This window comes from Rhinolophus ferrumequinum, chromosome 25, assembly GCF_004115265.2.
Source record: "Rhinolophus ferrumequinum isolate MPI-CBG mRhiFer1 chromosome 25, mRhiFer1_v1.p, whole genome shotgun sequence".
NCBI classification, from domain to species: domain Eukaryota; kingdom Metazoa; phylum Chordata; class Mammalia; order Chiroptera; family Rhinolophidae; genus Rhinolophus; species Rhinolophus ferrumequinum.
In genome coordinates, this window is record NC_046308.1 from 18,877,753 (window position 1) to 18,938,700 (window position 60,948).

General features: G+C 47.1%; 3 protein-coding genes and 1 long non-coding RNA gene across 8 annotated transcripts in view; 2 read left to right on the forward strand and 2 right to left on the reverse strand.

Annotated features, from left to right (window-relative positions):
- NEFH (neurofilament heavy chain) overlaps positions 1 to 4,948 on the forward strand; it is a 7,854-nt gene extending 2,906 nt beyond the window's left edge. The window contains exons 2-4 of the mRNA XM_033098032.1: positions 1 to 171; positions 1,207 to 1,331; positions 2,915 to 4,948. The exon at positions 1 to 171 is cut by the window's left edge and continues 29 nt beyond it. Coding sequence (XP_032953923.1) covers positions 1 to 171; positions 1,207 to 1,331; positions 2,915 to 4,355 — 1,737 coding nt within the window. The 3' untranslated portion in view covers positions 4,356 to 4,948. The remainder of the gene's footprint in view (positions 172 to 1,206; positions 1,332 to 2,914) is intronic.
- A 10,211-nt stretch (positions 4,949 to 15,159) lies between these two features.
- On the reverse strand, positions 15,160 to 44,577 carry THOC5 (THO complex subunit 5). 5 transcript variants are annotated; one of them, XM_033098009.1, is made up of 23 exons: positions 44,440 to 44,577; positions 43,629 to 43,745; positions 43,077 to 43,210; positions 42,546 to 42,677; positions 41,028 to 41,171; positions 40,028 to 40,141; positions 39,791 to 39,888; positions 37,558 to 37,704; positions 35,896 to 36,010; positions 32,831 to 32,963; positions 32,108 to 32,140; positions 30,758 to 30,835; positions 30,052 to 30,092; positions 29,711 to 29,810; positions 28,174 to 28,282; positions 24,053 to 24,154; positions 23,373 to 23,469; positions 22,680 to 22,794; positions 21,301 to 21,404; positions 21,069 to 21,156; positions 18,803 to 18,918; positions 17,950 to 18,140; positions 15,160 to 15,363 (listed from the first exon to the last, which is right to left on the reverse strand). In XM_033098009.1, exons 4-23 carry the CDS (start codon positions 42,639 to 42,641, stop codon positions 15,300 to 15,302), a joined length of 2,085 nt encoding a protein of 694 aa, XP_032953900.1. In that variant the 5' UTR covers positions 42,642 to 42,677; positions 43,077 to 43,210; positions 43,629 to 43,745; positions 44,440 to 44,577; the 3' UTR covers positions 15,160 to 15,299. The 5 variants fall into 5 exon arrangements, with proteins under 5 accessions (XP_032953900.1, XP_032953901.1, XP_032953898.1 ...); XM_033098010.1 differs by lacking the exon at positions 43,077 to 43,210 and having other exon boundaries at positions 42,546 to 42,642; XM_033098007.1 differs by lacking the exon at positions 43,077 to 43,210.
- Positions 30,842 to 44,433, forward strand: LOC117017600 (uncharacterized). The gene is made up of 3 exons (XR_004422100.1): positions 30,842 to 30,996; positions 31,106 to 31,234; positions 43,783 to 44,433. It is a non-coding gene; the product is annotated as an uncharacterized LOC117017600 (long non-coding RNA).
- An 818-nt stretch (positions 44,578 to 45,395) lies between the features above and the next one.
- NIPSNAP1 (nipsnap homolog 1) lies at positions 45,396 to 59,996 on the reverse strand. Its single transcript, XM_033098361.1, has 9 exons — positions 59,848 to 59,996; positions 53,910 to 54,037; positions 53,701 to 53,746; positions 53,366 to 53,460; positions 50,221 to 50,291; positions 49,944 to 50,084; positions 49,218 to 49,653; positions 47,962 to 48,045; positions 45,396 to 46,588 (listed from the first exon to the last, which is right to left on the reverse strand). The coding sequence occupies exons 1-7, from the start codon at positions 59,955 to 59,957 to the stop codon at positions 49,618 to 49,620; spliced, it is 627 nt and encodes a 208-aa protein (XP_032954252.1). The 5' UTR covers positions 59,958 to 59,996; the 3' UTR covers positions 45,396 to 46,588; positions 47,962 to 48,045; positions 49,218 to 49,617.
- Positions 59,997 to 60,948: the final 952 nt, after the last annotated feature.

Sequence of the window (60,948 nt, forward strand, 5' to 3'; positions counted from 1 at the left end):
AAGGTGAACACAGACGCCATGCGCTCAGCACAGGAGGAGATAACTGAGTACCGGCGCCAGCTTCAGTCCAGGACCACAGAGCTGGAGGCACTCAAAGGCACCAAGGACTCGTTGGAGAGGCAGCGCTCTGAGCTGGAGGAACGTCATCAGGCTGACATTGCATCCTACCAGGTGGGCAGGGTGGGGCAGAGCGCCAGACTGCCTCACGTGTTTGGGTGACCCTGGACAAATCATTGCCCTTCTCTGAGCAGGATTGTGGTGGTCAAGACTATAGGCCTTTGAGTCAGACATACCGGGGTACCAGTATGCCTGTCTAGCTGTGTGACCCCAGGAAATTTACCTGCCTCTCTGAATCTGAATTCCTTCAAAGAAAAAGAAAAGAAAAAAAAATGCCTCCTTTGCAGAGCTGTGAAGGTTAAAAAAACAGACAAACTTTTTAAGAGATGAGTGTAAATGTTCCCAGCAGGGTTTGGTCACAGTGGGCATTCAGTAAACAATAACCAGTGTCTGTGAGTGTGGGTAGCCTGGGAAAGGCCTTGACAGATTCCCCATTAAAGACAAATGGCAAAAGAAAACATCACTTTTAAAGAACCTATGCAAATAGTATGTGGTGGTAGTAGAAAAATTAGCATTGTAGGAAGCAAACGGGAGGCAATAAAAATCAGCCATGATAGTTTACTTTAAGCAGTGGTTAAATGGGCCTGAGAACAGGGGAGAAGCTTCAAATCATATTTACATTCTGTGCTTCTGTGTATTGTTTCAGTTGTCAATAACTGATGCTTCTGGAACCCTTACTATGTGGCAGGCTGATGCTTCTGGAACCCTTACTATGTGGCAGGCACTTTGGAGAATTGGGGAACCAATAGGGAGCCAAAGCAGACAAAGCTCTGTTCCCACTGAGCATTTTCTAAGCTGAAGAGATCTGTATAAATTCACCCATCATCCCACTGACCAGTGATAACTATTGTTGGTGTCTAGTGTTTTTCATTCCAGACCATTCTCCAGGCTGAGGTTGTATACATAGCTGGATTGTTGCTCCAGGTGGTTTCCATGTCCAGGAATGAGGCCCCCACAGCTCTGACAGGGTGTGTGTTAGCCCCAGCAGCGTGGGTCGACAGGACTGCTTTGGGTTTGCACGGCCTGCCCCAGCTGCTGAGGGCCAGCCTTTGGCTGGTGATTGACGGGTATGTGACCCCTCCTCCCCAGGAAGCCATCCAGCAGCTGGACGCCGAGCTGAGGAACACCAAGTGGGAGATGGCAGCCCAGCTCCGAGAATACCAAGACCTGCTCAATGTCAAGATGGCTCTGGATATTGAAATTGCCGCTTACAGGTGAGGTGGGCCAGGGTGCCTTCAGCGTGGCGGGGAGCCCTTGTATTCTTATGAGGAGCTAAGCCTGGAGTCTCAAGCCCCCAGCGAGGCAGCCTGCTTGTCTTTTTTTTTTTTTAATTGTGGTAAAATGTATATAATATAAAATAAACCATTTTAAACATTTTTAAATATATAGCTCAGTGGCATGAAGTTCATTTACATTATTGTACAACCATCACCACCATCTGTCTCCAGAATATTTTCGTCATCTCAGACTGAAACTCTGCTCATTAAACAATACCGCCCTATTCCCCTTTCCTCCCCTCTTCCAGCCCTGGCAGCCACCATTCTACTTTCTTTGAGACAAAAATCTTGAGAGTGGCTTATTTTCATTCTGACAAGGACTTAGTGGGTTAAAAGCTCCTTACCCCCTTCCCCAAATCCAGCTAACCAAAGCCGGCTTTGGAGGGAAAGGAGGTACTTGAGTTGTCAGGGGCCTTTACAACTCTCTCTCTTAAAATTTCTTACGTCTCTGAGCAGTTATTTTCTGGAGAAATAAAAGGGGAGTGATTATAGTACTGACTCATGGGGTTGTTGGGAGAAGCTAATCCTGTTCATGAGCTGATCCAGGTAACGCAGGTTGCCACTGGGTTGCCACAGAGAAATTCCTCAGTGACTGGTAACCATGAGACCTCCCAGCTTAGCAGTTTCCTGCCAAGGAGCAGAACTGATCCCATGAGGACCTGTCCAAGTTGCTGTCTGTGACCCTTCACTTCCCATATCTTGACTCCAGTCTGTAGTCCTGCTACTCAATACTTGGTTCATGAGCACTCGTTAGAGAGATGTACGCTCAGCTTCCCCACCCCCAGACCTACTGAATCAGAATGTGCACTGTCGTGAGATCCCTGAGTGCTTTGTATGTCATCCAGTTTGCAAAGGACACTGACTCTGAGGCAGGCATTTCCAGGTCCTTTTTAGTCATCATCTTGAAACAACCCTCTGAGGTGTAGGGACTCTTATGACCCTCTTTTTACCAAAGAGGAAACTGAGGCTTAAAGAGTTTGGGTGGCTTGGCCAAAGCTACACATCAAGTGGGGTAGCAAAGAGTAGAAACTGTTGCATCACCCAATTCCTAAAACCCAAAGGATGAAGAATACAAGGGGACGGGAGACCCTTGAAATTCAAATAAGAACATTGTTAGACCTCATAAACTCAAATGGATAAGTGTGACATTGTTTGCTCAAGCTCTTAACTTTCTCTTGAACAACACTTTAGTTGAGGGACAATAAATGTAACTTTTGTTAATGTAGGCACTTTCTCTTGAGGGCCTCTTTTTAAGAAAAAACAAGGTGTGTTATTGCGTAAGTTGCAGCCTTAACTGCATTAAACAAGAGCAATGCCATTGGGGTTCGGATTCTAGGTGGTTCCTGGGGTCATTTGCTAAGTGGCTTTCTCCATTCTCAAAGTGCCCATCGTTCACATTCCTTCCTCTGCCAAAGTCCGTATCGTAGGACGCAGTGGACCTTCAGAGGAAACCAGGAGGATCCCAAACTCATCACTGTGCTCTGAGTTCATAGTAATGTGTTCCATTATCCATTCTGCAGGAAACTCCTGGAGGGGGAAGAGTGTCGGATTGGCTTTGGCCCGAGTCCCTTCTCCCTTCCGGAAGGACTCCCCAAAATCCCTTCCACGTCCACTCACATAAAGGTCAAAAGCGAAGAAAAGATCAAGGTGGTAGAAAAGTCAGAGAAGGAAACTGTGATTGTGGAGGAACAGACAGAGGAGATCCAAGTGACTGAAGAAGTGACTGAAGAAGAGGAGAAAGAGGCCAAAGAGGAGGAGGATGAAGAGGAGGAAGGGGGAGAAGAAGAGGAAGTAGAAGAAGGAGAAGAAGCAGCAGAAGAGGCTGCATCCCCAGAGAAAGATGTCCCCAAGTCACCAGAGAAGGAAGCAGCCAAGTCCCCAGCCAAGGCCAAGTCCCCTGTGAAAGAAGCAGCAAAATCGCCAGCTGAGGTGAAGTCCCCTGAGAAGGCCAAGACCCCAGTGGAGGTCAAGTCCCCAGTGGAGGTCAAGTCCCCAGAGAAGGTCAAGTCCCCAGAGAAGGCCAAGTCCCCAGTGGAGGTCAAGTCCCCAGAGAAGGTCAAATCCCCCGTGGAGGTCAAGTCCCCAGAGAAGGCCAAGTCCCCGGTGAAGGAAGAAGCCAAGTCCCCTGAGAAGGCCAAAACTCCTGATGTGAAGTCCCCAGAAGCCAAGACCTCAGTGAAGGAGGAAGTAAGATCCCCTGCAGACATCAAATCCCCTGAAAAGGCCAAAAGCCCCATCAAGGAAGAGGCCAAGTCCCCAGAGAAGAGCAAATCTCCCGTAAAGGAAGAGGCCAAGGCTCCTGAGAAGGAGGTCTCAAAGAAGGAAGAGGCCAAGTCCCCCATGAAGGAAGAAGAGAAACCCCAGGAGGTGAAAGTCCAAGAGCCCCCAAAGAAGGTAGAGGAAGAGAAAGCTCCAGCCACACCAAAAACTGAGAAGGACAGCAAGAAAGACGAGGTGCCTAAGAAGGAGGCTCCAAAGCCCGAGGTCCAGGAGAAGAAGGAACCTGCTGTAGAGAAGCCCAAGGAATCCAAAGTGGAAGCCAAGAAAGAAGAACCTGAAGATCAGAAAAAAGCAGTGACTCCAGAGAAGGAGGCTCCTGCCAAGGTGAAGGAAGAGGCCAAACCCCCAGAGAAGACAGAGGTGGACAAGAAGGAACCAGATGATGCCAAGGCCAAAGAACCCAGCAAAGCAGCAGAGAAGGAGCCGGAAAAGCCAAAGAAGGAAGAGACGCCAGCAGCACCCGAGAAAAAAGAAGCCAAGCAGGAGAAGGCCATGGAAGCCAAGAAGCCTGAGGAGAAACCCAAACCAGAGGCCCAGGCCAAGGAAGAGCCCAGCAAGGAGGCCCCCACACCTGGCAAAGCCAAGACAGAAAAGGCTGAGAAGTCCTCTAGCACGGACCAGAAAGACAGCAGGCCACCAGAGAAGGCCACAGAAGACAAGGCCGCCAAGGGGGAGAAGTAAGGTAGGAAGAAAGAAACCTCAGAACAGCCAAAGAAACTCAGGAGGGTCTGGGAGCTCAAGGGTCAGCATCACAAATTTCCATTTTTTTTCTCCCTTTCCTTTATGTAAGAAGAAAACTCTGCTTAGATGATGGGGCCCTCCTTCACCAAACAGGAATTTCTGTTAGCACTGTTAGCAACAGAGGGCCGTCCCACGCCCCAAACCCTCCCCAGGCGATGGACCATTATGTTATGATAGCTTATGTAGCGGAATGTGATCTATGCCGAATGCCACACGTAAACACTTGACTGTAAAAACTGCCCCCTCCTTTCCAAATAAGTGCATTTATTTCCTGTATGTGCAACTGACAGACGACCGCAATAATGAATGAGCAGTTAGAAACACATTATGCTTGAGATGTCTTAACCTATTCCCGAATGCCTTCTGTTTTCCAAAGGAGTGGTCAGGTCCTTGCCCAGAGCTCTCCATTCTGGAAGAGCTGGAGTGGGAGGGGCTGGGCAGTGGCCACTGAATCATGGCAGGGCGCACTTTTCCACTGGAGTCCACTTTCAATTGCTTCTGTGCAATAAAACCAAGTGCTTATGAAATGAAAATGCTGCTGCTATTTCTTCTCTTCCCCTGGGCAGGCGGGGGGACAGGGCCAGGGGAGGTCTAGATGGCACACTCAAGACCGAGCATCGAGTCTCTTGCAGGTCTGGGACCAGGTACATGGCCTCTTTTGTACTATTTCCTGAGCACAAGCCAGGCAGTGTGATAGATGCTTTATTTTTATGATCTTGTAGACAGGTGGCCTGGTGCATGGTTTCTTAGCGTGGTTCGTAGATCTCGTACATCCACAGTGGCTGGGAGCCTTATAAAAATGCAGATTCCTTGATTCCACCCTAGACCATTGAATCGGGATCTGAGAGGCAGGTCTGGGAAAGGCCAAGACCTACTTGATTTCTAATGCATACTGATGTTTGGGAACAGGTGAGGTTCTAAAGACACTGAACAGTCTAGAGAGTTGCATATATCCTTTTTTGTAAGGAGGAATGAGCCTTCTGGATGAGTGTCCATATGTAGCTGACTCACCTGTAGTGAAGACAACAGTTACCATATTGGGAACAACATGTCAATAGTCACTTAACTGGACTCCCGACATGCTCCTCCAGACACAATTTTGAAAGCGGTGTTCTTGTGGATTTATGTGGCGTCTTTACTGTAAAATTCCTGTGTGGCTTCTAACTTAAGGACTGTCATGAATCCTTGTTGTTTTCTTAGCACCTCTCTCCTCCTGGGACTTGCTTCTTTTCCTGCCCCAACCAGATGGTTCTCAGAGCCACCACATTTTCTAATTACCACTGGTCACTGGTGGGTGGTTCAAGGATGGTCACCTGGCCCCAGCTGAGCCAATGAGAGCCCTTTCCTGTCATTTTAAACTTGAGACCAATGAGAGTGGCTGGTACTCTTCTTCTTGTAGAATGTGGGAGGATGTGGGAATTAGTAGTTGTGGGCTGCCATTTTTCCAGCCTTGTGGGAAAGCTAGTCTGTGAGAGAGGGTGAGATACAGTGTTTCCCCGAAAATAAGTAGCTGGTCTTACTTTGATATATCAGACTGGGTCTTATATTAATTTTTGCTCCAAAAGATGCAATAGAGCTGATGGTCCAGCTACATCTTATTTTCAGGGAAACACGGTAGATGGACAGAAAGATACCTAGAGAGTCAGGGTAGATTTCAAGCCCCTGATTTTGGTGTTCCTTTCCATGGCTTTATGGCCATTTTTTGAGCCAATGAAGTCCCCTTTGCCAAATCTCATTTGGCATATCTTTGTCATTTGCAACCAGAAGAGTTCGGAATAATATAGTGACTGAAGGGGTGGTTCCTATGCTAGAAACCAAATGGTGATTCTCAGAGAATGAGCAAGTGCCTCTTCAAAGTTCAGCCCAAAGTCAGCTCTTCAGCTTAGGGTCCACAGCTCATCTGCGGCAACCATCTTCACCTATCACAGGACTGATTTCTTTTTTTTTAAAGTTTATTGGGGTGACAATTTTAATAAAGTAACATATATTTCGGGTGTACAATTCTGTAATATATTATCTATATATCACATTGTGTGTTCACCACCCAGAGTCAGTTCTCTTTCCATGACCATATATTGTTTTTATTTGTTTTAAAAAGTGCTAAGACAGTGTAGTGTGGTCACATTTAAACAAGGGGTCTTTAGGGGTGGCTGGTTAGCTCAGTTGGTTAGAGCATGGTGCTGCTAACACCAAGGTTTCCGGTTCGATCCCCACATGGGCCACTTTGAGCTGAGCCCTCCTTTAAAACATAATAATAAAAAATAAACAAGGGGTTTTTAGATACCATTTTAGAAATGGTAACCTAAGCTTCAATTTTCTAAGCAGCTCTGTCCTAGGGAAACCAGACAGACCCCTGCCCCCCCCCCCCCCACACACACAGGCCCTGGCACGTAGCTACAGTATCAAAATATCAAGCTAGGGATCCGGGACTTAGGAAATCCCCATGTGTCTTGTCTGAAAAAAAATCACTGTTGGTTGAGTCCCCCAAATTGCATGTAACGATAACAACAACTATTTTTAACCATGTTTTTACATAAATCTCTCCAATTCACATGGGAATTTTACAAATAGCTATTCTGATGCCTATTTTAATGGCAAGAAAACAGATGAGGTGAGTTGCTCAGAGTCATAGCTAGTCAGTGGTAGAGCCAGGATTTAAACCTAGAACTTAACTCCAGAGTCCATATGTTTTCTGTAATACTAAGCCACAGAATCCTGAGCAAGTTGTTTTGGTGTTCCATTGGTTTAGTTTTGGTCATCAAAGGACTGCTATGTAGGGTGACAATTGTCCCAATTTGCCTGAGATGGAAAACATTGCGCTTTCAGTGCTAAAACTAGGGAAGACCTGGGCAAATGAGAATGAATTGCTCCTCACCCCTAGTGTTTGGGCAGCTACTTCACATTTCAGGATATTGCAGATGACATAACCTATAGGCTTAAACACTATTATGAACTGCATTGTATTTCTCCCTTACCCCAAATTTATATGTTGATGCCCTAACCCCACAATGTGACTGTATTTGGAGATAGAGTCTTTAGGGAGGTAATTAAGGTTAAATGAGGTCATGAGGGTAGAGCCCTAATCCAATAGGACTGGTACCCTTACAAGAAGAGGAAGAGACACCAGAGATCTCTCTCTCTCTCTGCATGTACAGAGAAGATACCATGTGAAGACACAGTGAGAAGGCAGCCATCTGCAAGCCAAGAAGAGAGCTCTCACCAGAAACCAACCCTGGTGGCACCTTGGGCGGACTTGTGGCTTCCAGAATTGTGAGAAAATTAATTACTGTTGCTTAAGCCAGCCAGTCTGTGGTATTTTATGGAAGCTCTAGCACACTAATTGTCATGCAGGGTGTCATGCGTGGTCTCTGGTCCCACTCCCCACATAAGAACGCAGGATATGGTGAGGCCAAAAAGGAACACCCACGGAACCATAGATAGGGAAGTCATACCACTATATTCTCGCTGGCGGCTGGGTTGGAGACACAGGAAGCAGGATCCACGTGATCTGCAACCTGCCGCCTGCTTCTCTGCCAACCAACCAACCCCACTTGCTAGCTGCAATCTGCCATGCTAACTGCAATCCGTGCTTGCTAGCTCAGCCACCACCTTCTTGCTAGCCCCCATTTGCTGCTAGTGTAGCCCCGGCAGTTATATTAGTAGCCAATGGCTCACTGATTACAGCTGATGGCCAACTAGCCACAGCTGATGGCCATCCAATCACTGTTGATGGCCATTTACTACCTGAGCCAGCACCTTTCCACATGACGCTGAGAACCTGGAAACTGCACTCCTGGCTCTGTGCCCACACTAATGCAAACACATAAAGGAGTTAAGTGGCTAACCTACTTGAAACAGTCCAAGATGGCGCAAGTTTAGGCCCAGCTTGATTCACAGGCTGAAATGAAGTCGCTGGGACTTGATCAAGTCTTGTCCCTCAGCTGTTTTCCTTAGTGTTGGCTTCTGTGATAGGCAGCCTCTGAAATGGCTCCCAATGTTCCCCAACTCCTGGTATTCATGATTTTTAAATCTTCTCTCCTTGAATGTGACCCTGATGTAGTGACCTACGTCTAGTGACTAGAATATGGCAAAGTGATGGGATATCATTTTTGAGAATAAGTTACAAAAAGATTCTGGATTCTGTTTTGCTTGTTTTCACTTACTCTTTCACTTGTTTTGATGGAAGCCAGCCGCCATGTTGTTATCTGCTCTAAGGAGAGGCCCACGCGGCAAGGAAATGAAGGAGTCCTCTGGCCAACAGCCAGTGAGGAATGGTTCAACAAAGAACTGAATCCTGCCAACAACCATGTGAGTGAGCATGGATGCAGATCCTCCCCAGCTGAGCCTTCAGATGAGACTGCAGCCCCAGACAACACCCAAATTGCAGCCTTGTGAGACCTTAGGAAGAAGCACCAAACTAAGCTGTGCCTCGATAATAGATGTATTGTTTTTTTACACTTTTTATTTTAAGTGTATTTTTCCAGGACCTATCAGCTCCAAGTCAAGTAGTTGTTTCAATCTAGTGGAGGGTGCGCTCACAGTGGCCCATGTGGGGATCGAACCGGCAACTGTGTTAAGAGCACCACACGGTAACCAACTGAGCTAACCGGCTGCCCCGATGTTTGTTGTTTTAAGTTGCTAAATTTTGGGGTAATTTGTTACACAGAAATAGATAACTAATACAGCTTCTCTCAGGAAGGCCTTCTTTTCATGGTGTTCCTAAGTAGCTATGGGCTTGCCCTCTTCCAGGTACAAATACAAGATATTCTGTCCTCACCAGTTCAAACAAAGTCTGAGGATTAAATTTTATTAGATGACTAGATCATGTGCCCATCTTGAAATTAATGGAACATAATAATTGGACCTGCTGGGTCACATGCCAAACTTTAGATCCACGGGTGGATCAGCTCATCTGAATTACATAAACTGGACCTCACATAACCCAGGGATATAGAGGATTCTAAAATCTTACAAAGGAAGGGAAAAAAAAAAAACCAAAACAAAACAGGATGATCAAGAACCAGAATGGTCCCGAAGTTCTCAGCAGCAATGATGGAAACTGCCTAGAAGTCTATACTAATAAAATAAATGTGAAAGGAGAAAAAGGACAATTGAAAGCATACAAAGTCTCAAAAAATTACTTCCCATAAATTCTTTCTCTGAAAGTTACCAGAGGACACGCTCCAACAAAAGAACAACATAAACCAAGAAATAGAAAAATCTAGGAATACAGAAAATAGGGTCTACAACAAAGAAGAGATGAGAAGAGAATCTCTAGTGAGATGACAAAGAGGAGCTGAAAGGCAGTGGTGCAGCCTCTATCCAGATCAGAGTGGGTCTGGGAGGTGAGGGGGAGTTCCAAAAATTAAACTGATAAACTATGTGGTACGATCCACCACGTGTAAAATTGAATAAAAAGGCTTGTACTGAACTATCGGAGAGTGTGAGGAGATTTAGTCAATTTCAAAGAAAACACAAATAATGAAAGGGAAGCAATGATTAACTCCAGGACAGACAGTATTATGTATAAGAAGAAGTGTAAGTATGATATGTGATTTAACAAGTAACCATATTTACGTAATAATAACAAAAGCAATCAACGTGCATTACACTCAACAGTAAGATAAATATATATATGGGAAAGATGGGGAAAGGGGCCGGGGAGTATATAATTGGTCAAAAACATTCACCTCTGATAGAAGTCTGGAGAAAATGCTTAAAATTGATAAATCAAAGGAAAGACTGACAAACTATCCCAGCCTAGAGGAGTCTAAGGAGACATGATGACTCAGTATAATGTGGTATCCTGGACTGGATCCCAAAACACCAGTGGAGAAACTGGTGAACACCAAATAAAGTCTGTAATTCAATGAATAGTAATGTACTAACATTAGTCTCTTAGTTTTGACAAACATACCATAATTGTGTAAGATGTTAACATTAGAGGGAGCTGAGTGAGGGTATTCAAGAACTCTCTATAGTACTATCTTTGCAACTTTTCAGTAAGTTAAAAATTATTTCAAAATAAAAAGTGTTTTTTTTTTAAATTGACATATCAAGAGATTACATAGGATTAAAAACATGGAGGTAAATACCAGAACCTGGGACCTAGAGTTGAAGGGAAGAGTAGATAGGGGTCGGGGAGACGAGGTAAAGGCCCGTGTGCATTATTATAAACAGATGGTAACCACTCAAAGCAAACAGGGACTAAAACATCACTGAGTGCAATCTCTTCAGTATACAGATGAGGAAACTGAGGCCAGAGAGGCAGGAACCTAAGGCCAAACAGCCAAATGGCAGCAGAGCTATACTTTCCAATTTGCTTCATAGAGTAAATATGGATTAAATGGATATTAATTTTTTTAAGAATATGATTTTTAAACAATTGCCCTCAATGACACTTACTTAGAAAAACCTACATCTCCTCAGGTTTGAAACCAGAGGGAGGACATGATAGGCGTTACAGCTGTAAGGCCTCTTAGGAATCACTGACTCAGCCAAGGTCTATGGAAAATGAGAGGACTTGTCTAGACTAGAACAGGTCATCAGCTTTGGCACTGCCATGGTCACCACTTACTGAGCACTTCCCAAGGACTGGCCCTGGGCTACACATTATACATCCATAGTCTAACAACAACCCAATGTAGTACTACTAAACCTGCATTTTCCAGTTGAGGAAACTGAGGCTCAGACAAATGGACCTTGCCCAGAGTCCCAGAGCCTCGAAGAGGTGAAGCCTGGATTTAAATTCAGGCCTGTTTGACCACAGAGCGCAGGCTCTTCCTTACTCTGTCCTCTCCCAGGACATAATACATGGTCATCCCCAAACCAGATACCGTGTTTCCCCAAAAATAAGCCCTACTCCAAAAATAAGCCCCAGTGAAGATCGTCAGCCAGATGGACGCATTTAGTACGTTATGACGATGTTCCAGAAGATGACATGACTGTATTTGAATAAATGTAGATTGTTGTACATGAAAAAAATAAGACATTCCCTGAAAATATGCCCTAATATGTCTTTTGGAGCAAAAATTAATGTAAGACCCAGTCTTATTTTCAGGGAAACATGGTACTGATGGTATTTGGATGCCAAAAGCCCCAGCCCTCCTTGAGGCTAGCATTCTTAACAGTGGCCCCAAGTAGCACAGGCAGAGCAGAAGGATCTTACCCGGCTGCCCTGCCGCTTCTGTCCAAAGTGGACGTGCACCCAGTGCTGTAGGCATTGGTTGGCCAGATACCAACCAGGATTGACTTGAACCATCTGACAAACAAAATCATCCTCCCTCGGGAAGGATAACAAACCTTAGGAAAAACCAATAGAATCAATTTGCTAAGTAATTGCTTGTCAGATGTCAGTGACCTGGGGGACAGACAATATGTGGAAAGGAGCTGACTGCTTTGGGATGTGCCCTTCCTGTTGGTAGCTGTTGGCTCAGCAGATACAGCTGGGTTGACGAAAAGCATTCTTCCTTTTTTTCCCCAGGGGATTGTTTCAGAGTAGATAGGTTAGGTTCTGCCTGAAATAATAAAAAACTACATCTCAATGGCTTAACACTAGGCTGAAGCCTATAAGGCAGGGATGAGAATCTCTCCTCTTTGCTGAGCAGTGCTGGCGAGATACAGGGCATGGTGCTGAGAGATTTGATCCTAATCCCCACAAGCACCGTGTGAGGAAGGTTCTAGTGTTACCTCCAGTTGTAGATGAGGACCCCCCAGGCTTAGGGTGAGTCAAGCAATGTGCCCAGGGTCACACAGCTGCTCAGAGATAGAACAAGGCCCTAGGAATATCAGCCTGACGCTGAGCTGGAACTCCTGACCACTACAGCATTCTGGGTGGACACGCGTGGCTGAAATGCATCAACGGCCCAGCCAGAGTGCCAGCCTGAAGCTACGTGAAACCTGAAGCTACTCCTGTGAAAAGGAAAGCTGTGAAGGCAGACCGAGCTCTGGGCTCGCACCCTGGATTCTCAGCTCGAGAACCATGTGAGCAAGGACAAGTCATCTAACCCTTTGAGCCTCAGTTTCCCCATCTGTGAAAAGAAAGGCAATGTGTACCCATGGTGGCCTGTTGTAATTAAATATGACAGTGAATGTAAAATCGGGAGTAGCACAGAGCCTGACTCAAAAGAGATGCTTAGCACCTGTTCTCATCAGGAGGCTACTGAGCACCATGGAAAGGGCAGAGGTTAGCGACACCGACAGGGAGAAAATCCCTTTGGAAGTCTGGCAGCTCTGCTCCTTCCTGTGAAAAAGGTTTTTAGCTTTGTTTCTGCAGAGTGATCAGCAGGTACACCTTCAAAATAAAAAGGGCCTTTTGGATTTATTTGTAGAGGAAACAGCTAAGAAAAGGCAAGCTGGGAAGAAAACAGAAACTAGAAGAAATCAAGAACATAGACAGCAGCTTTAAAAAGGTAAGGAACCTGGGCTGAGTCCCAGACGCAGGAGGATGATACAAAGGGCCTGAAGTCTGGGATGTGTCCCAGGGAAGGCAAGGCCAATTCCGGCTGAGGAGGAAGCAAGCCAGGCCCCTTCCCCCGTCTGCCTAACCGAGGCACAAATGGCTCAGGTAAGTAGCTCTAAGGGGCTGGATTGTCCCAGGCTTCTCACTAGTTTTAAAACCCTCTCCTTAAGGCCAAAGGATTCTTTTGTTCATCCTTCTCCTTTGAAGAAGAAAAATCTCTTCTGGATGGTCACAGGCTCTGAGATCCTACCTAGGAAGCAGAACCTCCTACCAGCTCTAACAAGCTGTTTGCAACCTTATCCTGACTACTGGAGAAAAGCTTTTGTGCTGAGTCAGTCTGGCCGCCTTCCAGCCAAGAACAGAGTGGAGACTGCAATGCAGGGGCATTACAGGAACTATTTTTAGGCCACCTTTCAATCTTATTCAGCACAGGCGGTGAGACGCAAGGCCTGAAGGTGGCCAGACCAAGGGGAGAGTGGCAGGGACAAAGTCCCAGGCAAGTAGGTCAGGGGACAAGGAGATCTCACCCTGTGGAGAGGAAGAAGCACCCAGAGGTTCGCAATGCTGCCCAAGGTGCAGAAGAGAGAAGAGGGGGACCTGTTTGTGGAGAATCAGGCCCTCCCGTATTATTTGAGGAATCACCAAGAAAAATGAGGCAAGGGAAGAAAGTACAGCGACTTCCAAAAGGAGACTAGGGCAATGTGCACCTGGGGAGCTCGTTAAAAATACACTTCCTTGGCCCATCTTAGGTCAACTGAGTCCGAATATTAGAGTGGGGTGCGTGGGGATCTGCATTGCTAGTTGGCTCCCCGGATGGGTGACTCACAAACACTGAAGTTCGAGGACGTCGCCTGGAGAGAATCTACCTCTGGAATTCAAGGGAACAATGTTGGATCAGGGGAAGGGGGGGCATAGGTAATGGCGGTCATTTAAGAGCCACCAGAGGTGCCCTTCTCTCCTCACTGGGCTCAGGCTTTCATCTGTAAAATGAAGGGCGCTGGTAGGGCCAGGAGTCTCCTAGATCTTCCTCAGAAAATCCTTGTCACTGCGTGCTCAGGGATAGCTGAGAAGACAGGAGGAAACAGCTTCTATACCAGAGGCCCATGTTATCCAAGGATAATCAGTAAAAGTCCACTTAGAGTGAATACGCATACACTGGGGAGCAAACTTCAAAGTATGTTGTGGCAGGAAAAAAACAACCCATTTGATTGGGACTATCACAAATAATAAAATGTACATATATTGAAAGTTGCTAAAAGAGTAAATCTTAAAAGTTCTTACCACAAAAATGCACAAATGTGAGATAATGTGCTGACTGACCTTTCAGTGGTAATCACTGTGCTACATATAGTATATCAAATAACCTCGTTTTACACCTTGAACTTGCAGAATGTTATGTCAGTTATATCTCAATGAAGCTGCAACAACTTATTTCATCTCGTAGCCAGCAAATTTAGATTATACTTGCAACTATGTAATCATTCTTAAATATTTTTACATCTTTATATCTTATTTCTTAAAATGAATAAAGAATGAATTGAGTACTGATTTGGGGGGGGATATAATTTTTCTGACAAAACTGTCCAGAAAAATGGACAGTTATGCCATCCTTCTGTTGCTTGACTTTGCAGGATTACAAGAGAGAATTCTGCAAACATTTTAGAGGGTGTTACCTATTTCCCCACAACTTCTCTTAATCCTTTGAGAGTCAAACCATTATTTTTGGAAGCACTTATCCTGTCATCAACATGAAGATTTTCAGATGTCACCTGGTCTGACTCTGCCAGCGCCTCACTGGATGGGAGTTATGCATGTGATTCTCCAAAATCACTCCCGCTGCTTGCGCGAAATCCTGCAAGGTTTACAATTATTCTGTGATTTATTTGTCTTATGTTTACATTGCACTGTCAGACGTTCATGACACCCAGTGATCAGAGAATGTGGCCATCAGAGACACTGACAGATATAGTGGAAAGAGGGAGGGGAGGGGAAAGAAGAGCGTTTGTTTTTGTGCTACGCTGACTTTGACTTCCCCTGTCACCTCCTAACAGCAGGGACTGAGGATAATAGCAAGATGACAGGACCTCCCAAAGCAGAAAGAAGGGAGGTGAGTGTGGACAAGATTCTGATTCTCTGTAGAATCAGAATCATTTGCACTCTGCTTTTCTTGGCCATCTAGAGAAAGCCTATTCACAAATCCTCTTTCATTCTGTGCTGTGGCTTCCACCTACCCTTCCAGACTGCAACACCACCCCTTCTCCCAAAGGAGGCACAAGACAAAGGCCACTGGTCAGGTGACACTTTAATAGGCTAGAAATAAAACACCTATCTTTGGAGACTACCGAGAGCCACATGTGGACCAGAGGAGAAAGCAGAGGTGCAGCACTTAGGACCCAGGAGGAAACACTAGGCCAATCGGGAGGTCAGCGATGGCTGAAGAATCCTTGAGGATGGTTATATTTAAACGGCTTTATCCTGCTGGGACCCCTAGAGAAACAGGAGAAGGGAGATCATTAATACCATGGCCTTTGGGCTGATAGAATAAATTATGGTTATCCACACCATTCTATATGCCTGTTAGGGGAAAAAAAGGAAGGTGTGAGAAAAGCAGACTGCAGAACAATATGTAAGGTGTGGTACCGTTTTTGTAAAAATGTCTTTACACGCTTGCAAATGCATGAACACAGACTGGAAGGGCGCTTCTGGGGACAGGGCTTGGGCACCCTCAATTTTTGACGTTTTTATACAACTGTTCGTTGTTTGTATGTTTAATAACAAACATGTTTTATCTCTATAATTTAAAAATAAAAAATTAAATCCTGTGCAGGGAGATTCCTATGCAGGTACGGTAGGAGTCTGGAGTCAGGGAGTGAAAAGAATCTGTGCTAAGTGCCTACGTCTTAGATGCTATTTCAAACATTTTAAAGATTTTACAGATGGAGAAACAGGCTCAGGGAGGTAAAACTATCTGGCCAACATTATACAGTCAGAAAGCAGCAGAGCACAAATTCAAAACCAGGCCTAACGCCAAAGCCTGCTGGCCACAGGCAGGCTGACAAGCATGGCCAAAGTCTCGATGGACCTCGTGGAGCTTAGGTGCTTCAGCCATCATCCTGGGACCTCAAGCAGAACTTCACAGGGGGTCCACAGTAACTGAGGTCCAGCTAAAGGGCCTCTTTTGTTCATCTGCCTGTGACTGACATTCAGTGGTAACCACTAAGTGACACCCTGGATCTTAGTCTGAGGAAGGGACAGTGAGAGGGAGGGCCGCTGGGTAGGTGTGTGTATGTAGGATTGGAGAGATGAGGGGAGCAGTAAGGTTTTTATTCCAACACTAGTGCAACCACTTACTGAAGTGAGGGCTTATTCTGCCTGCACGGTACTTGGCACTTCACAAGCTCCATCTGGTTTAATTTCATCCTCCCAACACCTGAGGTGGATGCTGTTTTACTGAAATCTGAAGCTCAGAGGGGCTAAGGAGAGACTCCAATCACACAGGCAGGAGCAGGAATTTGAACCTAGGTCTTTCTGGCCCCAAAGCCTTTGCTCGTAACCATGATGTCATATACCTCCCAGAAGGGCAGTCATCCAGGCAAGTCTAAGCACATGGCTGATGGAAAACCGACAGCCTGAAGGTACCCAGCCACTGGCGGAGGCAGACCTCAGGTCTTCTGCTGCCCAGCCCCTGGGCCTGATCCCAGTGGGTCAGCTGGACTCCACGCCAAGAACTTCACATCACACATCTCACCAGTCATGCAGTTAACTGGGTCTAAGTAGCCAAAGGAGCACCTTCCCAGAATGTTCTGACAGAGGGGCTCAGACTGGGCGACATACAAAACGCTTCAGGAAATGGGTCCTTCGAGAACCATTAGGTAACAGAAAAAAAACCCTGGTCGTGTCAGAGCTCCCAGCCTGGAAATGTGCTACAGCAGGCTGGGAGGGTGGGAAGAGCTGAGATCTCACACAGACCCACTAAGGAGAACCAGTCCTAGCAGGCGCCAACACCTAGCCACCAGCTCTGCCTCCCAGCAGCCACTCGGGGGAGGGAGCTGGTATCATCAGAGAGCACCAGGCCAGGTGTGGTGCCAGAAGGAGGCGGGAGCATGCTGGGCAGCTTCTAGGGGCTCGGACTGGCTGTCTGAGGTGAGGGGCAGGTATAGCACCTCTTAGACTGACCAGGAACGGGGCAGGGGGGACCAATTAGAAACAGGTCATAGCCCTTCCCCCTTCTCAGACACCATTCCTCTCCAAACCCTTGCCCAGATCGGAAGGGATGCCTGAGCAATGTACACGCTGGAGTTTTAGAACTGGCCCTCTAAGAACATGAGTTAGGGGATAAAAGAGGACCAAAGTGAAAAGAAAAGTAGCAGAAGTGCTGTGAATGCAGACACGCTAAATACCAAAATGCCAGGATTTGGTGGCATTTCTTGAGTCCGACTATGCTGGGAACCATTCTAGAAGCTTTACATAAATTATCTCTAATTCATCATAAGCTAGAAAGTGATACTTTCACTTCAGCCTTTAGGAAATAGGTTCAGAGCTGAACTGGAAGTGCCTCTCTCCAGGTCACACAGCAAAGCAGAGATCTGCACGTGTGTCTGTCTTACTTCAGAGCTGAGTCCTTCTGTAACTCCCGATTGCCTAAAGCTGGTTCTCATAGATGTGTGAGCACCCTAGGAAGAGTATAGCAGATCCTGGGGACTGGTGGGGATATATAAAGTGTAAAAAGCTTATTTGGATAGTAAAAAGCAAAACCTATGGTTTTCCACAGAAAATACAGAAAGTAAAATTCAGCCAAATCCCCTTGGTTCATGGTCCGGTGTTGCTCACTCAGCGGGTAGCCCATGTCTGGGGGGTGTTTGTGAAGAACAGCTGGACCAGGCTGACAGGAAGTAGGCTGCAGGGCAAGTTTCAGGAAGGAGAAATCCGCAGCAGGTTTTAATTTCCTCTGCCAACAGAGGTAAGTACACCTGGGAACATGCATGCCCTCTCTATGCCAGGCTCTGATCTCTGCCCCAAGTCCCAGGGAGAGGCAGGGCTGGAGGTCCCAAAGGCTCCCACCCCTCTCCTCACCTGAAGAGCCGCAGACACATCTTCTCCTGGGGAAACTCCTTGGGCCCCTCCACGCTGTCGTCATGGCTCTCGGTCTCTAGGTAGACGTCCAGCAGCACACACAGGCGCTGCAGCTGGTTGGTCAAGAGCTGATGGCTGGGCCGGGGGCCGCACAACTCCTTGTAGCACACGTTGACCTCGCTCTCCATGGCCTATAGGTGGGAAAGCCAGAAACTCAGCACGACCTTCCAACTGCTGGGTCTGATGGCTCCCCAAGAACTGGGCCTCTGCCGCTGGGCCATACCACATCAAGCCCGGCTGGTCTGTCCTGAGGTTTCCTCTCAACATACCGGGAGTCTTCCTGAGTCTGACCCATAACTTTCCCTGCCGTGCACACCCACAGCCAAGAAGATGGAGATGTGTAGAGAAGGAATCTCAAGATAAGATCCAAGTCAGAAGGTATTAGGGTTAAATATGGCTTCATGGCCATGGGGCTGCTACGGCACCAACAGGCGTAACAAAAATTACAGCTGCAAAGATCTCACACGTCACCTCATTCCAGCACTTCTAGGCGTCTGAGTTAATTCACATTTCTACAGAAGACCAAGCCTATGCCTTTCAAGGAAGGTATTTATATTCTTTCTATTTTATAAATGGGATGAAACCTATGGACCCCGAGCTAAGTAAGTGGTTGAGATAGGTCTAGGCTCTTTACTACACCATGCAACCTCCAGGAGTCTACAAATCCTGGCAGGACTCTCTGTTCTGGGAATGACACCAGTGCCCAAGCCCTCAGCTGCGACAGGTTCTGCCACTGTCCACCTCCCCAAAGGGGCTCTCCCTGGTCCTCTTGTCACTCCCAGCAGGGCCTTACCCGAATATTGTCGTCATTGCTGTTGGTTTTCTCCCCTTTCCAGTTTAGACAGAGCTGGAAAATGGGTGGGATGGAGGAGTAGCCGGGGTTCAGCACCACGGCAGCCTGGAGTTTGGCTGGGAAGGGAGGGGAAAAGGGGAGAAATCAGTTCTGAGACCCAGCCTGACAGCTATGCACTCTCCTGATCGCACCCTGAAACCTACCTAGCTCGGAGGTCTCAAAGTCAGAAAGTGCTGCAAAGCCCATTCTGGTACTAAACTGACTTCTGGAATCTCCGAAGTGAAACTGCCAAGTTGCAGACCATGAGGTCCTGTGAGTCTGGTCCCTCCAAGGAGGCAGAGGTGTGTGGACTCCCCCAAGTCTGGTCCACATTGGGTTTGCCCAAGAGTTCTATGTGCTCCTTTGACAGACATTTGTTTTAACTGGCATTTCTTTATTTGCCGGCAAGTTAAGGATTTTCCCATGTGAAGACTTACTGTTTTTTCTTTCCAACAATATTGTGTATTAGCTGTTACATCAAATATATTTTCTCTATCCTGTTCCTTTCATTTTTAAATATTTTCTTATGTGAAACTTAATAGCCAACATTTATTGAGTACTTACTTCATTTCCAAGCACTGTGCTGAGACCTCTATGAACATTTCACCTCATCCTGACAGTGATGGGTCCTGTCATTATCAGCTCCATTTTACATATGTGGAAACTGAGGCTCTGACAGAAAATTCCTTAAATATCAAACAGTTGCACAGCAACAGGGCTGAGTTCAATCCGAACTGCCTGATGTCAAAGCTGTGTTCATACGTAATTATTAAATGAAATATTTGTATTTTTTAACATATTCATTTTTTTCTCTGGTGACCGTTTTTGTCTTTTTCAATAGGATGGCATTTATCTTCTCCACCAATGGGCTAAGTGTGCCATTCTTTTTTCACTATTTATGGAGGAGAAAAAGAACTCTCGGATCCTCCACTAATTCAAATAACAGCAGACAAGAGAGTACAGGTTAAGACAATTGTTTCCCGACAGTCACGACAATACTTATTACAAAGTGATTTCTTTCTCTACTATTGTGTTGCTTCTGTCGTAACAGTCTGCATATATTTCTGGATTTATCTCCGCTCACCAATTTTTTGCTTTTAATCTATGCTATGTAAAGTTTTCAAACTGATCTATTGTAAAATGACTTAAAGATTTTATATATATATATGTACACATATATATATATATACACTTAATTTTTCAAATACGACAGTGTGTCTTATGAAAATTTTAATTATCATTCATGTGTGAATCTAGAATACTTATTATCTTTCTAACGTTTCATCTCCTCAATCAGGAAGCAGAAGTGATGTCTTCCAATGACTTCCCTTGGGACTTTATACATTTCTTGGACTGCATATTTTATGCCCTTTCAAAACAGTACTCTATGGTGTTTAGGGATGAGGTAAAAGTATTTTTTAAAAAGGGAGAGGATGGGAAGCAAATGCACAAATTCCAAATAGTAGTCACCTACCATGAGGGAGAGAATGAAACGGGATTGCAGGCCTCAACTATCTGTGAAATATTTGATTTCCTCAGAATATTTTTAAAAACACACAAAGAAAAAGAGAAGGGAAGAAATTGGGGGTAGAGAAATTCTAACAAAGAGTACCACCTTTCCTTACATTTCTGCACTATCTTAAAATTACAGACAATGCCCTCAGCTCTGTGGCCACAGCACCAAGCCCCAGGGCTCAGCTCCTGTGGTCAGTGCCAGGTGTGCTGAGGGTGGGGCCAGACAACAGGACTACAGGGAACATCTGGGTGGCTCCAGCAAGAAGCCCTGGTGAATCAGATGCTAGGACAGCTGTGCAGAATCACAGCTTTCCATGCCTCCAAAATGAGTGCAGAAACTGCAGAAGGAGCAAGGTTGTGCCACCCTGTGAATTGGTGGAAGAATAGGTGTCTGAGTCTAGAGGGTGGGAAAGCCAAGGGCTAAGAGCTCAGGCTCAGAGGTCAGACTCAGTTTGTGACTGAGTCTTCATTCCATCGCCTATAAAATGGGAATATTACCATCCCAGGGCTATCATGAGGATAAAATGAGATAAAGCACACATGTGGCTTCATTGCAGGATGAGTCCTTGCTGAACAGTGGGTTTCACAATCATTACTATTTGCTAAGTCCCCCAGCAGGAGTCCAGGATTTTTCGCTTCCTTTGGGCAACTCCCAGGAATGTTTTATTCTTAGTAGCTCCCCTTGCCTAGAACCACTGGGATCAGCAATTACCTGTGCCCCTTTCCACGAGTGCCATGTAGTAGAGATTGGTGTCCCCAGCCAGTCCCGCCTCCACAATGTCTTTGGTGAAATGCAGCTCCTAGAAGTCACCAGAGACAAGAAGTGACCTGCTAGCTCCTCCAGTCAAATCTCCTGCCCTTCTGGTGGAGGGGTAGAAGCTAAAAGGTGAGGTGGGCCTGTAGTCCCCAGGACAGCAATGATGACCTGCCACCCGTCTACCTACCATGTAATCATCATGGGCAATCGTCACCCACTTCACCAGGCGAGAGACGACCTTTGCAGGGAAGAGGTACTGGCAATCACTGGTAACTGGTACAATGCCATGTTCTAAAAGAGAGCAAGACGGGTGGTGTCACAGGTAGAAATCAGGTGCCACAGCTAGGTAACTGGCATCCTCTGGAGGGCTCAAGTGGCTCTGTCAGCTGTTCAGGTATACCTGGCACTCAGGAGGTGCTCAGGTGACGTGTGCCAGGAATGTAGGCACACCAACCTGACCTTCACCCAGTGCTATGTGCTTGTAGCCAGACCTAGCACCAGCCTTCACAGTGCTTTATCCTTAATGCAAATGATGGTCAGCAAATCAAAACCCCCTGGCAGCTAGAACCTGGGACAGTGCCTCTGCAGCAGTGACTGTTAATTAGATCCAATAGCCGAGAGGGCTGTTTTCACAGCTGACCTTGATGGAGGAAATGACTAAAGTGTTCTGTGTCAGTTCCACTAAGGGAGAAGAGCTAGAGAACTGCTCCAGGGTAAATTCCTGCTGGCGTTCAATAAGCAAATATGCCAACACAGTAAGTGCTGTCCAGGATGACAATCATCCAACCTTGAGACAAAATTAATTCAGCAATGCTGATGGGGAGCAAGGCCCGATGGACAAGCAATGCTGCCCTGGAGATATCAGGGTCCAGGTGGAGCCCGAGAACTGAACCAGAGAGGTAGGGTCTCCAGATGGGTCTTAGAAACCCAGTGCCTTCCCTGACAGTGACTCTTAGATCAGAAATAACTCAACCGTTACTACTCCGAAAATGCCTCGTACGTAGTAAGCCGTTGACAAGTCTTTACTGAATGAATAAATGAAAATAAGCCCTCATAGGGCCACCATCTTGGTCAAAGGCTCATCAGAATCACCTGGGAACTTATGAAACATAGAGGGCCTCAGCCTCATCCTGGAGGGTGTTAGCTCAGGTCTCAGGGGAGGAAAGGGGGGTGGATCCCTGGAAAGCTGTGTTCAAATAAGCTGAAGGTAAACTTCATAAAGCATGAATTGGACTTCTACTAAGTATCTGTAGAAAGCACACCAAAGTCTGACGTGCACTAACTTAGGAGGAGCTGCTCCTGACCAACGCACTCACTTGTGCCACCCAGAAGGCTTTGGGCCTCCTCCGTGAACTGGGACAGTCCTGATGGGAGCTCAGATCTCTGCATGGATGGGCCTGCAGCAATCCCCAGCAGCCCTACCAACACCGCTGCTCAGCAAGAGCCATGAATCCAGCCCTCTTTGACTTGTTGTCAGGATTGAAGACATCTGAGTGAAGGGCTAAGTCATTTTTGTCCCTGTGTTGTCCCAATGGCTCTCAAGTCGCAGCCTTCACACCAACTTACCCAGGGATGCAAACTGTTTGTGAAGGGCCAGGCGGGACTGCACCCTGGTCTTCAGCAGTTTCATAGTGGTCTCCATGTGGCTGGAGCTCAGTGAGTGGTCAGCAGTCACCGTGTGCTGTGGATGACAGCAAGTGTCACACCTGAGTGCTCCTCGTCCCCTCCTCAGGCACTGCCTCTCTCCTAGGACCTGCCTGCCTGAGGCAGCCGAGAACACCCTGCCGAGGTGGGCACCTTACGGGAATGGCAGGGTTTACTTGCTATGACAGGCCAGACACTGAGTCCCAGCAGGAACAATACAAGCTGCTAGGTTCTTCAGAGGCTGTGGCGAGTTCGAGAAAAGAAAGGCTTCTGTTAAGATGCCAGATCCCCTGGGGTTCTGCTTACACTTCACTTTTGGCCTCTTTGTGCACAAAACTGAGGGGTGGCAGAGCCTAGAGTTGTGCTGCACGCACAGCAAGGACCCAAATTACTTTGATCTAGAGGGTTACTAGACTCAGGGAGAAGGCAAAAGGTATATAAACACTTTAGACCTCAGACATTTTAGGGTCCTGAGTGGAAGGAAGACAGAGCATGTAGTCCTGAGGGAAAGCATTCTGCTATTTTAAAGCTCTGAAAGGCCATCAGAAACCTTTCTGGGGTCTGTATGGGGGGAGAGGAAGTAGAGCTCCAAGGAGACTGGATCAGTGTACACACCTGGGGCTGCTCTTTTGGGAAGTGGAGGCCACCCAGCTTCTGTACCCACAGATAGGGGTGACCCAACTCAAGTACGTAGTCTCTCAAAGTCAGGATGCTGCAGAAAAGAACACAGAATAAAGTGATTTTCTCAGTCCTTTGTGCAGTGGTCCCAGGATATAGCCTTCCTCCCATCCCCCACACAGGCCCATCCCGCAGGCTCGGCCATGCTCACAGCCATGCTTCCAGCAAACTCTCTGGACTTCACTGGTTCCCTGTGAATTTCACCTCTCCCATGTTCACTTTTTTTCTCCCCTGACTGCCTTCAACTCATAAGCAAATCTCAATAAAAAGTCGGTGCACTTGACTTCTTTACCAGTCTACCAATTTACAAAATATTTAAAATTTTTTTAATCCTCAGAGAAGTAAAATGTAAAACATTTTGATTATATCACGTGTTCTTAACATGTTCCCCAAGTTTTGATACTTTGACCCTTTCCCACCTACCCATCCATGACCTCCATTTGCCTTGTAAGCAGGAAAGGGCATGTGTCCCCTATGCGCAACACAGCAGTCCCTCTAACCCCACCCATGGTCCCCTCTGCCCTCTGAGAGGCCACTGGCCTTACAAGGTCTCCGGCCTTGGGCTTGAGCCACCAGAGAAACTCAGAAGCAGAGAGGAAGAAACACTGCTGACTCACCCAACTTTATCAAACTGGTACTGATTGGCTGGATTTGGAGTTTTCTTTCCATGATCCCCAGGATACAAACAGCTCAGGACTGAGTCAGGAGACAGCAAGTCACTGAAAGGGAGAAGATGCAGTGAGAAGGCAGGCCGGCACCTTGCTTCGAGGCAGACTGGGGCACTCGGGGATGGGAAGGCCGCCTCTCACTGATGACCAATGCCACCAGTTACTGCTTCCTGTGGGCCAGACCCTTTATACACCTGAGGTCATTAGATCTTCATAACCCTGTAAGGTAGGGAGTACTATCATTTCCATTTTACGAAGGAGAAACTTTGAAAGATATGGCTTGTCCAAAATCACACTGCTAGTAAGTGCGGGAGCTCGGGATTTGCAGTGTCTAATCAAAGACAGTAGTACCCTTAACCACCAAATTAAAAAAAATACCTGTCCTTTCAAGAATTATAGGTGACCAGGGCCTTATCTCAGGGGAACAAAGCCCTGTGACACTGGAAATAGATACAACAATAATTTCATAGAGATTCCTTTCTATGCCAGAAGGAACAAGTGTGCAGCTTTAGTGCTGTGTTTATCTCACTCTGACCAAATTTCATGCTACTCACAGAAAAAGGTCCCCTTTATCGTCCCAGAAAAAGACATTATCACATGCACTGGAGACAAAGTGACCCAATACTATAAGCAGATAGACAGCGACACCACTGCCACCCACCTGGAATGGTTAGGGCACAGCCTGTAATTAAACGTGAGAAGCAGAGAAGAGATTTTGGGGGGGGGGGGTATAATGTAATGGAGTAATCTGATCACAAATGAAAACAGGGCCCATTGTTTCCCTCAACCAGCACAGGGCTCTCCTTCATCTTTTCAGGGACAGGATCCAGAGCAACTCAGGCAGAAGGGCTGGTCCTGCTGTGCTGAGCCCCAGGCATGCCTTCAGGACTTAACACAGGACACTGGTAGCTTCTGGCTCTTCACTGTTCTCTGTCTCTCTGAGTCTGTCTGCCCCCCACAGTGAAGGGTCGGCCCCTTTCACTGCTTCCCATGGAAAACTGGCTAGAAAATAAACAAGTATTCCTAATCTTTTGGCCACTGTTTACAGACTATTACTACATAATAGAAGGAAATCAACTGAAATAAAACAGAACTGCTAAAACTGCACATGATAAGGGTTTCTAATTGACAAAACCTAATGGGAAAATCAAATCTTCTTGACAAAACTTACATCTGTAATATGTGGCTCAGGACAACTGAATTTGGTAAAAATAATAGACATAAAAGGGGAAGCTATATATAAAAATACAACACCAAGGGCAGCCGCATGGCTCAGTTGGTTGGAGCGCGAGCTCTGAATGACAGGGTTGCTGGTTAGATTCCCACATGGGCCAGTGAGCTGCCCTCCACGACTAGACTGAAGGTAACAAACTGCCGCTGAGCTTCCAGAGGGGGGCTGGATGGCTCTTGGTTGGAGCGCGAGCTCTCAACAAGGTTGCCGGTTCAATTCCCGTATGGGATGGTGGGCTGTGCCCCCTGCAATTAAGATTGAAAACAGTGACTGGACTTGGAGCTGAGCTGTGCTCTCCATAACTAGATTGAAGGACAACGACTTTGAGCTTGGAGCTGATGGGCCCTGGAGAAACACACTGTTCTCCAACATTCCCTTCCTCCACAAAAAAAGAAATACAACACCCCACCAAAAATTATTCTATTGGCCAAATCTTTGCTATAAAATTTTAATGGAAACGAAAGCATTTAACAAACAAAACAAACAAGAAAACACCTTGGTAAAATAAAAATGGAAAATGACTTAAAAACAGTGTAATGGCTTAAAGAAAAATTAATGAATTAAAATGCCTTAATGGAGATCATTCTGGATTATAATTTCTTAAGGAAAAATCAACAAGGCTGGCATAGTTCTGATTAAAATGTATGCATTAAAAACATTCATTTCCTAATGAATAGATCCTGGCAAGTCATCAACACTGCAAACATCACAAACACAGAGACAGCCCGTATCCCGACAGAAGCACTGAACATCTGTGACGCAGTCCCTGCCCTTCCGTCACCCTCCAAAAAATCAAAATGGAATCTGATCAAGCCTCGAAATCTAGCCATGAACATGAAATACAGGGGGAAGGAGTGACTCATTGGATTGTACGGTAGAGATGCAATCATCAAAGTCTCCTCCCTGGGGACCTACCGAGCAAACAACACACTTTCTCAGCAAATAAAAGAAAAAAAAATGGCAGGCACATTCAGATGAAAAGATGCTTGAGAGAAGCTTCACCCAATTGCAACATATAGCTATCCCAAGTCAAAATCCAAACTGTAAAAAGAAAACAGAACTAACAAAAAACACTGATGAGAAAATCAGGGAAATTTGAACTCGGACTGGCTATTGGATAACATTAAGGAATTAGGGTAATAATGTGATTATACTGAATAAAAGCATCCCTATGTTTTAGTAGATAAATAAAACCATAAACCAGGCTGGTGTCTCCAGGGGCCAAAGCAGCCTGTACTTGAGAAAAGCCTCTAGGTTGCGAGTCTGGAGCTCTAGGCCCAGGGCTTCCTTGGTCATACGGCTCCCTGGACCTCGGTTTCTCCACCTGTACAACAGAGGGATGAGCTAGGCAACACCTGAAGGCCCATAAAGATCCAATCCTGGTTTCACAGTGGTGTTTCCTTTAGAGTCTCCTCCATCTTTGGGGGCCAGTGCCCACCTGGCAATAACAGTACAGTGGTACGCAGGCCTATTTCCTCACCTGGTAGAGCGACTGTGAGAGTTCAACGAGTTGATGATAAACACAGCTGTCATTTACCAAGTGCTTCACTCATGCTAAGCATTTGACCTCACTCTTCACAAGCTCCCTGGACGGGGATATTACAGTGAACAACCACAGAATGAGGAAACAGACTCAGAAGCCAGGAAACTCGACAACAGGTGCACGCAGAGCTGTACGTGGCAGACCTGAGACTGGCCAGAGCTCCTCAGCAGGCAGCAGTACTGTCCCCATCGCTGCACGTGCACAGCTTAGAGGAGCTAAGAGTTAAGCATGTACCAAGGCCAGCCTGAAACCGTTACTAGCAGGCAGAGCACCTGAGCCATGAGCAACAGAACGCTCACGACAAGGAGATCCAGCCTGACCGGGCCCTCACAGAGCCCCAGAGCTGCTCACGGGACCGAGAGCTCTGGGTGAGCAGCGTAACCGTGCGTTCTAAAGAAGCCAGCCTTGGGCTCCCTCTGCTGGGGTCATGTGGGTGCTAATGGGGTCAATTTTATCCATAGTGCCCCGGGGGGTCAAACAACACTCAAGCACAGGGACCAAGGCGGTAGCCCGAAGGGGGCATGGACTAGAAATGCAGGGTAGAAAACCCAGGATGCCATCTGGCACCAGATCTGTGCCTCCTTCGGTGGTCCTTCTACAGCTGACACGATGACTCCATGGGACCACGTAAGAGCAGGGGCAGGAGCGCCAGGCCAGGGCAGTGCTCTTGTAAGTGGGCCTATTCCACCTTCCGGCCCTTTTGGCCCTCCTCCCTCCTTCCTGCTTCTGGATGTGGAACAAGACTGCCCTGGTCAGGGGCTTCCTGGGGATGCTCGACCTATGGCTGTCACTGTGCTTCTGTTCACCCTCCTCAAATCCCCCGCAGGGATCCACCACAGGCCTCCTCCCACTGCCCTAGATAAGGACAACCTGGGATTGAGCTGGAAACCAAAATCCCAGCAGCCTGGGATAGAAAGAGAAAAGGAAAACAAGGAGCAGCCTACAGTTGTCCACCTGATAATGTCTGCCAACTCTCATTTTTACATGGACGCTCTTTCCTCACTGGATGTCAAGAGCTGGTATTCAGCCCCACCTACTCAAATTCCAATATGCCACAGTCACTTTTATCCTCTGCTGTGTAGTAAGAGGACTTTACCAGTTCAAGTCCATGAGCGCTTTGTAAGAAAAATACCAGCGATGTGCCAGGACGTCTAGGCCATGTGGCCCTAGCTACGGATGTCAACGTAGCCATGCACCTCCTCAGAGCCAGACAAGGATGAAACCGAGAGGCCCGGCACCAAGGTTCTCGTCACGCCCCCCTCCCTCAGCCCACTCCCCGCAGCGCCTGCCCGATACCCTGCACTGATGGGGGTGATCAGCTCCGTGGCGGTTGTCACTTTGGCTTTTACTGTCATGATGTTGAGGTTCATGAGATAGTAGAAGGTCAGGTGAAGCACACTGTCATCTGGAGGGAACGAAGGAAAGAAGAGATCGTTTACAAGTTAAATATGAGAGCAGAGTCAATAGTGACATAGAAAGGAAAGTCCATGAGGCTCTTAAGATCCTTTATTGTAAAAACAAAAACTCAGTGGCAATTTAATGTTGAGGAAAGAAAGCAGAGCTTCTACAAATTCTTTGCTACTCCTCCCTCCAAAAGGTGGAGCTTCATTTCCCTCCCGATGAGTGTGGGCTGGACTTAGAGACTCTGCTTCTAACAAATACAATATGGAAAGGGAGTGATCCAGTGATCACCCAGAAGACCCCAGGTTCACATCACCAGTAATAAGACACAGCGATACCATGCACCCCATATCACGTGACGAGGAGAGCACATCTATGGTCTTCCTCCTCAAAATCCACAACCTCAGTCTAATCAGGAGAAAACACCAGACAAGGCCAAACTGAGAGTTCTCCTTCATAATAAACAAACCTTGTCTTCAGAAGTGTCAAGGTCATGAAAGACAAAGAAGGGGGAACTGTCACTGCCTGGAGGAGACTAAGGGGCATGAGGACTAAACGCAACGAGAGATCTTGGAACAGGAAAAGGACATTAGAGGAAACACCAAGGAAATCTGAATAAATCCTGCAATTTAGTTAATAGTGTCGTATCAATAAAATCAACATTGGCTTTGATAACTATACTATGGTTACATAGATGTTGACATTAGGGGAAGCTGGGTGAAAAGCATATGACAATGTGTACCGCTGTACTATCCCTGCATTATCACTGCAACTCTTCTGAGTCAAAAATTATCTCAAAATAAACATTTATTTGAAGGCAAAGAAAGGACCAGTGTGCATAGTATGTTTCCATTTGTATAAAAGATAAAAGGAGGAGGAGATAAATATACACTTGTAGAAAAACTTCTAAATGCGTAGAATATGTTTCTAGAAAATATGTAAGAAACTTGTCTCAATAGTTGACCCGAGTCTGGGAGTCGGGATGAGAGGGAAACTTACATTTGACTGTGAACACTTATACTGCTTAACGCTTTATCACATGCTCCTTTATCCATACCAAACCGATTTTAAAATATATGTTCTCTGCAGAACACAGTCCTACTTATATGGTGATTAAATTAGGCGTGTTGGTCGAATTACTCAAAACCTGCATACTCTTGCAACTTGTTCTGTGTATCTGACTTTGAAAATTCAAAAAGAGATACAGTTTTATCAAGCATCCCTTATGTGTCTAGTTTTGTTGCTCTGCTGTTGTGGTCGACTTAGGGGGAAAAAAAAAATCAAATGAACTCCATGCAAAATAATGAGGATAAACAGAGAAAAATGAAACCAGAATCTTTTCTTAGGCAAAGAGGCCTCTGGCTTGCTGGACCCTGTGCAGCTGGCTGAACTCACAGGTACCATGAGATCTACAGAACAAGGGGGTCCAGACCTTTGCACTTCAGGTCCAGCATGACGGACAGCGGGTGCCTCTTCAGCATCTCCTTGCGCTTGTCATCCAACTGAACGCCCAGCGTGGGTCGCCGGCGTTTCTGGTCAACGGAAAGAACGGAGCTGATGAGCACTGGTCGTACAGACCTCCCCCTTCCTTTTCCTACCAGCAGGGCCCAGCACTGCTGCCCGAGACCTGCTGTTTCAGCTCTCTAGCTGCCAGGCTCCCGGCAGCCCTTTCTGTCGAACCCCTTTCTTCTGCTTCTAGGATGGGTGGCACCTGCCAGGCAGCAAGCCCCAGTGCAGCTGCCTGGCACCCGCACAAGAGGAAGGGGCTCTCACCGTGGTCTGCTCCTCCTCGGCGTCCGAGTCGCTCTCGTCATCTGCAGCCACAGAGAGAAGACGTCTATAGGTGAGGGGGTCCCCAGGTCTCCTAAAAGCACCTCAACACACGGGGTATAAAGGGACCCAGACTCTGTCGCTTGTAAACAGGTTTCTTTAGGATGAATAATAATCTGCTGCTTCTTATTCAGTATAGAAAACACGGTGATGCAAGAAAAAAAGAAAAATGACCTATAAGCCCCCCACCCTTGTCTTTTAAAGTGCTTTTTAAAGTCATCCTATGGGTCACAGCCCCTCCACTGGTGGTGGTGGTGACAATAACGATAATATAAACAACAGCAGCAGCTCACATAATTGGAGGGGTTGCTATGTGCCAAGGATGATGCGAAGGGCTTTGCCTGCATGATCTCGTTTAATCCACATAATAATTCTACATGAGATACTACTATCCTGTTTTGACAGGTGAATAAACTGAGGCCCAGAAATGTTAAAGCGCTTCCCTGGGATCAGTGAGCTAGTGAGTGGCAGGGCTGACATCCAAAGGCAGTGCTTTCCCTGTCTACCCCTGCGCATTCAGACATTCAAGTCAAGCTTCCCGCGACACATAATCAGTACAGCTAGGACCAGCACGGTCCTTGGAGGCGGATTTGGTGTCCCTGGAACTAGCTACAGAAGCCTGGGGGCAGGATGCCAACCACCACGTTACCTTGGGAATCCTCAGGAGGCTTAAACAGAGCTTTGGCTTCATCCACACTGCCTTCAATCGCCACAGACAACGTCTTATCTGGGAGCAAGAAAAAGCTTCATATGACAGCCGCGGATGGAAGGAGCTAAGCTACACAAGCAGGCCAGCTCTGGGACTGCATTTCTTCTGCCTTTGTCACAGCTCCTTACTGCCTGGGGGTGGCAGGGCAAAAGCCCTTTCTCCAGATGAAGAGGAACAAGGTAGGAAACTTAAGTCTTTTTTGCATCATTAACTGAGAACAAAGAACCCAAAGTGCAGATTCCTGGACAAGTATCACCTGAGACTAGTGGTGAACGTTTCTGTTTTCAGGTTTACAAGGCACAGAAATCCCAACCTAGCGCCTAAAGCTACGTGGCACTCTCCTGCCAACTGCCTTAAAGGTTCTCACGCAGAAGCCCATGAACTGTCAACATCCCAGAAACGACGGCTCTCATCTGAGTAAGTGGTTATTCTCTATTCCACACTATACCAAGCATCTGGCTGGCACTGTCACATTTAAGTGGCAGGAGGCCAGTGGGCAGGAACTCGGACCCTGCAGTCCAGACAGAGGCCCGAGGCCCCGCCCCACCAATTCCCAAACATGTGACTGGAAAGGTATGTCACAGCTCTGAGCCCCCGTTTCTGCATCTATGAAATTGGAATGTAACAAATGACAGCTGCCCGGTGGAATGGTGAGGTAATAATGCTTATAATGAATGAGCTAATGCTTATAATTTTAATCATAAAATAATTTTAAAAAATTTTAATCTTCACAACAACCCTATAGGAGCAATGCTATTATCATAGCCATTTACAGATGAGAAAATTAAGGCTCTGAGAAGTTTGATACAATAGCCAGGAAATAGATAAGCTAGATCTATTCAACTTGAGCTTGGCATCCCAAGTACGAAGCTAAGAGACCTGTTCCATGCACCAGGTCTGACACCTTCCTGAGTGATGCCTGGGCCTGCCTTGGTGGAACTCCGTGGGTCTCGTGCTGGGACGTCAGACAGGCCACCACCCCTCCTGCTCCATTCAAAAGAGTATACAGATTACAGAGAGTCACAAGAGCCTGAAACGGTTTGCCCAACTGCACTAAGGAGGGAGGGTAAACTTCCCCCAAGTGGCAGGCCACGGAGATAACATTCCCAGGTGGCCAACCACTGGTCTCTCTCTGACAGCCCTGCATGAGCCATCACACCTCACCCAACGAGCTAACTGTCCCCATCCACCACTGGCAAACTTTAGAGTGGTTTAATTCTGAAATTCTACAATAAAATGGAAATGGAAACAGGTTGGGGTTTAGTCACAAAAGAAAGGAATATTACTCACCCTGTCTAGGGGGCTGGGAGGATTTCATATGAGCTGATGATGGAAACAGGAGGAAGAACAGAACAAAGGGGAGGGAGAGGACCCGGAAGACACAAGAAGAGAGACAGTAAGGTGTCGGTGTCTACGGCTGGAGGTGAGGCATGCATGGTGCCACATCTGTCTGAGGCTGTGGGGTGGGCTGAGGTTGAGAAAGAAAAGTTGAGGGGCTGAGTGAAAGCTGCAGTCGGGCAAGAGGCAGCGTCTTCAAAAACTTCTCAAAACCCTAGTGGAGTAAAGGGCTGCCCTTACGCTTAATGAGGACACATCTTCTCAGTGGGTCATTCACCATAATGCCATGCAGCCTGTTTGGGGCTTGGGACAGCCTGGGAGACCTTGCTGGCACCTGTGTTTACCAAGCCTTCTTTCTGAAGCAGAGCAAGTGGTGCCAGTCCATCTGCCAAGCGTGCCTTGGGTTGCCTGGGCATTGCACCCAACGGCCAACCAGCCAGGCTCATCCAAGATTCAAAGCCAACCATACTGAAATGCCCCGCAGGTTAGTCCAACCTCAGGCCAGCTGGTCAAAGCAGCCATGCTGAGTGGTGCAGAGGGGAGGCAGCATTTGTCACCTGAGGGCATCTCAGCAGGACATGGGAGCTTTCCTTAGCAGGCAGTGCTTCGAAATGACTCAGTCAGCCATGGCTGCTGTGCCCACAGCCCCTCTTCGTCACCCGGCCCAATACTCACCACAGGCCTGCCCATAAGCAGTGGCCTGGACAAAGAGAACATAGAGGGGAGGCGGCAGGTGTCTGGCCGTCTCGTACTGCTTGTGAGCCTGGTCGAACGGCATGAACAGGTACTCTTGCACTGGGAGGGAAGCCTGCATGCAACAAAAGAAGGATTTTTGTTTTCCCGTTTCAGGTAGTCCAGGTATGACCATGTAGCCCCTTAGTTACCCTGTATAGTTTTTTTTTATTATGAAAGTGATACATGGTACGAGCTAACAGAGCTAACGTGGATAAAAGGTCAATATAAAAAAATCAATTGCATTTCTATATGCCAAACAGTGAGAAAATAAACTTAAAAAAAGACAGCATTTCCAATAGCATCAGGAAAACATCAAATACCTAAGAATAAATAAATGAAAGGTGTGTCAGCCTCTACACAAAGAGGAGTGAAAGATCTAAATGAATGGACACATATGCCATGGTAATGGCCTGGAAGACTCAATACTGTCCAGATGTCAATTCTCCCGAAAGTGATCTACAGATTCAGTGTAATCCTAGTCTGAATCTAGCAGGTAAAAACAGACAGACTAGCTGATGGGGCAGCCAGTTGGTTCAGTGGTTAGAGCGAGGTGGGTGCTCGTAACCCCAACGTTGCCGGTTCGATTCCCACAGGGGCCAGTGAGCTGCGCCTTCCAGAACTAGATTGAGAACAATGATTTGACCTGGAGCTGATGGGTCCTGGAAAAACACTGCTCCCCAATATTCCCCAATAAAAATTAAAACAAAAAAATAGACTGATTCTAAAATTTATACGCAAGTGCAAAAGGCCAAGAATAACCAAGACAACCCTGAAAAATTAAGTTGTAGGACTTTTACTACTGAGCATCGAGACTTCCCCCACCCACTCTGGTTCAAGCCGTTGTCTCTCAGTCATAGTTGTGTAGGGCACAGATCCCTGGCCCATGCTGGTATTATGAGCCTTGTGCTCCTCACGGCTGAGGCAGTCAGTCGCCAGGCTAGTCATTGGTCGGCCACTCACAGCAGCTTTCGCCGGCTGCCAGCTGCTCACGCTGGCCGCTGGCCACCAGCTGCTCCTGGCAACACACAGTAGCCCACGGCAGCTCACGTTGACCTCTGGCTGCTAATGGCAGCCCCGCTCCAGGGAGAGCCATTGATGATAATCTTAGCTGTAGAGGGCACAGCTCACTGGCCCATGTGGAATTGAACCGGTGACCTTGGTGTTAGGAGCACTGCACTCCAACCACCTGAGCCACCGGGCCAGCCCCAAGACTTCTGATAAAGCTACAGTAAATAAGACAATGTAATATTGGTGCATGGATAGATACCATAAAGAAAAACATTGATAATTAGGTATTAAAATTAAGAACATCTGCTCATTAAAGGATACCATTACGAGAGGAAAGTCACAGAATGGGAAAGATATGTGCAGAAGACTCATTTCCAGGAAACATAAAACACTCCAAACAATCCAACGAAAAATGGGCAAAAGACTTGAATAGGCCCTTTTCTAAAGGGTTAATCCAAAAACTAATCAGTATATAAAAGGTGCTGTGCTCACTAGTCCCAGGGAAAAGGAAATTAAACCCAAAAGCCATGCCCTCCAGAATGGCTACAATTAAGGAGACTGACAACATTGTTAGCAGGATGTGGAACAATTAGAACTTTCACATGGTGCTGGAGGAAATTTTCCAAAGTCAGTACAATCACTTTAGAAAACTCTTTCGGAGTCTTCCAAACCTAAATATATGCATGGCATATTTTTAAACAATCCTACCTTTTTGTTTCTATTTTCTTTTTGTCCCATTATGAAGTGTTCTTGGGAATATTTCTCTTAACAATTCTAATTCTATGCCTAGAGTTCAAAGGAAGAAATGTAGATCCTGCCAAATCTCAGAAAAGGAAGTTTATAACTTCTCTAGGGTCCTTTTGCAAAGTTCCACCATGTTCACCACTTACCTTGCTTCATAAAACTAAGGATTTAGACCAAATCTGGCTTCACAAAGCAAACAGAATCAGGTCACCTATATAGAAAAACATTACATTTTATAGGTGAAGTGGGGATTTCTCACCCTAAGGTCTCTAATGGCTTTCAAGTATAAGTTCTTTTTATTTATTTTTAAAGATTTTATTGGGGAAGAGGAACAGGACTTTATTGGGAACAGTGTATATTTCCAGGACTTTTTATTGGGGAACAGTGGTGTGTTTTCCCAGGCCTTTCATCAGCTCCATCCAAGTTGTTGTCCTTTTGATCTAAGTTGTGGAGGGTGCTGTTCAGCTTCAAGTTGTCCTTTCAGTCTTAGTTGTGGAGGGCGCAGCTCAGCTCCAGGTCCAGTCACCATTGTTAGTTGCGGGGGGGGGGGGCGCGCAGCCCACCATCCCTTGAGGGAGTCGAACCGGCAACCTTGTGGTTGAGAGGACGCGCTCCAACCAACTGAGCCACCCGGGAGCTCAGCAGCAGCTCATTGACTTCATTTTAGTTGCGGAGGGCGCAGCTCACTGGCCTATGTGGGAATCAAACCGGCAGCCCTGTTGCCCAGACCCTGCACTCTAACCAACTGAGCCACCCATCTGCCTTTTTTTTTTTTTTTTTTTTTTTTTTTGGTAAAGTTCTTTTCAGAGCGAAATCTGGCTGAGCATCTGGCCCTGAGGTACAGTCAGGAGGAATCTAACAGATATCCACAGAAACATACTTAGACGCCTGGAGACTGTGGGCTGGTGGAGACCACGCAGAGGGTAAACTAAACTTAAGAGTTTGCAAAGTGTTTTACCCGGATGAGGCTCTGGGTGAAAAGAAAATGTCCAGGGAAATGTGTGTATATATTCCTGAGCCCACCTGGGCAGCATTTCTTCCACCCAGGACACCACCTTATTATACCAGCTGGATAGGACGTTAGCCAGGACCATCCGTGCGCTGTGCCCTAACACAGATTAGGGTAACACATAACAGACCTGACAAAACCCAAAGGGAGACGTGGCTGCTAGTGGCCTCAAGTCAGCAAGATTTCACTGGTTCTTCAGGGACAGCAAAGCAAAAGGCTCGGGGGATAGGAGGGAGGCCCTCACCTGCATGATGCTGTTGAGGCGGGGCTGGAGGCTGCTCAGGTACTCCTTCTTCACCTCAATCTCCTTAAGAATCTTCTCCTTGTTGGATAGGCACTCTCGGTACTTCTCCGCCAGCCTGTTGAGGAAGGGCAGAGCACTGGTACTAGATGGTCTCCAGGGAAATCCTGACGTGCCTGTTTACTGTCAGAATCCACCGAGTAACAGCAGTCGGGATGAACTAATGTTTACCAAGCACTTACTATGTGCCCGGCACTTTGAGAACTCTTTATAAAACATTATTGCATTCATTCCTATAAAAACATTGGAAGATTGGGACTTTTCTTATCCCCAAAGGAGGAAAGTAAGGCTCAGGGAGGTAGGTAACTTGCCCAGGGTCATCCAGCTAAGAGCAGGCACAGAGCTAGGCTTTAAATCCATGCCTGTCTGGCTCTGTCCACAACCACTAGGAAATACCGTGTTTCCCTGAAAATAAGACCGGGTCTCGTATTCAAGTTTTGCTCCAAAAGACACATTAGGGCTTATGTTTAGGGGATGTCATCCTGAAAAATCATGTAGGGCTTATTTTCTGGTTAGGTCTTATTTTCAGGGAAACATGGTACCCTGTGTCATCTCCTGCTCCATTTCTTGCTTCTAGAAGCAAGAGCCAAATTTTTGCAAATGTGGTCTTAGCAGTTACAGGACCCAAAAGAGACTATAGACTGGCCTGAGTAGGGCAGGGTGGCGATGGATTCGGACCAGTGACACAGGACTGCAACACTCATGGGTTAGCCTGTGCCCAGGGCAAGTGGTGGACTGGACAAGAGAGTGATGGACCAGCCTCATCTGTTTAAAAACTGACACCAATTCTCTATGAACCAGACTTAGTGCTTATTAAATTCATAACATGGACCAATGGCACAGAATACATTCTATAACAGAAAAAGCATGGGATAAAAACAGCTGCTTCTCCAATAAAAAATACAACAGGTGTGCCAACCAAAAGCCCTAGAATTTTTGTACAAATATGAAAGGGAAAAAGTCTCCACAATGGAAGCGATGCAGCCATTAAAACTTCAATATGAAAAAAAACACCCCACCATATTCTTACTAAGACCTAGATTAAATTACACAGTATAGACATTCTATTTACAGTTAATAACTAAAAGCTCTTTATTAGTATAGGAAAGTTTTATATATAAAGCTGTACCTTGAATTAATTATAATAGCAAAAAATGGAAACAACCTAAAAGCAATCCAATAGGGGATGAATTAAATGAATTACAACTTGTGTACACATGAAAATGTTGTACAACCTTCTAAAATAATATTTGCAAAGCTTTAAAATACCACAGGGATATTCTTAGAGGCAGGGGGAAGGCCAAAATATAAAATTAGATTCACAGTACAAAGGTATTTAGGTCTCAGGTTTGAAAATTTTAAAGAAAAGTTATTTCAACTTTCTGTTACAGCCTTAAGCAATTCCAACCCTACCCATGATGCAGTTGGCCAAGTCTGAACTATCAGATGTGAATTAATCACAAAATGGGATTTGGTGTTAGAGACTATTCTGCTGGTTCCACAGTATTTTGCTGTCTGATTGTGGGTCATGACAAAGGACTAATCCCCGTGGGTAAAGGTCTGTGTCTGCACAGGTGAACAAAGTCAGGAAAGAGAAAACGCCACCTTTTCCGCTGCTCCAGCTCCCAATCCAGACGTGCAAGGGTTTGCTGGTGAGGGTCACCCATGGTGACTTCCGCCTTGCTGATATCTGGAGGAGCGTCCTTATAAAACTCCTCTAAACTGACCAGATCAATTTCTTCATGCTTTGACCTGCAGACCAAAACAAATGTCAAGCTGCTGCTCTTAGGAACCCAAACTGTGGCTTAAGCAGGCCCCCAGTTCCCCACGATGTACGCCCACTTAGCCTAGGTCCTCAGCTACCCAGCAACCTGGAGTCCATTCTTCTCAGCAAATGCTCATTGGCAAATGTTTCAGTTTGAAGAGAAGTAGTTGGTGACATGCCACTGGATTCTTATCCATGCTGTCCAACCTTTTTATCCATGAATTAGCTAAAGACCTGGAAGGGATGCTTATCAAATTTACAAGTATCTCCAAGCTGAACAAGAGAGCTAAGAGCTTAAAGTGATAAAAATACTATGGTCTAGAACTAGATTGCTAGGTTGAAATAGGAAATGTTATTTAACAGGAATAAACATAAGGGTCTGCATTTAAGTTCAAAACATTAACAGTATAAGCATGGAATGGGGACGGTCCAGCATGGCATAACCAGATGGGAAAAGATCCAGAGGTTTTAACTGTTGCATGTACAGTGACACAAATGTATAAAAGAAATCCAATACTCTTTCCTGCAGTAACACAGTGCACAGGTCATAGACAGCAGCTACCATGTATTAAGCACCCACTGTATGTCAGCCTTACCTCACTTCATTCTCAAAACAACTCTATGAAATGGGGACTTTTATCTCCATTTTTCAAATGATATGATGGAGTCTTCTATAGTTAAGCAGATTGCCCAAGGCCACACAGTTAGTGAGTGGCAGAGCTGGGATTTGAACCCAGGCTGTCTGACTCCAGGGTCCACCATGGCCACCTGCCTCTCCATAAGCCTGAGTTCTGCTGTATTCTGGGTTTGTCAGCTTTTATCTGAGTGATGGTTACAGGTTGGGGTATCACATTCTTTTATTTTGTTTTTATACCTTTTTTACTTTTAAATACCTTAAGACTCACAAGAAGTTTCAAAAATAATACTGAGGGTTTATTTCCTCTGTCTACCTTTCCCTGGGTTCCCACAAGGATAATATCTTATCTAAACACAGTACATTATCAAAACCAGGAAACTGACAATGACAAAATACTATTGCGTTTCCCTGAAAATAAGACCTAGCCAGATAATCAGCTCTCATGCGTCTTTTGGAGCAAAAATTAATATAAGACCCGGTCTTATTTTACTATAATATGAGACCTAGTCTTATGTAATATTATAGTATAATATACATGATATATAAAATATAATGTAACATAATATAATGTAATATAAGACCGGGTCTTATATTAATTTTTGCTCCAAAAGATGCATTAGAGCTGATTGTCCGTCTAGGTCTTATTTTCGGGGAAACACGGTATTAACTCAGGTCCAGACCTGATGCAGATTTCACCTCTTAGTATTTAATATTATTATGTGATGAATTTACGGAGCAGATAAAGATGCCTCTCAAAACCCAGCATCAGCATTATTAAAAATACACAAGGCCCAACGTCTAACTTGCCCCTCTCACCCCAAGTTCATTTAAATAAAATATGCCTCCTTTCAGTTTGCACAAATAGTTCTGACCAAGCAAGAACACGTTCCCTTCTCTTCCTCTTTCTACTCCTTCCTCCTTCTCATCTCTCAGCTTGGATTTACCAAAAGGCACTGCGTTTTAAGAACACTGCCAAACTCTAGTTTGTTCACCTGAAGGCAGCTAAGCAGCAAGAAATTCAGGTTCCAAAGAATAAAATCCATTTGCAAAAATGAACTGTTGGAACTTTAGAGATGAAAACTGGGCCAAGAGGTTAAAGGACGTTAACTAGAAGTGAGTTGCTCCCATACAAGGTGCCCAGGAATCAAACTGGTAATGAGTGTAAAAGGCCCTGCTGGGAGAGACAACTGCTTTTGACCAGGTGCAGAGCTCAAAATTCAAAAGGGTCAGACAGGCTTCTGAGTTTCTTTGTGCAGCCTGAAAACATTGCTTCCAATTTTCCCACTCGAAGTGATCTATTCACCCTTCTCCCAGGTCCTGTAGTCTCTACGCTCATCTGATTTCCTTTTTAAAGAGACTAGCTCAACACAGAGCTATGTAGGGAAAAGCAGTTACCAACAGACCATCTTGCCAAAGCCCTGCCCTGCAAAACTCACTTAAACTCCAGACATTTGGTGATCTCCTTCTGCAGGTGCATCACCTCATACAACAGGTTCTGGAGCTGCAGATGATAGGCATCTACCTTCTGCTTGGCCTGAAAGACAGACAAGGTGAGAGGTGAGTGGGGCAAGTCAGCATGGGGCAGGGCAGAGCCGCAGCAAACTGACAGAAGGGGTTTAGGAAGGCGATGGGGAGGAGAGAGGAAAAAGAGGGTTCAACCTCTCAACTCCTACCTCATGGGTCTGATCTCTTCCTTTCTTCAACCTGATGTGGGCTAATCGGTTTAGCTTCTTTAGAGTCATGAAATGCACACAGCTCTGGATCCTCCGATCTTCAATCTCGACTGCCTGCGGGCAAAGAAAAGCGGGTCAACACCTCACCAACAGGTGCTGGCTCTGCTTCCTTCAGCCCCAAACCAGACACTGGGAGGAGCTCAGAACCATGAGAAGTGTCCGAGGGAAATGAATGACTGTACAAGGGAAATGCTTAAGGTTTGCAGGCAAAAAAGCAATTTCTGCTTGGAATGAAGTAGTAAGAAGTGAAGATGGAGCAAGTGTAGCCAATGCACAGGTACTATCTGTCCCTGCACATTAGACACAGAAATCCTAACAATAGCAACATTTTGCCATACAATTTGACCTCTATAAATAACATTATAGAATAATTTAAATGAAAATAGAATTATAGCTGTAAAGCTTAGATACAGTAAAATAGGTAAGATGTAATAATCTTAACAATATTGGCCAGTAAGTATAAGCACAAATCAGTGAGATTCCTGGAAAAACATGGATTGTTTTTTGTTGTTTTGAACTTATCCATCTAGTTTTTAGTCACATTTTAGTTCCTCTGCCCAAAGCCTGGTTTATTCATTTAATATTAATAATCCATTTTGGTCTCTGATTTACTTGTACGTATCCACCCTTATAAGCAAGGACATTTACATGTACCAGCATTTCTCAACAACTAGTAAAATGCCTATCACTTAATAAATATTGGTTGGATGAATTATCAAACTATAGTTATGGATAAATTAATTACCCTGTACTTTCATTACTATAAGTGGTAATTGGGTGGTGATGAGACATCCAATAAATTAACAGGCAGGTCTCTGGAGCCTCCAGGCTCCAACTACGTATTCGCAGCTAGGACAGAAGACCAGATCAGGAAGGGCTTTGGTAGGTGCAAAACAGATCCATCCATGCAGACCCACCAGGTTCGTGCTTGTCTCCTTACCACATCCTTGCCTCCCTTGCTCTTCAGGTCCTGGATCTCGGCCATGAGCCTCTGTAACTCCTGGCATGTGTACTTGTACAGCTCGTAGTCTCTGCCAGGGTCCCGCAGATCCACCTCAGCCTCCTCGCTGTAGTATTTACCTTCCTGTGGAGGCAAGAATACAGGCTTTGGATGGGGAGTAAAGTCTCCATGTTGGGACGAGGAACATGGGCTGGGATCAGTAACAATGAAGCCCACCTCAGGTCTCTAAAGGATCTGGTCCTCGAATCAAATGTTGGTCCTCTTTTTAAAATGGAAAAGAATTCCTCTTTTCTCCTTTCTGATTATAAAGTAATGCATGCTTGGTGACAGAGATTCAGAACATCGTGAGGAGTATCAAAAACGAAATGAAAAATTGCCTGTAACCTCACCTCCCAGGCTGAAATAACTCCATTGTTAATACTGTGGATAAATACAAATTTTATTTTCAAACAAAATGGGATCATATTGTCCATGCTATTTAGTATACTTTCCCATCACAATAAATATAGCTCTCTATCAAAATGGCTGCATGACAGATAGCCTGTTAAATAAACCAGAATTAATTTAACCGAAATTGGGTGTTTAGATGGTCAAATCAAGCTTCAACAGAGACTGAAATATTATTACTCTCCTAGCGTTTGGAGTAAACAGAACATCTCTTTAATACAGTCAACTAGTTAATAATACTGTATTGCATATTTGAAAGCTACTAAGAGACTAGATCTTAAAAGTTCTCATTACAAGAAATTTTTTTGTAACTATGTATGGTGATGGGTGCTAACTAGACTTATTGCAATCATTTTGCAATATATCAAATAGTGAATCATTTTATTGTGCACCTGAAACTAACATAATGTTATGCCAATTACACCTCAATTAAAAAAGAGTCAGAATCATTGCCCCCAAAAGGATGAGGCCCTTCATTAATCTTGATTTCGTAAATCTGAGGCAAGTATCATTTCCTACTTAAATTTTAGCCCATATATTTCTCTATTCTAGTATTAAAAACAAACAAAAAATATAACCCATCAAATAATTAAATAGTTAAGTCATAAATGAGCTCGACAGATTCAAGGATAAAGAAATAGCAAAGGAGAAGAACCTACTGAGTACAGGAGCCCTCAGGCCGCAGAAGAGGGTTTGCGGGCATGTGGTTCTGGCACTGTCTCAGTAGCAGACAGCGATGCCAAAGCTCCAGTGGCATGCTGCAGATGGACTGCCTTCTTCTGACCACCAGGAACATTGGAGACACACACCATACTAGCATGAATTCTCTGTTCAGGCACTAATCACGTATATAGGCTTGTTGGTTCTCGGGATGCTGCAGCTAAACTTGATGTGGCTACTTTGTAGAGCCAAGTGAATTCTGGGCACCCGGTTAAGCAGAGGCCACCTTGGAGGCTGTCCCTGTGACCCTCAGCTGCTGTAAACCCACAGCCAGGTGCTTGGCCACAAGCTGCAATTTCTCAGCAGCACGGCAGCCCCGGCTGATCTCACCTGCTCAGTGTCAGAACGACTACGCTTCCCTTCCGATGGAGCTCCATCACTTCGGATCACTTTGGGCTTCCGTTTTTTGCTCGATTCTGATGACATGCTTGTTTAGTGAGGTCAGGCAGAAACAACAGAAACCTGTTAAGGAGATATCTTTCGATATTTTCCAGAGTTGGAACTGGAAATTTTCCTGAAGTCAGAATACTTGTGTCTAACTTTCAGTTCTTGCCATTTACACCCTTGGTAACTCAAGAAAAGTAGCTCAACGCTCCAAAGGCTCAGTTCAATCCCTCAGGCTATCCAAAGTGACCTCATCTTCTCAACCTCCACCTCCTTTAGAAGAACCACCTCACGGACCAAACTATTCAGATGCCATGTAAGCCCATTGCCAATACTATTGATAGATAACTGTGCTGGACCTTGATCTAAGCATTTTATGGGTATGTTCTCATTTGATCCTTTTAACAAACCTTTTAGATAAGAACAAGTACCATTTTATAGATGAGAACACTGAGATCAGAAAGGTGAATGACTTGCCCAAGGTCAAACAGCTAGTATGCTAAAGCTTGGGTCCATCGAATGCCACATCAGCGCTCTTGAGAACCACATTATTGTGCTTCCTAGTCTTGCCACTATGTCATCTGGCAATGCCATCAACTCCCTGGTTGACCCTAAAATTTAAAAGAACATTTCATGAAGCTTTGGGTCATAAAGCATCCTCCTTCCACTACCTCTCCTGGTTGTCACCATAGCCCCACTATTCCCCTTACCCCAATGAATCCTGTCACCAACAATTATTGAGGAGGCCAATAGCTCATTGTAGTGGAGTCAGAGAAGCCCTGAGTTGGAATCTCCACTCTCCTAGTTTATGGCCATCAGTCCCGGGACAAGTCAAGTCACTTCCCTTTTCTCTGGGTCTGTTTTCTCACAGATCAATTAAGAATAACAGTTCCTGGGGTGGCCCCTTAGATCAGTTGGTTAGAGCGTGGTGCTAATAACACCAAGGCTGCCAGTTAGATCCCCGCATGGACCCCTGTGAGCTGCACCTTCCTTAAAAAAATAAAATAATAAATAACAGTTCCTACCTACCTCAGGGGTTGTTATGGACATTAACACAGGAATGTCCTCCACTGGGAAAGGTGATGAAGATGATTTGGGAGCGGGGCTTTAGATGGTACATGGATGATCTTACATAATGTTGAACACCTGAGGAGAAAGTTAATCCCTTTTCAATTACTTTTAGAAACTTCAGATTGCTTCAAGGAGACTGTCTCATCTCCCTAGTTTACCTTTAACATCTATGAACACCAATATTCCTTTGTTAACAAAAGGACTGTCTCAGAGCTGTAGACTGAAATCGGGCCCGAATCATTAACAATGATCTGTTTTATTAAACATATTGATTTTTGTCACTACCTTCTGCATATGGCAAGTGAAAGAAATTTTATATTTACGGCAGAGACTTCAATTTTTCTTTTGAAGTAAATTCAAATTTTAAAAGTGACTCGATTAAAAACCTTTAGTAAACAGTCCTACATGGTTGGTTGATATGGCCAAACCCACAAAGGTGAAAGCCGAAAGGCTTAAACGTGGGAAATCCCGACTTTGGCAACACAGTAAAGAGTGCCTGGCATACCTAAGCGCACAATGAATGTCAACTGTTATCACCATTACCATCATCGTCGCGTCGCCATCATCTAGAGGCTACAACGTGGGCCTGACGATGTTGCAGCTACCGCGACATTTTCCACAGAAGGAAACGGCCTGGAACCCCGGGGTTGGTTCTCCGAGGACGGAGAACCCTGGTTGGACTCCAGCCCAAAGACGCCTTCCGCGCTGTCCACACCTCAATCCCAGAGCCCCCCTGCCCGCCCCGCCGCGGTCCCGATCCCTTCCTCACCCCACGGCGCCCGAAACCAGTCCAGGAGAACGAGCCACTTCCCAGGGCGGAGAGACTGTGAGCCGCGCACCATAGAGAAACGGAAGGAAGGAGCGGCCGGCCGGAAGCGAGGCGCGGAGGCCGGAAGCGAAGCGCAAAGCCCGCAGTCAGCGTGCAGTGCAGGCAGCGGCTTGGTGACGTGGGAGCAAGGAGGCCGCGGCACCTGGGTTTTAGGGGAGGGTCCCAACTGCCAACACCCTCGTACTGCCCTCTAAAACCAAGAAACTGAGACTTCAAGGACAAAGATTCTTATGTGCCTTGTTCACTTTTTCCCCAGCGCCTAAAGTAATGCCCAGCAGCTAGTACATGTTTTGTCGTTATTTGTTGTTTGACTAAAGCCCAACGTAACACAAGAGTGTGGTAGTGCCAAGATTTGGACCCTTGTGGATTTGCTTCCATACCTGGAATTTTCTTTTTTGGGTGGCAGGAGGTTTCTAATTTTGATGCTTATTTTGCTAGTTTAACTCGTTTGCTACTAGACAATATAACCTGGATTCTTAAACCATACACATTCATCCTAACATTTCCCACTGGTAAGGGTAGCACGTCAGGGAGGGCATTAACTCCTTAACACTTTTTCCCCCACAGGTGCATCACTAGTTTACCACTTTACGTCCGATTTGCCCAGGGCAGAGTCACAACTCTAATGCAGCATTTGACAGCTTCAGTGTTTTCTATCCCTGGTAGAATTGTGCATACAGGGAGGGTTCAGGACTTACGGTGTAAATCCTACTTATCTGGAGGTGGAAACACTTGGTATTGAATCCCTGGTTATACAGGACAGTTCCTTCTGCCATGATGGGAGGCCCTCCCCATAGTACCCTGGGCAGTGAGGGGTAAACTAGCCAGTTCAAACTGGGAAGCTGGCCCTGCCTTGGGCACCTGCCAAAGTTCCTTGCAGATGAAGAAAAAACAACGATGGTTTATAGTAAACATTTAATTGTTTCCATCAGGAACTCCAGCACAAGTTTTCCTGAAAGGGAGGCAGAATCAAGTTACCCAGAGGTTCATGAAGTATGGGGGTCACGGAGGAGGCTTCCAAAGTCACTGACCCCACTTCACACACCCAGTAGCCCGGCAGAATGAGGGTTGGATGGATAGAATGTGAAGAGGGAGAAAAGGGATGCAGGGGGAGGGAAATATAGGCCCTGGCCCATACCCTTGCCTGAAAGAAGGAAAAGGGAGGACAGGAGACGCTTTGTACAGGGCTGGAACTACATATTCAAGTTTCCAGCCTCATTATGTAGAAACAGGTGAGCCTCTCTGTCTTGTATTAGGAGCCCCTCCCCAAGTGGTCTTTTGTCACCTCTGTTCTATCGTCCCTATTATGTATTCCAAGTTCTGCAGTTCAAACCCTAGTTCTGAATCCTAAGTTCTACTTTCTGGGTTCCTAGTTCTGGGTTCTTGTTCCTGTTCCATTTTGTTTCCTGCCCCCAGATTCCTTCCATCTCCCTTTCCCCAGCCTTTCTGGGTGGAATATATGGACCTCCTGCTGACTTTGCTAACTTGAAGGCTTCCCTCTTTATATCTTGAAGCAATTCTAGGCTTTTCCGCAGCAAGAGGGACATGGTTTAGACTGTCCAGCAAGTATGTGGCCCAGTGGAGACCAAGCAATGCCTGAGCACCTGGCCTGCTTTGACCTCTTCCCTTCCCACCCAAGCTCTAATCCCTGGACACACTACCTTTTGTGCAACTAAAGCTAAACTGAGGGATTCTGTGGTGCTAACTGGGGACTGACTGGTGGCCTTGAGATGAGGAATCTTAAGGAAGATGTGAGAAGACATAAAAGGTTGTTGTTCTTCATTCAAAGGAATTAAAAACTGCTTCCCGCCCAGGGGAAGGAGTGCTGGGGAATGTGGGAACTGTCTGGGCAGAGCTGCAAATCCTCAGAACCCTGTCATCCTTCAGCTCCCCCTTTTCTGAGCTGAACACTAGCCCCCCGAGTCCTCCCAAATCCGAGAGAAAACAAGGCAGCTGGCCTGGGAGCTCCTCTGTCCATGGCTGCCCTGAGGGAGAAGGGGAAAGAGGTGGAGCCAACAGCAGCATCACTGGAGAGGTGAGATCTTCAAAGGAATCATGATCCGAGACTCCATGTGTCGCACCAACGGGACTGTGGAGAGAGGCAGAGGTCACGGATGAGGCTGAGGCGAGCCAACTCCCGAAACTGGCTTTTGAAGGGGGAAGAGGCCTGAGATGCTGAGACAGGAAAAGCCCCAATGCCCTCCTAAATGGCCCATGGAGAGTACCAGGTCTTCCAAACTGAAAGGAGAGGGGACTTAGGTGGTGATAAAATGCAACACTTAGAAAATTTTCATAATTATCTATTTTCCTGTATATGTGAAGAAAAAAAAACCTAGCATAATAAAAAGTGATTTCAGATACTACTGCTCATGACAAAGCTAGTTAGAGAGTCAAGTAGGGGGACTTAAAGAAAATAACTGTGGCAGTCGTATACGGGTAGAACAAAAGCTGTCAGCGGGTCCTCAAGTGGCTGAGGTATGAAACAAGCAGATTTAGTCCAACTGCCTCATTTTACAGATGGGGAGCCTTCAGCCCAGAGCCGGTCAACCCAAGGTCACCCAGGAGGTCAGACTGTTCCCTCCTGCTCAGAGCTATTCAAACTTTATTGTGCATGCAAGTGATTAATACTTATAGTTCTTGTTAAAGCACAGATTCTAATTCAGTGGGCGGAGGAAGGGCTTGAGATTCAGCATTTCTACACTTGATCTTAGCCAAAAGGCCGAGAAGCGATAGAGATTCAGCATTTCTAAAGGTCCCAGGGATGCTGACACTACCATCATTTGGGACCACACTTTGAAGAGCCTCCGGTAAACTTCAGGAGACGCATTCTCCCCTACACCAGTTAAGTGTGGCAGCCCAGATGTAAGCTCCTTAAGGGCAGGCATAGGCTCCTGTTCATGCTGGGCCCCCCAGCCACCTGTCCACCATAGTCCCTGGCACACAGTGAGGGCTCAGTCAACACCTGCTGACTCCAGCTGGTTCTCAGGGGGCCCAGCAAAGTGGCAAACGCTGTAAGCAAAAGAACTGGCTCGAAAAAATTTGCTGTATGCTTCCTTTGTGTCAGTCTGGGCGAAGTTCAGCACTTTTCACAAATTAGCTCCTGGAATCCTTCCTCCAGCCATCCAAGGCAGGCACTCTCGCCATCTTACAGATAAGGAAACAGCCTCTGTGAGGTGAACCAAGCCTGAGGTCACAGTGCTCGCTCACTACCCTGCTTCTCTGAGGCAGGGACCTCCCGGTGGTGTTGTCATCCCCCACAGCACTCACTTAGGGACTCTGGATCATGTGGCGTGTGCCACCCCGATAGAAACCCACTAACTCATTTTATTAAAAGAAAGTTCCTCATCACTAAAGGTAATCAAGTGAGGCTAGCTCTCCTTGCAGAGGAGATTCCAACCTCAGTTAGGGCTCCTGCAGATGACCTCCAAGGGCCTCACGAAGCCCCCAGAGGTGCTTGCTCACCGGTGTAGTAGACATTTTCATCCCAGCCCCTCTTCCTCCAGGCAGCATTTCTAGTTTCCTCCCGAGACTGCAGATCTTTATAGGCTGTAGGAAAGGCATTGTTTCATTCTTTGGGCAGAGGATCTGACCCTGGACCCAGCACAGGGCCCCCCTCCCACGGCCCTTCTCCCTGTCCTGCTGTCTCTTCCTCCACAATGCCTTGGACTGTTAGCAAACACTGTCTGCCTTGACAATCTCATTCGATCAGTACATTTGTTTACAACTCCCAAATTTATATTTCCAGCCAGAAATCTCCCTCAGGCTCCATACTCATGTATCTGGTGCCAACTAAACATCTCCACCAGGGTATGTCAGCATCACAAATATAACACTTTTGAGGGTCAAAATTACACTCTTAAACCCTCCAACCTACTCCTCTTAGGGTCTCAGTAAGCGACATACAGCTGCTCAAACAGGAGTCTGGGAGTCCTGGAGTCCTCTTCTTGCCCCACACAGACAGTTCATGCAGAAGTCCCATTGATTCCACCTCCGAACTAATTAATTTGTGGACTTTTCAGCAATTTCATTGCCACCACCTTAGGCTAGGCCACTACCTCTCCTGCCTGAAGTAGTGTAACCGTCTCTTGATGCCCCAGTGCCTCTCTGCAAAATACTTCCCTGCAAAATGCTCTCAGCAAAGCACATGGCAGCCAGAGAAGTCATATTAGAACATACTATAGGTCATGTCATGCTGCTTAAAATGCTGCAGCAGCCTCCCATTGCACTTAGAATAAATCCCACCTCGTCCCCATAGCCTGCAAGGCCCAGCCTGACCTCACACTCTTCCCCACTCTTTCCACACAGGGCTCGTTTGCACTCCTCAAAACCCTGAAGGCCTTTCCCCATTGCAGGGCCTTTGCACGTGTTGTTCCCTCCATGCAAAGGCCCTTGGAATGCCCTTCCCTAGCAATTCACAGCTGGTTCTTTCTCATTCTTTAGCTGGGCTTACATTTTTACCTCCTCAGAGAGGCCTTCTTTGTCTATTCTAGCCAATGCAGGTTCCCATGCTTTTCTTCATCATCATCATCATCTCTCTCTCTCTCTCTCTTATTTGTAATAATCTGAAATTATCTTTTTTGTCAGCTTACGTCTGAGGTGCTGTGTCCCTCTGCTAGAATATAAGCTGCACAAGGGCACTAATGTATTTGCATTGTCTATGCAGAGTGACAATGGAGAAAGGGGACCAGCAGAGGGCTCCTGAAGGGTCCCCAGCCTACCCCAGAGATGGTGCACAACGTAGAGCTCCCCTATCTGCGAGAAGAAGCCGCCCACCGCCTCCTGGTTCTCCTGTCGGTACTTGATGGCTCGAGCCCTGGGGATGGCAGAAGAGAGTGGAGCAGAGGCCAGGGCTGGAACGAAGGGCTCCCTGAGCTGCCCCAGCTCTGAGAGATGGTCAGGGAATGGGGTGACGGAGGTGCACCTGCTGGCTGGGTGTTCTTCCAGGGGAGTCCTCACAATCCTCACCTGCTGATTGGATCCTTCTCCTGGATCTGTGCAGGGCACAGATTGCCATGCTCCTTGCCATATGGCCCTGGGAAAGGTGGCCCCCCCCAGGGCCTTGGTGGGGGAGGTGGGCAGGGTCTCCCCAAGCCACCCCCCAGCCTATGGCACTGCCACTCACCAGTTGTTCCCCCACTCGATCATGGTTCCTGGCTGAAAGAGAACCGGGAGAGGATGAGAATGAGCCCCACCTCAGATTCCCAGTATTGCAGCTGGGTGGAGATGGGAAACTGTCATGTCTCCCCAGCTCCAGGAGCCACTTGGTCTCATTCAGAGGCTCTGACTCGCACGTGGGTGTGCATGTGTGCACAGGTGTGTACACACCTCTGTTCTGAGCCCAGAGGGAGAGGCCAGAAGTCTCAGTGAAGGTACAGGGGCACCCGTAAAGCAGCACTGCAGCAGGAAAGGTGGGAGCAGGCAGGGATCTGGTGGGAGGGAGGCACCTTGAGCTTGTATGTCCTCAGCTCATAGATGTTGGGGCCTGCTCTGGGCTGTGGCTCGTTCCAGAAGCTGAACTCAAGGAGCATTTGGTTTCTCCTGGACAGCAGCATTTGACTCCGTTCCTTTCGGAACTCCAGGTACTCCTGCGAGCATGGCAGTCTGGGTATGGCAGTCAGGAAGAGGCCCCCCCACCCCAGCCGTGTGTCCCATGCGGGTGGCTGAGGCAGCCCCAACACAGGGCTGGGCCTGAACCAACATACAGAGGTTTGCCAAGCATACCTTGTTATTTTTGAGCTTGTTCATGCAGTCCATGAGGGCTGGGTAGCCACCGGAGAATCGCCACAGGTGCACTAATGAGTGAGAGGTACAGGTCAGGGGGCCACGTAGACACCTGACCCGCTTACCCCAAGGTTGGCTAAGTGTGCATGTAAGGAGCTAGTCTCCAGCCTGGTTCTCTGTAGCACCAGCACTTTCTCTGAGTTCCCTTTGCCTTGGTACGTGGCAGTGCTGGGCAGGGGATGACTCCAGACACAAGCCCAGAAGACCCCGGTTTGAACTCCAGCTCTGACAGGTGAGCTTTGACCCCTCTGGGCTCCGATGTCCTCATCCTGAAAATGACAATGCTCCCACCCAAACTTCCTCAAATAGAAACAAGAGAATCAGAGGTGAACTGGTACCCAAGGAGCAGTGGCACACATAAAGCCAGGCCTGTGAGATAGGCTGGACAAATGGACGGGGTAGGTCTGATGGGCTGAGATGGAATATTCCAAGACAGTTAATTTAAAAAAAAAAACAAGAAACGGAATTCTACCACATGTGTTTAGGGGTAGAGGGATATCTCCAGAGCTGCTGGTCGATGCACGATCTCGTGATGGAGACTCAAGAGACTGTGACAGGAGATGCCCCCCTGGGGCAGAGAACTAGGGCAGGCAGGAAGGAGGCTTACTTTTCACTGAAAACTCTTGTACTGTTTGAAAATATCATAGCCTCTGTACAGGGTTAAATAGTGCCCCCCACCCCATACCACCAAATCCATGCCTAACCAGACACTCAGAATGTGACTTAATTTGGAAATAGGGTCTTTGTAGATGTAATCAAGCTAAGATGAAGTCATACTTGGTGGGATATAAATTCAATGACTGGTGTCCTCATAAGAAGAGGGAGATTTGGACACAGACACAGAGAGGACACCATATGAAGACAGAGACACCGAGGGAGAATGCTATGTGCCTAAGTAGGCAGAGATTGGAGTGATAATATTTACAAGCCAAAGAATGCCAAGGATGTCCAGCAATCATCAGAAGCTGGAAAAGACAAGAAAAGATTCTTCCCTAGAGACTTTAGAGGGCGCGTGGCCCTGCCTCACACCTTGATTTCAGACTTCCGGGCTCCAGAACTTGACAGAATAGATTTCTGTTGTTTTAAGCCACCCAGTGGTTGGTACTTTGTTATGGCAGCCCTAGGAACTAATACACTTTGCAATAATAAAGAAACCTAGTTACTGTAGAAAATTGCCATCCTTAGGAGCACCACTAGGACAGGGAGGAACGTCTCCAAAGGGTCAACAGGGCATGCTAGCGCTTAGGGCAGTTGGCTGACCTGCAGTTTGGAAGCTCAAACGTTACTTCCCATCCCCAGCCTGTACCTCATCTGCCTTTTGACTCTATCTGTGCCTTATTTTCCCATCTGAAAAATGGTCTGAACCTATGGGTTAAAGGCCTCTTTCCCAAGGGAAATAGCAAGAGTCCATATGGATGGATGGAAGTCTACCACGTCCAGGAATGCTGACCTATGGAAGAGGAATTAAGCTGATACAGGGACCAATAGGGAAAAGTTACAGGAAGGGAGGGCATCCTAGCCCACAGAAAGAGTTTTCTAACAATGATAGCGGTTCCTCTAGAAGATGGATCAGCAGTTCTTACAAATTCATTCAAATGTGGATTCCTGAGCCCTGCCCCTCGGGATGGCTCAGAGGGCTGCTTCTCAGCTGATTCTACATGGCAGACAACACTTCAAGATACACAACATGGAAGACATGCTTTAAAACTTTGGTATCCCATTCCTCAAAATTCATTTCCCAACTAGCAAACACTTAGGAGAATCCAAGGAGTGCTGCTGGAGCTGATTTAGTTGTGCCTAAAATGGGAAAACTGTAGGGGCTGGAACTGAAGACAGTTTGCTTTGATCTGCCTTTCAGTGTTTCAGTGACTATTACTGAAACAGAATAAATTATTAAGAGACTCTATCTGCAGATCATAAATAAAAAAACAACAACAACCAAACAACATAATTATCAGGGCTGTCAAAGGATGAGACAGGTGGTTTGAGGTACTGAGTTCCCCGTTGGGGGGGGAGTATTCAAGGGAAGCTTACAGAACCTTCTATCAGGACTGCTCCAGAGGAACTCCCTGTGCTGTACAGAGTCTAAATCAGCACAAGAGGACTTTTGACTATGATGGAAATATTTTATAGCTGTGGTGTCCAACATGGTAGCCATGGGCCACATGTCTATCGGCAGGCACTTGAACTGTGGCTAGTGTGACTGAGGAACTAAATTTTTCATTTCATTTCATTTTACCTAATTTAAATGTAAATAACTACATGTGGTTAGTGGCTACCTTGCTGGACAGCGCAGATATAAATGCCAAGGCCCCTTTGAGTAGCTGAGATGCTGTGAGTCAACCAAATTCATGTGTGGGTCCTAACAGCTGGTGCCAACCGAGGTGGGTAAGTTGGGGTGGGATGGGGCATGCTGGGGGTAAGGAACCAGCTCAGACAAGAGCCCCTATTTATTCCACAAATACATGCTGTATACTGGGGATTCAATGGTGAAGAAAGACAGGCAGGGGCCGTGCCTTCCCAGAACTCCCCATCTATATGGGGAGACACACAAGTACACTACAGGAAGCCCGATCAGGGCTGTGAAGAGGCAAATCCTGGGGGCTGGGGAGCCAGGGGAGGTACCTCACCCGCTGGGGTAGGAGGGCTCAAGGAAGGCTTCCAGGAGGAGTTGACGTGTATGCCAAAATAAAAGATGAGTAGAGGACTGAACCAGGTTCAGTCGGCAAGACAGAAAGACTGCTTCAGGCAGAGGAAACAGCATGAACAACAGTGTGGAACCAGAGGGTGAAAACGTTGATCTGAAGAAGTGAAAGAAGTTGCGGGTGGGAAGCACAGTGAGAAGGAGGATGGGTTAGAAAAGGCCAGAGGCTGGGCAGGGAAGGACTCGCAGAGCCTCACGGGCCATCCAAGGGCAGAGTGGAGCCACCACAGTTGTCTGAGCAGGGGAGTGAGCCGATGAGGACTGCATTTAGAAAGATCCTTCTGGGTGCTGCTGTGACGTGGGAGTGGAGGGCAGCCACGTGTGAGAGGTGCTGGGGGCCTGGGCGGGGCACCAATGGTGCTGGAGAGGTGAGCACCTCACCTGCCTGGTCCTGCTCCCCGTACCACGTGTTCCAGTTGCCCACAAGCGAGCAGGGGTAGTCCTCATCCAGGTGCAGCTTGGGTAGCACTGCCTCCCTGAGAGAGGGGCACAGAGAGGGGGGAGGGCTCACACCAGCCACCAGGGCCCCTGAGATAAGGGTTCCAACTCAGGCCCTCAGGGTGTCAGTCTCCCCATCTCTAAGATGCAGAAGCTGGACAAGACATCCTTAGGACTTCTGGCTCTGAAATCTACATCCCTGGATTTCTGTGAGGAGAACAAGGCTGGGATATAGTCCCCACCCAAACTGAAAGGCATGGAGAGAGGAAGATGCTCACGTCAGGCTGTTGTAGGCATCCAGATACTCAGGCTTCACATTGTGAACTGCAATAGAAGACAGACAGTGGGGGGTGTTTGTGTCTGCGGGGAGCTGGTGGGGGGTGGGGAGGCGCCATACAGAGCCAGGGCAGCTCCCAGGACAGCCCCATTCATCTGGGACCCCCAGAGGCCTGAGGAGGGTGAGATGGCCGGCTCAGCAGCCACTCACACTGGATCTTGTAGAGGTTGCTGGTTTCCTTCTTAGACAGCAGGGTGGAGTGGGCGTCCTTCCGGGGATCCACCTTGTGCACAAAGAGAGAGCGGAACCAGCTGCCTTCATTGTCCTTGGAATAGAACCTGCAGGATAAAGGAATTTAGGGGGACATGAGGGGTTGGGGGAGCCTCAGCCCTTCCATTTGTTCAGACATCCTGCTCCCCAAGGCTGGTAACCCCCATTTCTGGGCAGGGGGCCATGGAATCCCATGACAGCTCCAGAATGTAACACGTCATTGGAGCCAGCTGAGCAGACCCGATCCCTTCTGCAGAGATCCTGGCTGCCCAATTTGCTTCTTGAAGCTTTGCAGAGGCAGCCTCCCTTCCTCCACTTCACCCCTTTCCAAGAGGCCACACAACTGCAGCCCCCTGTCAAGAGGCAAACCAAACCCAAACCCTCCTTGCCAGATGTCCAACGCCCTTGACAGCCCAACCTGTATTGTCAGCCTCCTCTTCTGTGTGCCCTCCGAGTATGTACCCCTCTCTCCAGTTATGCCCCTCCTCAAACACAACAGCCTCTTTTCCTGTGTTTTGTGTGTGCTAGTTCTGTCCCATCTGATAAGAATGACACACTCTCTGTCCTTCCCGGTGCTGACACTACACGGCCTGTGCCCCTTCCCAGCCCCGACAAATGGAGAGCCAAAGACAAGTAAACTTAGTGCCTGAGGATGTCACTGTCTGCTAGAAGAAAGGAGCCTTGGAACACAATTACCGCTGGGGTCTCTGGGAGAGCCCAGGTAAGCCAACCTGAACTCAGCCTCTGGCAATCTGGGCAGGCTCTCCAGAGGAGGTGATCTTGCTAGTCTTTAAATCTCCAGTGCTGATTTGACAGATAGAGCGGGTAAAAGGCCTTGCAAGGCAAGATTCATTCTTTCATTCATTCATTCATCCAGCCAGCCAGCCAGCCAACACTTAATTGACAAATATCTGCTCTGTGCACCTCGCCAGGGTGCTGCTCCCTGTGAGAAAGAATCAATGAATGAATGATGTGCCTTGTTCAGAGCAGAGGGACCTGCCACCAGGTCCTGCCAGACCTGCAGCTTCTAGCCAGGCCTGAAAAGCAAGTCTCCTACTGAATGATTTCTAGCCTGGGAGCCTGGTAATGGAGGCCCCATTAGCAAGTCCTCTCCTTTTTACAAGGCTTTTCTGTGGCTAGAATAAATGTCTTACAAATTCAAAGTGTTACATTTCCCCCCCTAAATATGGAGCAGCCACTAGGACCAATGAAATTAAAAAGAAAACATCTTAAAGTAGTGATGTCTTTGTATGAGCACAGAGAAAGATGAGTGTCCCCAACTTTTAACACTGTTTCCCTGGGAGAGGGGTGAGGGAGATGGTTACATGTTTCTTTATTCACTGTAATTTTTTGTAAAGCCAAAAAAGATAAAATAAAAATGTTTTAAGTGTTCCTGAATACATAGTGCATGTCACCTTGCATGTATGTGCTTCATTAACAAAAACCAAAAAGACAATTATCATCAGACGGGCAGCGTGGTCTGTGAAAATTCTAGACCAGAATAAGGGGGAGCCTTGCTATAGATAACATTGCTCTGTCAGGGATCTGTGATCAACTTTTCCGTAGCATGATCCCGCTGAATCTGCATGATGATGTTCCAATGTTGATACCATTAGTGTCCCCGTTTTCGAGATGAGGAAATAGAAGGTCAGGGAGTTTAAGGAACTTGCCCGAGGTCACACAGCAAGTCAGAGGCAGCAGAGCTCAGGTAAGGAACCAATCCAGAGCTCTTTCCTTTAAAGCCAGCCGCCACCATTGGGTCAGGCATCAACTTGGGAGCACAAAGCAGATACTGTGAAGAAAACAGGTGTTTTCAACAAAGCCACTAGCAGAGGGACCTGACCTGTGGTTTGAACGTAGAATGGATGCTTCCCACTCTAGGGAAAGGGGTGGTGGCAGGGAGAAGAACAGTTCCTATGATTTGTCAACCAAGACCTTTGCTCCAGAACTGGACTTCAGGTAATTTATTAACATCAGTACTCACCAAGATAAACAGCTAAGTGGCCCATCCTGGGAAGAGAGCCTGGGGGCTGGAGTGCTGGAGCGTGGTCCAGAGCTCTGATGGGTGCCCCTATCCCTCTTTCCTGCCTCTGAGCTTCAGTTTCCCCATGTGTCAAACAAGCAAGATGGAACAGCTTATCACTAAAGATCTTTTCTGTAGATAAAATCCAAGAAGGGACCTGTCTAAGATCCCAGGGCAGAGTCTGAACTAGAAGCCAACATCTTCAGGCTCCCATTTTCAAGAGTTCAAATATTTTCCCAGTGAAATCAAAAGATTCTTACTTACCTTTGAACTCCCCAAGCCCTCTCACCCTGCTCTCTCTTTTCTGGTAGCTCCTAACACATTATACCTTTTCTTTGCTTTTTCTCTTTCTTGTGATTGCTTATTACGTGCTTTATTTTCTCCCCATTAGAAGCTCCCCCACAAGGACTGGGCTATTGTCTGTCCTATGTACTCCTGCTGTCTCCCCAGTGCCTGGAACAGTGCTTGGCACATGGCACATGCTCAGTCCACATTTGGGAAATGAAAGGAGGAGTTGGGGGGCCGGGGGTGCTCAGACACAGCTGCAGGAAAATGGTGAAAGCTGGTAAGACAGGAAAGAAAGGGTGGATCTTTGCTCAGAGCGTGGACTTGGGGCTCGGGCCCTTTGTATCCCCACCACCACCAGCAGAATAAGTACTTAAGAGAAGGTTCTGGACAGACTTGGGTTCTAATCCCGGCTCAGCCTCATCTCTCTGAGCCTCATATTCCTCACCTGTAAAATAGGGGCCAGGGGATGGGCCTCTGGAGCAAGGGCCTGACGTGGCAGTGGCAGCTAATATCACTGTTCCTACTCAGCTTCCTAACTGATCTCCAGGCTCCCACTCTTTCACCATTTTTCCTAACCTGTCCATCAATCTTTATAAAGCACCATTTTGATGATGCTATTCCTTCTGCCCAAAAGTCTTCTATGGCCCCCTAAGACCTACAAAACAAAAGCTAGATGTCTGCACTTGGGATTCTAGCTCTCATCTACTTTGCCAAGCTTTCCAGAGTCCATTCCCTTTTAAATTTGGTAACCACAGAGCCGGCATTCCCCACTGCAGTGGTTCTCAGTCCACAGTGTTAGTTTCACCTGAGAAATTCTCAGGCCCCATCCCAGACCTACTGCAACAGACATTCTGGGGATGGGCTTAGCAATCCGGGTTTTAACAAGCCCACCAGGGGATTCTGATGCTCACTCAAGTTTGAGAATCCCTGCTCTAGAGTAGTTCCAATGTATTTTTTTTTAAATGTAATCTCAGTAAATCATCCCAGAAATGCCAAAGATTCTGTTATCTAAACTCTATTAAGAATGCCCCTTAGGCCTAGAAAAATACAATACAGCTTTGTTCAATTTGTGGGAAGGATCTGCCCTAGTTGGACCAGTTTAGCCCCTTCTACCAAAACACCTCTCATATTTCCCTTAGCCCTTTCATCATTATCATATGCTTATGCCTTGTCTCCCCAAACACACAGGAAGCCATTAGTTGATATCCTTCCATCCCCCAGTATACCTGGCGCAGTGCTTTTGGCATGAAAGTTGCTCAATATTTGTCCTAGATGAGAACTTATCAGTAGATGACACATTTGCACTCTCAATAGGGCTCAACAGTCGGATGCCTCCTCACATGAAACTGCTTCACAATGTACTAGATTTATTTGCTCGGAAGCTCGGTTCTGTGCACATTCTGAAACCCTCTTCAGTTTTGAATTGGCCGGCTTTAGAAAGGGCCACATCCCTGCTTACTGTTCCAGAAGTGTGTCTTTAGAAGACCTGCTACAAGAACTAGAACTAAAATTCTGTTAGCAATAGGGTTACTGGTGCAACAGTAACAATAACTGCTGTTTATTGAGCACTTACTATGTGCTAAGAGCTAATCCTCACAATGTTTTTGAGAAAAATGAGGCTCAGAGATGTCCCATCCCTAACTCAAGGACCGTTAATCAACTGCCAACAGGATTCCAATCCAGGTCCATCTAATTTCAAAGCCCACAAACCTGAGTGGCCAAAAGGGACGCTGCTGGCTCCTCTAATGACTCCAGAGAGATATGGGGCAGAATTATGGTGGTGGTGTGTGTGTGGGGGGGTGGTTGGAGAGGGTGGAAGCAGGGGGTGGGGGTGCATGTTCCCTAGTATCGAAGGTGGAACCAGTGCATAAGTAACTGCAAAGCAGTCCTGGAGGGACTTGATAAGTATTCATCCACTCGGTAAGTGCCTTCACAGTAATCCTACAAAAACACCTAGCAGGGATCAGCATCCCCAGTTTATAGAGTAGAAAACCGAGGCTAACAGAGGTTCAGTGCCTCCTCCAAGGTCACTGGTCAAGTAAGGAGCAGCAGGTAGCCTCTATGTCCCATGCCCCTGTTGTGGCCTCTGGATATCTGCCACACAAATGGCTTCTACCACCAACTGGTTCTGTAACCTTGGGTAAGTGAAGTCCTTTCCTGTCTTGATTTCTTCATCTGGAAAATAAGGGGCTCATAGATGATCTCCTCAAGGCTCTTTCAGCCCTCATATTATGAAGGGCTCAAGCAGAAACTGCTTGACACATAGGCTTGAGCAGGGGGCAACATCTGTTGCGTGTTCACCGGGGGCTAGCAGTCTAACACATATGGCCTTTTTAATCATCAACAGCCCTATGAGACATATACTATTTTTCACTCCCGTTTTATAGATGAGGAATCTGAGACTTCAAAAGGCCAAAAAACTCGCCCAACGTCATCCCACTAAGAAAGGTTGAGTTAGATTTGCTGCTGGTGCCAGGCAAACTTCAGGCTCTTTCCATATGTTTTCTCCCTAAATATTGGGTAGTTGGGTGGGGGCACATGCCAGCTCCTCCTTCCCAGCTGCCTCAAAGCCCCACTGCACAGCACTCTAACATGTCATCGCAAGGTCTAACCGCAACTCTGCAGCTTCACGATTGCGCTGCTAGGCAGAGGAGACCCCTACCTCCTTTCCCCAGATGGAGGGACAGGTGTACTCACTTTTTAACAAATGTTCTTTTTTCCCCCTTAGTTTTATTGGCAAATGTTCTTGAGCATACACTGTCCTGACCCCTGTGCCAAGGGTTGGAGAAACAGAAAAATGAAGTGATGGTTTACTGGAGGAGACAGGTAAGTGTGTACAGCGTTGGTAAATGCAGAGATGGGGGAAGTACAGGGTGCCGGAGACTGAGGAGGGAGGGGCCGCCCTGGACCAATCAGGGAGGCCAACCCCTGCCTGCGCCCAGCCAGAGCAGAGCCCAAACAAAAGCCTAAGCTAAACGCATGGCCCAGCCAGCCTCCCTCAGCCAGGAGGCCACCAGTTGTGGTGCAAAGAGCACTGGGTCAGGAGACCAGGGTCCAGAACCAGTGCTGCCACTGGAAAGCAGGGGAAGTGACCTTGGGCATTTCCCATCCATCCTCAGGCCTCCTTTGCCCCACCCACATTGTGCAGGGTTGAGGAGCAAAGGGTCTGTGCAGCCATGGCCCTTGGAGATCGTCCACTGCTCTTCCCATGTCTTCCCCCCAGAACTTCCCGCGGGGAAGCTGCCTCTCCTAGCTCAGTGGGTGCTCACATTAACCGCAAAAGCCAGAAGGGGCCACTCCTCCTGCCCTCTGCCCACTCCTACTCTTCAGGGCCCAGGACCTCCCCTCCCCATTCACCCATCTTTCACTCTCTGCCTAGAGCCAGGTATCCACTAGGACAAAGATCCTGAGCATACCCTTCCCATCTCCCCCATTCTTGCCCAGAGCTCTACTGGCCAGGTCTAGATCTTCTTGGCCGTGCCTCTACCCCATAGATCCCAAGCCGGAGTCTCTGCCCATCCCCCTGCACGCCCCGCACACACCGCCCCAACCCGGCCCGGCTCTCACCGCGCCGCAGCCGCAGCTGCAGCCGCAGCCGCAACGTCCCCGGCGCGGAGCCCGGGGCCCCCGAGCAGCCGCCGCGCCGCCGCAGAGATGCTGCACAGCAGTGTAGCCATGTTGGAGCGGAGATGGTTGGAGGAAGGCCTCGCCCCCGAACTCAGCGGAGGAGGAGGGGCGTGCATAAGCACCGCCCCCTCCGGCTTGCCTGCCGCTCTGCGCTCCGCCAGGTGGGCGTTGCGGAGGTGTTTCGCCCCCAGCTGGGTAGACGGTGGGCGGAAGTCGGGATTCTTGTCTTCGGAGTACCTGCCATTCTGCTACTGACTTGCTCTGTGACCTTGAGCAAGCCCTTTGCCCACTTTGGGCTTCGGTGTTCACCTCGGTAAAATGGGAGCGTTGAGCTATGATACCAGGGATTCTTAACTGGGCATTCAAGAATGAGGGGCAAGGAGTCAGTAAGCCCCCTGAAATTGTGCGTTTTTCTGAGGAGCGATCCACAGTCAGTGTTTATCACATTATCAAAGAAACGACTGCCTCCCCAACAATTTAAGACAGGACTATAAGGGATGCGTTCTCTCCATCATCTCCTTTTCTCTTTCCATCCCCCTTTACCATCTCTGCCTTTGCCTCCTGGGACCTCACACTGTCCTCCTGCCCTGCCTAGCTTTTCTGTCTGCCCTCCAAACGAATTCCTTCTCAGCCCGTAATTCCCCACCCCAGATCACAGACCTCAGCAGGGTCCTAGACCCTGTAAGCACCACCGGGTGGACCAGGGGCCTAGTCCATCCCAAGGGACATGGGTGGAGGCACACCCTCCCAAAAGAATGTCCGCTCTCTAACCTGTGGCTCCCTCCTGGTATGCTTAGGGTGGCGGAGTGGAGGGCAGGCTTTAATTTTGTGATTCCTTCAGCAAATATCGAGTCTGCCTGGCTAGCACCTGTGCCAGGCTGTGAGACACAAAGGTGGGCAGGACAAGCCCCAGCCCTTTGGGGAATTAGTCCTGATAGGGGAGACCAAAATCACATCAGCACTGACTTTGAGCCCCTCCGGGGCTCTCTCCCCTCACCTTAGGTCTCTCTCCCCTCACCTCTCCTGCCTGACATATAAAAT

Coding starts and splice junctions, on each gene's coding strand:
- THOC5 (XM_033098010.1), bottom strand. CDS start 42,641: ATGTCATCAGAATCGAGCAAAAAACGGAAGCCCAAAGTGATCCGAAGT. Junction 32,141..32,830: donor TGCTTATGGGCAGGCCTGTG/GTGAGTATTGGG, acceptor TTCCATCATCAG/CTCATATGAAATCCTCCCAG. Junction 15,364..17,949: donor ATGTGTCTGCGGCTCTTCAG/GTGAGGAGAGGG, acceptor CTGTTTCTCTAG/GGGTCCCAGCAGGATAAAGC.
- NIPSNAP1 (XM_033098361.1), bottom strand. CDS start 59,957: ATGGCTACACTGCTGTGCAGCATCTCTGCGGCGGCGCGGCGGCTGCTC. Junction 53,461..53,700: donor GATGCCTACAACAGCCTGAC/GTGAGCATCTTC, acceptor CCCCTCTCTCAG/GGAGGCAGTGCTACCCAAGC. Junction 50,085..50,220: donor ACAAGCTCAAAAATAACAAG/GTATGCTTGGCA, acceptor CCATGCTCGCAG/GAGTACCTGGAGTTCCGAAA.